This window comes from Durio zibethinus, chromosome 3 (genome assembly GCF_047325235.1).
Source record: "Durio zibethinus cultivar Kanyao isolate XHJ-2024 chromosome 3, ASM4732523v1, whole genome shotgun sequence".
In the NCBI taxonomy this organism is placed as follows: Eukaryota; Viridiplantae; Streptophyta; class Magnoliopsida; order Malvales; family Malvaceae; genus Durio; species Durio zibethinus.
Genome location: NC_143164.1, coordinates 8,487,998 through 8,554,980, shown reverse-complemented (window position 1 = coordinate 8,554,980; position 66,983 = coordinate 8,487,998). Strand labels below are relative to the sequence as shown.

The following is a 66,983-nucleotide window of genomic DNA, read 5'->3' as shown; positions in this document are numbered from 1 at the left end:
TTTCCTATACCAATCAGTTCTACAACTTATCTACCCATCTATCAACCAACATTCAGACCTATCACCAATGCATACAATCCTAATACCCCTTCTACTACAAGGCCCTCTATATGCCTATCAAACCTAATAAATGGCCTAAGAGAACCATGAAATAATCAAAAGAAATCTACCTTTGATCTTATTCCCATGATTTATATAAAACTATACCAAAAACTTTACAATAATCATTAGATTGCTCATTTTCATATAAAACCACTTAAACTCTCTTATCCCAAGTGGTATGATTCTGCTACTCATTGTGATTACCATTATGGAATCACAAGCCATTCTATTAAAAATTACACCCTCTGAAATACAAGGTGCAAAATCTAATCAAAGATGGGCTGATTAATTTTGATACTAGTGGAAAAATAACTCTTAATGTCAATGGTAATCCGTTGCCTAATCATATAGTGAATGCTTCGAATAATGACAAAAAATTTATGAAAAAGAGAGTAGATAAGATCAAGATTCCATTCAGCTAATTGTATAATGCTCTATATGAGGTTGAAATGGTACAACTAGTAAACCCATGCACCTACTGTAGGAGATACATCCCAAATCAAAGGTGTAAGTACCATAGTAGAGCTCTAGGCCATTCCATTAAGACTTACAAACAATTTCATAAAAAAGTACAAAAGCTGATAGATTCATACTAGATTAAGCTGTATGAAAAGGGAAAAGCTTCGAAAGATGCTGAAGTGTTTATGACTTATAAGTCAAAATGGGTGTTAAAGCCAATAACCATTTACTGTGATGAAAAGCCAAATTCAATCATAAACATGTTTATTCCTAAGCTAGTGACCTTCAAAGTCCTAAGCCCATTCCCTTATAAGTATAAGAAGGCTATGCCATGGAAATATGGTTATAAGGTAATAGTATAAGGGTAGGAGGTACCCACGTCTAAGTCAAATGCCACGAACAAAACTAGTATAGGTGGTATAACTAGAAGTGAAATGTGCTATACTCTGGAGATAAAAAGCAAAAAAAAAACAACAATAACTGTAGAAAAGTAGGCTGAACAGGAGTTAGCTCTAGAAAAAAACAATCCAAGACTAGTATATGAAAAAAAGCTTATAAATTCTTGAAGCTGGTAAAACATAGTAAGGATTCTATAGTAAAGTAGTTAAATAAGATGCCAGCTAAGATTTCTTTATTATCACTATTATTGAATTTAGAACCACATCATAATGCCTCATTAAAGGTGTTAACTAGATTTACATAGCCTACAACGTGTCAATAGAATATGTGAACCATTTGGTTGGGAACCTAGTGGTGTCACATTATATAACCATTAGCAATGACAAAATCCTACCAAAGGAAAAAAAAAGCACAAAGGCCCTGCACATTACTATCAAATGCAAAAGTTATACTATAGTCGAGGCGCTTATTGATAGCAATTCTACTATTAATGTCATGCCTATATCCACCTTAAGAAGGTTGTCCATTGATATGTCTCACATAAAAAGTAGCCATATGATTGTTCAAACCTTTGATAAGACTAGGTGTTAAGTGTTAAGGGACATTACAATGTCTTTATAGATTGGGCCTTGCACTTTTAATGTAAAGTTTCAAGTTATGGACATCTCTCCATCTTATAGCTATTTGCTGGGTAGGCCATGGTTTCACATAGCAGGTGCTGTTCCTTTTTTTTACCACCAATAAGTTAAGTTTAATGTGAAGGGTCAACTTATGATCATGATTAGAGAGAAAGACCTGTTAGTAACTCAGCCTATGAATGCTCTTTATGTCAAAGCTACAAAAAAATCATTAGAGTGTTCTTACCAATTTTTTAAACTTGTTAATACTTTCGGTGAGAGATCTAAATTATATCAACCAGATTTTAGTAGAATCATGATCAGTCATATTGTCAATAAATATTGGCATCCCGAAATTGGGCAGGGTAAAAATCTACAAGAAATAAATGAGCCTCTAATGATAATAGACAATAACAAAAGATTGAATGTGGGGTATGAATTTGAAGAATGGGAGATGAAGAGGATAAGAGATAACCAATGAGGAAGAATGATGGTGAAGAATATGTTGATGATCATTCCGCATCTGTCTAAGACTTTTAGGCCAGAAGGATACATGTATCTAGGGTCAGAGGGAGATATTGAAGATGAACTGAGTATGGAAGAAGCTTTTGTTGAGATGTCCATCTAAATGATAGGTGAAAAAGCCTAGAAGGAAGAGGTGTTGGCCCATCCATGTTTACCATGCTTTGAACTTAAAAATTAGAGCGTCATCAAAATGCCTGCTATCTTTTATACCCTTCTAATGTAATTATAATTCCCAATTGCTCATGCCCAAAAGTATTGGATAGGTTTTTATGTATAGGCCACTTATCATTATTATCTTAATAAAAGAATATAATTATGCATTTTCATTCATTTTTTTATTATTTTTATTTTTTTAGTCAAAACATTTTGCCAATACTTCCCATTTTATTTAATTTCAGGTCTCCAAATAAATGTGAAGATAATCCTAATAACAATGAAGGATTTAATTTTGAAAACTCAATTAATCTAAAAAACTTAACACCAAGATAACTCTGAAGAATACACTTTACCTCTAGATCTAATGAGATTGATTAAATAGGAGAATAAATCATTGAGCCTTACTAAGAAATCACTAAAATGATAAATTCAATAGATGATGAGAACAAAAAGGAAGTTAAGGTTGGCATATCACATCCATCGACTGATAGTCAAAAGTTAGAAAATCTTCTTTGAGAATTTATAGATATGTTTGCCTGGTCTTATCAAAATATGCTTAAGCTTTGCACTGAAAAAGTATAGACTACCCTTGAAACCTAATGTAGGCATATTCAACAAAAGTTAACAATAATGAAGCTTGAAATGCTGTTGAAGATTAAAGAAGAGGTAAAAAAGTAGTTTAATGTAGGCTTTCTGCTAGTGGCTAAATATGTTGAATAGGTAACTAATATAGCATATGCTCCTAAGAAAGACAAAAAGGTACAAATTGACACATTGGTTACTAATATCATGATTTGAACAAGGCTAGCCCAAAGGATAGTTTTTCTCTATCTCATATTGACAAATTGGTGGATAGTATGGCCTGGCATTCTGTATTCTTTTTTATGGATGGATTCTTGGGTTATAATCAAATAAAGATGGCTTAGGATGACATGGAGAAAACCACATTCATAACTATGTGAGGTACCTTTTGTTACAAGGTTATACCTTTTGGATTGAAAAATGCTAGGGTAACTTATCAAAAAGTTATGGTGACACTTTTTCACAATATAATTCATAAGGAGATTGAGGTATATGTGTATGATATGATCACAAAATCTCAAGAAAGAGAAGATCATGTAGCTAACCTTAAAAAATTGTTTGAAAGATTAAGGAAATTTCATTTCAAGCTAAATCCATCCAAATGTACATTCAGAGCTAAGTCAAAAAAATTGTTGGGCTTCATGGTTAGTGAAAAGGGAATTGAAGTTCACCCAGACAAGATACAAGCCATCCAAAATTTATCTCCTCTAAGCACACCAAAAAAGTCCAAGGTTTTTTAGGTCGATTGAATTATATCTCTTGATTCATTTCACAACTTACCTCCAAATGCGATCTCATATTTAAGCTTATTCAAAAAAATAATCCTGGTGAATGAAATGAAGAATATCAAGAAGTTTTTGATAAGGTTAAGCACTACTCATCAAATCTTCTAGTGTTGGTACCACTTGTTTTAAGAAAACTATTAATTTTATATTTAACTGTACATGAAAAATCGATGAGATGTGTGCTAGAGTAGCAAGATGAATTTGGTAGAAAAGAAAAAGTCATTTACTATTTGAGTAAAAAATTCACAAAATATGAGTCAAAGTATTCATTATTTGAGAAAATGAATTGTGCTTTAGCCTGGATAGCTAAAAGACTCAAGCAATACATATTCTACCATACCACTTGGCTTATAACCAAATTTAACCCAATCAAGTATATTTTTAAGAAACCATTGTTGTAAAAAAGGATTGCAAGATGGCAAGTAATGCTCTCAGAGTATGATATTATGTATATAAGCCAAAAAGCAATCAAAAGAAGTGTCATAGCAGAGTTTTTTATAGATCGTGCTACTAAAAGCTATGAGCTAATAAAACTAAATTTTTTTAGCAAAGAATTAATGACTATTTTTTAGTTAAAGGAAGAAGATGGCAATGAGAAGTCATGAAAAATGTATTATATGGGACTGTTAATGCTTTTGGACATGGAATTGAGGTAATTCTAATATCTCATAAGGGACATTATTATCCTGTTACAACAAAGTTAAACTTCAATTGTACCTATAATATGGCAGAATATGAGGCTTATGTTATGGGTTTACAAGCTATTTTGGAGAGAAAGATTAAAGTATTATAGGTGTTCGAAGATTCAACTTTAGTTATTTATCAATTGAAGAGAGAATGGAAGACAAGAGATTTAAAGCTTATCACATATCATAAGTATATCTAAGTGTTGTGCAAATAATTTAAGAAGTCTAATTTGAACATTTGCCTCATGAAAAAAATTAAATTATGGATGCCCTAGCTACTCTGACAACAATGGTCTAGGTTGATAACAATACTAAGATTCAACCTATTACGTTAGATGTCAAAGACATACAGGTATATTACGTCATTGTAAAGGAAGAAGAAGATGAAAAGCCTTGGTATTATGACAGCCTATAATACTAAAGGAATTAGCAATGCCCAAATCAAGCAACAAATAATAATAATAGAGCCTTGAGGAGATTGGCTGTGGGTTTCTTCCTAGATGGAGAGGTTTTTTATAAAAAAAAAAAGTAGAGTTCAGGTGTTATTACGACATGTAAATGTAGCTATGGCAAATAAGATTATAAAGGATATGCATAATGGGGTATGTAATGCACATGCCAATGGACATATGATGACAAGACAAATTATGAGAACAAGATACTACTAGATAAGAATGGAGAATGATTGCATTGATTATGCTCGAAAGTGTCACAAGTATCAAATTTATGCTAATAAGATCCATGCTTGCCTACTGCTTTACATGTTTTGGCACCACCTTGATCATTTTTTATATAAGGCATGGATTTTATTGGTCCCATTATTCTTAAGGCACCAAACGAGAATAGATTCATTTCTATGATGATCGATTACTTCATGAAATAGGTTAAGACAGCTTCTTCTGCAAATGTTACATGATCAGTAGTCTACAAGTTTATAAAGCGAAAAATAATCTGTAAATATAGACTCTTAAAGAGGACCATCTTAGATAATGTTAAGAACATAAATAGCAAGATGATAAAAGAGATATATGCTCATTTCAAAATTAAACACCATAAATCGACACTGCATCACCTAAGATGAATAGGACAATAAAAGCTGTGATAAGAACATCAAAAGGATTTTGGAGAAAATGACTGAGATGTATATAGATTGGCATGAGAAATTACCTTTTGCTTTACATGCCTATTAGACATCAGTACACACCTCTACTAGGGCAGCCTTATTTTCCTTGGTTTTTAAGATTGAGGCAATATTGCTAGTAAAAGTAAAAATTTTATCTTTAAGATTCTTAAGAGAAGTGAGATTATAGGAATTTGAATAGATTCAAAAGCACTATGAGCAATTGAACTTCATTGAAGCAAAAAGGTTGGCAATGCTATGTCATGGCCGATTATATTAGAGAAAGATGATGAAAGCTCATGATAAGAAAGTTCAACCTCATTAATTTTGAGAAGAAAAGTTAGTGCTGAAAAAAATTCTTCTAAATCAGCATGATAACAGAGGAAAGTGGACCCCAAATTGAAAGGGTTCATATGTGGTAAAAAAAAGTTCTCTCAAGTGGAGCATTAATCTTAACAAAGATGGATAGTGATGATCTTCCTAATTTCATAAATTCTAATACTGTAAAAAGGTACTTTGCCTAAAAAAAAGAAAGAATTCAAATCCAAAACTTGAAAAGGCAATTTAAACTAAGTGAGGGTTGTTTATCTAAGTTAAAAACCTATAAAAGTGACTTGGATAAAAAGAGTATCGCATCGTTTGGGAAGTTCACCAACATGAAAATTGGTATATTTTAAATAGCTCTAAAGTGCTAATGGTATGGTATAGATGAGTCTTTAAAAATAATTTGAGACATGTTTTCATGATTATTTGAGCATTTATCTTAGGGCATTGTTGTCCCAAATAGTCATCATTATTGACCTTTACCATATCTAGTTGACAAAATTATCCCAAATAGCCATCATTTGTAATTTGGCTTTCTTTCCAAATAAAGATATTCATTATCTATATCTGACTTTCAATCCTTGCCTTTTCTTTTATTTACATGCTTTGCAATGAATAGAAAAAATGTATGATTTGAATCTTATATGTCTTGAAGTTAGGATAATGCTTGATAATTGAATAATATCATAGAAGATTATACATTACTTTGAAAGGGTTGAAAGATACAAAGGTTAAAGATGAAACCTTCAAAGCTTGGTAATGACATTGATTCCAAAAAAAAAAAAAAAAAAAGAAAATTTTCCCTAAAGAGGAAGGCAAGTGCCTACTTTGAACAATGAATAATGGAGTTGGTTTTGTTCCCATTGTTGGAAACTTAAAGAGCTTGGAATTAAAAAAAAAAAAGTCTCAAGAATCTGTGTACCACAATTGAAAGTTCATTAATTTTCATTTGCATAGCATACATTACATATAGGGATATCCTTTACATTTATTTAAAGTATGAATGTCACAAGGTCCAACATAGAGAATGTGCATACAAAGATTTCAAATTTTCGATGACAAAGAAAATTTATGAGGTAAGATTTTCGGATCTTCGAAAAAAAATCTTTGAAAATCTTTGAACCTCTAATTAGAGAAACCCATTTTCAGTTTTAAATCATTGAGCTTTTGATTAAAGGATTCTAATTTAAAGTTGTTTAGCCTCTATATAAAAGAGCTCATTTTTTAATTTAAAGTTGTTTAGCCTCTATATAGAGGAACCTATTCCTTAATTTATTGTTTAGCCTCTGCATAAAGAAGTTAATTTCTTAATTTTATAATTTTTTAGCCATTATATAGAAGAGCCCATTTCTCAATTTTAAAGTTGTTTAGCCTTTCTATAGAGAAGCTCATTTCTTAATTTGTTTTTCTTCTGTATAGAGGAGTCTATTTTGTTTAGAGGAGTTATTTAGAGTTTTTAAGCTTTATGCCTCTGTTTAGAAGAGTTCTTTAAAATTTTTCAAAAAATTGCATGCCTCTATTTAGAGGATTCTTTTAAAATTGCTTGAAGTTATTGGAGTTTATTTTAAGCTTTTCTATATAGGAGCTCATTTCTTAATTTGTTTTGCCTTTATATAGAGAAGTCTATTTTGATTAGAGGAGTTATTGGGAGTTTTTAAACTTTATGCCTCTATTTATAGGAGTTCTTTAAAATTTTTCAAAAAATTGCATGCCTCTATTTAAAGGATTCTTTTAAAATTGCTTGAAGTTGAACTAGACTCAATGATTGTATCATTCCTACTTCATAAAAATGTGCAAAGAGAGATAACTGTAAACACCCCATTTCATTTAGGGTCCGTAACTGAACTTTAGTTTGGGTTTTTTGAGCTTTCAAAGTGTCTATCGTGCCTTTGAAATAGTTATTAGGTTTTTCAGATTTCAAATGAATTTATCTAATTAGCATTTAGGTTTTAAGCCCAATAAATAGTTTATATTGTGCTTGGGTTGTAACCCTAGTAGGCAGTTTGGGAGTTGGCTTTTATGTGCACCCAAGCTTTAGCTCGATAATTGTGCATCATTTTTCATTTTACTTAATAAAAATTGAATAAACGAAAAAAAAAAAGACATTTGGGATTCAATCCAAAAATCCTAGATACATGAAATCGGAAACAAAATCAAAAGGAAAACATTGACCACAATCAAATTAAAAGCCAAAATCATGCCACAACCAAATCTATTTATGGCAAATTCGATATTAAATGAGGAATCCTAAAATTTTTTACTAAAAAAATCCTATAAATTGTTCTAAAGCATACAGAAAAAAAGGACACAGAAACTATAGGAAAAAATTATACAGAAAAGATATCAAAGGTTTTTGGTTGGTTTTGAGTTCGAGATTCATACTGATTTTGGATTTTCAATGTGTGGTTCTTTATTTAGTTGGCTTCTTATTTTTTCTAGGATTACAAGGAATTTTTTGGGCTAAAGTTTGAGTTTTAGGTCTTTTTGGGTGTTTTGGGAAATCATTGAATTTTTAGGTGGTACGTTGAAAATTTTGACGATTGAAATCTAGAATTTTTGCCAGTATCCAGTTGCCCTTACCGTTTACTAACATATTGGAAAGCTTTATATTTTTTTTAAAAAAATCAAGTTTGAAAAAATAAAATAAAATTTTTTATTTTTTTTCCAATAAAATCATGCTAACATATTGGAGGATAATCTTTGACAGAAAATCTTACCAATATATTAAAGGATATTTCTAACTATAAACCTAGTTTATAAAAATATATTTCTACAAGCAAAATTAAATGAATCCAACATGAAGCATTTTCAAAGCGATAAATAGTCTCCATGAATACTCTTGAGGTGAGAAAATATTCTTAAATTATTACCAACATAGTGGAGTAATTTAAGGAAAATTTTCAATATTAAAATTATTTGGTAAATTATAAATATATTTTAAAGATTGGATAATTTGAAATTAAACTAGTACCTTCAATTGGATAAATATTGTGAGAGTGTTATAACATTTCTTATATATAACTATACTCCTGAACCTAAACTTTGGTTTTGTAAGCTAGAATATAGTATATAAAGATACCAAAGTCAATCATGAAACTCCTCTTTAAATTGGACAGATTTAGTCAGGTAGTCAATCATATCTAAATAAAAAAAATTGGTTGTGACTCCTTAAAGTCTATATATAGCAGTAAGTTTACAAATTTATATGTTATGACAACTGCCTAGAAAAAGATGTTAAAAAAATGTAACAATAAAAACAATAGCATAAAGCTAAAAAAGAATCTTTAGTAGCATATCTTGGAACATTGCATAACCGAAAAATTAATGTATTTCTTTAACATTTGAATGAAAGTCACCAAAACCCATGTCCGTTTGCATAATTTGATATATCAATTTTCCTAAATGGTAAAGAATCATGTCACAAACACATCATACATATAAGTTATTATTCAAAAAAAAGGAAATACTATAATTAAAATTTCCTAAAAAAACCTCACATGATCACTTGATACTCATCATTAATTTTCTCCTTTAATGCATTTGTAGTTCTTTTCTAAAAATTTTACAACATAAATATTGCACATTTGCAGTTCTTACAATTGAAACTCATCAAATAATCTTGCTAATAACTAAAACAACTTTTTTAAAAAATATACAATAAAGAAGCATTATGGAAGATCTAAAATTCCAAACTCGCCACATAAGGAGATATTTTTATTCAACAACCATGCAAGATTTTTCCATTTTGATTTTGAAACTTTATCACGCGATACTTTTGTGACTAAAATCTGATTGCTCTTATTTCCTATAAAAATGAAAATACTGAAAGTTAGAAGAAATCATATGTATTCAATAATTGAATACAGAAAGACTAAGAGTACTGAACTCATTATTGAATATGATTCTATGGTGGCTATGAACTGGTGTAAAAATGGGGTAGGTCGACCATAGAAGGTGTGAAACTTATGCTTCGAAAACGATTGGTTAATCAAGAATATTGGTACTGTAAACTGGTCTAATGTGTCAAGAGAATAAAATGGGATGACTGATGCACTTGCCAAGGCAGGTGTTGACAGGGAGGAATTTTTATGGCTTGGCGATAATGAAGTTGTGCGTTAGGATAACAGCCTCAAAGGGGGGGTGGCTTTCTATATGATGCTAGTGAGCTCTGCGCTTAACATTAATAGGCATATCTTTATTTTTAGGGGACTTCGAAGGTGATGTAACGAGATTATGTTTGTAAGCTGTGAGTTTATCTTTTCTTTATTAATGAAAATTTTGATTTAATAAAAATATATATTTGATAATTATTCAATTTTTAAAAATTTTAAATTTACAAAAAATGAAGTTTATCTGAATCTAATTTGAAATTAAGATAAAATAAGTTTGTATAATTTTAAATTAAAATATTATGTGATTTTAAATTGAGATAAGATATCTTTTTCTTTTATTTTAAATCACAGAAAAATAGAGGAAATTTTTTATAAATCACATGAAACTTTATCATGCGAGACTTTTGTGACCAAAATTTGATTGTTCTTATTTCTTATAAAAACAAAAATACTAAAAGATAGAAGAAATCATATATTTTTAATAATTGAATACAGAAAGGCTGAGAGTACTAAACTGATTATTGAATATGATTCTATGGTGGCTGTGAATTGGTGTAAAAATGGGGTAGGTTGACCATGGAAGGTGTGAAACTTATGCTTCGAAATTAATTGGTTAATCAAGAATATTGGTATTGTAAACTGATCTAATGTGTTAAGGGAATAAAATGGGATGGTTGATGACTTGCTAAGGCAGTTGTTGATAGGGAGGAATTTTTCATGGCTTGACCATAATGTAGTTGTGTGTTAGGATAACAGCATCAAAGGGGGGTGGGTTTTTATGTGATGTTAGTGAGCTCTACGATTAACGTTATTAGGCTTATCTTTAATTATCTGGGACTTAGAAGGTGATGTAATGAGATTATGTTTGTAACCTATGACTTTATCTCATCTTTTATTAATGAAAATTTTGATCTAACAAAAATATATATTCAATAATTATTCAATTTTTAAAGATTTTAAAATTAAAAAAATGAAGTTTGTCCCAATGATTTTAAATTAAGATAAAATAAGCTTGTATAATTTTAAATTAAAATATTGTGTGATTTTAAATTGAGATAAGATATATTTTTCTTTTATTGTAAATCATAGAAAAATAAAGGAAAAAGATTGATAAACCACATGAAACTTTGTCATGCAAGACTTTTGTGACTAAAATTTGATTGCTCTTATTTCCTATAAAAACAAAAATACTAAAAGTTAGAAGAAATCATATATATTTAATAATTGAATATGAAAAGGCTAAGAGTACTGCAGACACCGAATTTTGCTCGGGTCTACAATTTTCAATTCTTGTTTAATAATAATAATAATAATAATAATAATATTGGTTTAATTAAAATTAAAAAAATGATAAAATAATAAAAAAAAACAACAAAAAAAAGAAAAAGTTGGGACAGTGATAGGCATGGTGCCGAACATGACACCAGCCTATTCACACACCCTGTCACTACCATCCCCAATCCCATCGGAGCCCCTGCGCTTCACCTACCCCAACTACTCAGAACCCCCAACCTTACCCTACCATGGCACCCATACCTTGCTAGGCGCATGCTCTACTTGCTACCACCATTCCTAGCCCTATAAAGCACCCAACCTTTCCCCTTTTAGGCTCTCTTGGACTCTCAAACACAGAAGCACTAGACTTAAACACCCAGAAAACCCAAAGCTTTCCCACACTCCCATAAGACCTTCCACCCACCAGAAAATTGAAAAACGCACCAGAAAAACCCAGTTACAAAAAAAAAAAGAACACAAAACAACAACATAGTCCTCCCCATGGGGAGGAACCTCAACGCCAAAGCTCTCGTGTAACAAAAAAAAAAGTGTGTCAATTTGAGTTTTCAAAAAAAAAAGAGCGAACAGAATCTTCAAAGCCTGATTTATTCATATCGAGACTGTTTTCGACAAAAAGGACATCAAATTTGAAAAGAGGAAACCAAAGAGAGCTTTCAAAAGTTTTTTTTCATTTTTCGATCACCAGCAACTACTGCCCATGACGAACCTTAACGGCAGCCAGTGTGATAGCATAGCATCGAATTTCGGCAAAGGATCATAGGGTTTTTTTTTTTTAAGAAAGGCATCTTTTTTTCTAAAGGAAAGGAAAAAATGATCTCAATAAAAAAGGTTGGCTTTTATATAAAAAAATAAAGCCCAAAACAACGTCGTATTGGACTAGAAAAATTCGAGTGCGCTCGTGACCCAACCTGGGATCCATACAACTGACCCACTGACCACTTCCTCCAACAGCTCTGAATTGGTTCAATCAGATTGGACCGAACCACCAAACCGTTGAACAGACCGTTGATCGAACTAGCATTGACCAGACTATTAATCGGTCCGGTTCAGGTTTTTTTTTTCTTTTATTTTTTTTGTTTTTTTGTTTTTTTTTGTTTTTTTTTTTTTAATTTTTTATATATTATGTATTTTTTTATTTCATTATTGCTATTTATGTATACTTAAGACTTTTAAAATTTATTGTTTTACAATAAGCATTAATAATAATAATAATAATAATAATAATAATAATAATAATAATAATAATAGTAATAATAGCGATGACACCAATAACGAAAAATAAAAAATAAAAAACTTTTGATTCTTTTTAATTTTCTTTAAGAATCATAACCCAAGTTTTAAGTAATAATAATAAAATAAGTATAAAATGATCATAAAATAGATTAGTAATAGGAAAATTTTTCTTGCCTAGATGTTGCAGGAAATTTAATCATGTTTTAAATGATGATAATTCCGCCTAGATGTTGGAGAATTATTATTTTTATTAAAAAAAATAACAGCACTAAATAAATTAGTAATTTTATTATTAATAAGTTGTTATAAAAAGAAAATATATGAGATTTTTTATTAATTTTCAAAAATCATAAAAATCGAACTTGCTCTGAAAGTCTACCTAAATATTAGAGATTTTTAAAGATGTTCACGTTTTTTAAAATAATAATAAAATAAACCCTAAAACTAAACCTTAAACCCTTCAAACACTTCAAACCTTAAGATCAAAACCCTGAACCTTAAATTTTAAGATCAAAACCCTAAATCCTATAAACCCTAAAATCAAAACCTTAAATCCTCCAAACCAATCAAAATCCCAAACTCCAAACCCCAAAATCAAAGCCCTAAACCCCAAACTTTGAAACTCCAAATATTAACCTTAAAATCTAAAATCCGAAACCCTAAAATTCAAGGCCTTAAAATAAAAAAAAAAAACTCTAAAAGCCCCAAATTTGGTACACAATCCCGAATCATTACTCGAAAGCCACCAAATCTTAAAACCTTGACCTAAATCTTTTCAAAACTTTAAGGATACGTGTAAATATCTCACATGAAATAATTTATTCCCGAATGTTGCCTAGATAATGGGGTATTTAGGAAACTTTATTTCATTAAGCTTTTCATATGAATCCCTAATTCACATTAATAATGGGATTAATAAATAAAAAGTATAATAGTAAATTGGGGTCTTAAATATAAATAGTCACACCTAAACTCTACCTAGATGTTAGAGAGTCGGAGTGATCTCATTATACTTAAGAACCCAACTTTAAAATTGCATTTCATCTTACATAACATTCATTGGCATACATACGTTAACATGTTATCGTTGGCAATTATTTGCATTCTTCTAACTTTAATTTTTATTTACTACTTGATGATAAAATGTTTTATAATAAAAAAGGGACAATACATTTTTTTATGATATTATAAAATTAAAAAATAACATTCCAAAGAAAATAATTTTTGGTACTCTGCCTAGATGTTAAAGAGTCACCAACAATTATCTTCTATAAAGAGTATTATTATTTTAAGGATTATTGTATTAAATCTTAAACGAAAAGAGTTATTTTAAATTCTGCCTAGATGTTGAAGAATTTTAAAATAATTATTTAACTTAAAGATTTTCTCAATATTCCAAAATAAAGAGTTTTAGCAAAAATTTATTTTTTAAACGAAAGGGATTATTATTAAATTTTAAATTAAAACTATTTCATCCAACACCGAAAATAACGCATAATTAATTGGTACCAATTTATGGGCATTGTGGGGGTGTTAATCCTTCCTCACATGTAACTGACTCCCAAACTTAACTTGGTTTTCGTAGATCAAAATTTATCTTTTTAATAAACTTTAAACCCGTTTTTATAATTTTATTAAAAAGATAAACTTTTGGGTGGTCAATCACACTCTAAAAAAGATTGATGGCGACTCTCCATTTTTCTCGATTTTAAAATCCTTTACGTCTAACAGTCCCAAAATCATTACGACAAGTACTGAATTCAATAAACATTGAATATGATTCTATGGTGGCTATGAATTAGTGCAAAAAATGGGGCAGGTCGACCATGGAAGGTGTGAAACTTATGCTTCGAAATTGATTGGTTAATCATGAATATTGGTACTGTAAATTGGTCTAATGTGTCAAGGGAATAAAATGGGATGGTTTATGCACTTGCGAAGGCAGGTGTTGACAGGCAATAATTTTTCATGGCTTGGCGGTAATGTAATTGTGCATTAGGATAACAACATTAAAGAGGGGTGGTTTTCTACATGATGCTATTGAGCATTACACTTAACGTTATTAGGCATATCTTTATAATTTTTCATGGCTTGGCGGTAATGTAATTGTGCATTAGGATAATAACATTAAAGAGGGGTGGTTTTCTACATGATGCTATTGAGCATTACACTTAACGTTATTAGGTATATCTTTATTTATCTTAGACTTAGAAGGTGATGTAATGAGAATATGTTTGTAAGTTGTAGGTTTATCTCGTATTTTATTAATGAAAATTTTTATTTAACAAAAATATATATTCAATAATTATTCAATTTTTAAAGATTTTAAATTTATAAAAAATGAAGTTTATCTCGATCTTACTTTAAATTAAGATAAAATAAGTTGGTATAATTTTAAATGAAAATATTGTTTGACTTTAAATTGAGATTAAGATATCCTTTTCTTTTATTTTACATCATAAAAACATATAGGAAAAAATTGATAAATCGCATAAAACTTTATCATGCAAGACTTTTGTGACTAAAATTCGATTGCTCTTATTTCCTATAAAAATGAAAATACTAAAAGTTAAAAGAAAGTATATATATATTCAATAATTGAATACTGAACGGATGAAAGTACTGAACTCATTATTGAATATGATATTATGGTGGCTGTGGATTGGTGTAAAAATGGGGCAACTCGACCATGGAAGGTTTGAAACTTATGCTTCGAAATTGATTGGTTAATACTAGTACTGCAAATTGGTCTAATGTGTAAAGGGAATAAAATGGGATGGTTGATGCACTTGCCACGGCAGGTGTTGACAGGGAGGAATTTTTTATGGCTTGGCGGTAATGTAGTTATGCACTAGGATAACAGCATTAAAGGGGGGTGGTTTTCTATATGATGCTATTAAGCTATGCGCTTAACATTATTAGGCATATCTTTATTTATCTGGGACTTAGAAGGTGATGCAATAAGATTATGTTTGCAAGCTGCGAGTTTATCTTATCTCTTATTAATGAAAATTTTGATCTAACAAAAATATATATTCAATAATTATTCAATTTTTAAAAATTTTAAATTTACAAAAAATGAAGTTTATCCCAATCTAATTTTAAATTAAGATAAGATATCCTTTTATTTTAAATTATAGAAAAAAAGATGATAAATTTGATAAATCACATGAAACTTTATAATGCGAGACTTTTGTGACCAAAATTCAATTGCTCTTATTTCCTATAAAAACGAAAATTCTAAAAGTTAGAAGAAATCATATATATTCAATAATTGAATACGGAAAGGCTGAGAGTACTGAACTTATTATTGAATATGATTCTATGATGGCTGTGAATTGGTGTAAAAATGAGGGAGGTTGACCATGGAAGGTGTGAAACTTATGCTTCGAAATTGATTAGTTAATCAAGATTATTGGTACTGTAAACTGGTCTAATGTGTCAAGAAAATAAAATGAAATGGTTGATGCACTTGCCAAAGCAGGTGTTGACAAGGAGGAATTTTTCATGGCTTGGTGGTAATGTAGTTATGCATTAGGATAACAGCATTAAAGGGGGTGGCTTTCTATATGATCCTAGTGAGCTCTACGCTTAACGTTATTTGGCATATCTTTATTTATCTGGGACTTAGAAGGTGATGTAATGAGATTATGTCTGTAAGCGGTGCGTTTATCTCCTCTTATATTAATGAAAATTTTGATCTACCAAAAATATATATTTAATAATTATTCAATTTTTAAAAACTCTAAATTTACAAAAAAATGAAGTTTATCCCATTTTAAATTAAGATAAAATAAGTTTGTATAATTTTAAATTAAAATAATGTGTGATTTTAAATTAAGATAAGATATGCTGTTCTTTTATTTTAAATCATAGAAAAATAGAGGAAAATTTGATAAACCACATGAAACTTTATCATGCGAGACTTTTGCGACTAAAATTTGATTGCTCTTATTTTGCTATAAAAACAAAAATACTAAAAATAGAAGAAATCATATATATTCAATAATTGAATATAGAAAGGTTGAAAGTACTGAATTCATTATTGAATATGATTATATGGTGGCTATGAATCGGTGTAGAAATGGGGTAGTCAATCATGGAAGGCATGAAACTCATGCTTCGAAATTGATTATTTAATCAAGAATATTGGTACTGTAAACTGGTCTAATGTGTCAAGGGAATAAAACAGGGTGGCTGATGTGTCACTGACCTAAGGAAGAGTCCTGAATCCCACATCGAACATAATAAGAGGGTTACTAGGGTATAAAAGGGTTCACACTACCTCTGTCTTATGAGGCACCTTTTGTAAGACAAAATCATGAGGCTAGAGGGGGCCAGAGCGGACAATACCTCATAAGGGTGTGAACCATGGCATTCAGGCTGATCTGAGACGCCGGAAGGGTGAATGCCCGGGTCCTAGAGCCACACAGGTTCGAAGCTTGAGTCTCGACCCGTAACAGATGCACTTGCCAAGGCAGGTGTTGATAGGGAATAATTTTGCATGGTTTGGCGGTAATGCAATTATGTGTTATTAGGCATATCTTTATATATCTGGGACTTAGAAGGTGATGTAATGAGATTATGTTTTTAAGCTGTGAGTTTATCTCATCTTTTATTAATGAAAATTTTGGTCTAACAAAAATATATATTCAATAATTATTCAATTTTTAAAAATTTTAAATTTACAAAAGATGAAGTTTATCCCAATCTGATTTTTAATTAAGATAAAATAAGTTTGCATAATTTTAAATTAAAGTATTGTGTGATTTTAAATTGAGATAAGAAATCATTTTATTTTATTTTAAATCATAGAAAAATAGAGCAAAAAATTAATAAACCACATGAAATTTTATCATGCGAGACTTTTGTGACCAAAATTCAGTTGCTCTTATTTCCTATAAAAATGAAAATACTAAAAGTTAGAAGAAATCATATATATTCAATAATTGAATACGAAAAGGCTAAGAGTACTGAACTCATTATTGAATATGATTTTATGGTGGCTGTGAATTGGTGTAAAAATGGGGCAGGTTGACCATGAAAGGTGTGAAACTTATGCTTCAAAATCGATTGGTTAATCAAAAATATTAGTACTGTAAACTGGTCTAATGTGTCGATGGAATAAAATGGGATGGTTGATGCACATGCCAAGGTAGGTGTTGATAGGGAGGAATTTTTCGTGGCTTAGCGGTTATGGAGTTGTGCATTAGGATAACAGCATTAAAGGGGGGTGGTTTCTATATGATGCTAGTGAGCTCTGTGCTTAAGGTTATTAGGCATATCTTTATTTATCTGGGACTTAGAAGGTGATGTAATGAGGTTATGTTTGTAAGCTTTGAGTTTATCTCATTTTTTATTAATGAAAATTTTGATCTAACAAAAATTTTATTCAATAATTATTCAATTTTTAAAAATTTTAAATTTTAAAAAAATGAAGTTTATCCCAATCCGATTTTATTAAGATAAAATAAGTTTGTATAATTTTAAATTAAAATAGTGTGATTTTAGATTGAGATAAGATATCATTTTTATTTATTTTAAATCATAGAAAAATAAAGAAAAAATTGATAAGCCATATGAAACTTTATCATGCGAGACTTTTGTGACCAAAATTCGATTGGTCTTGTCATAACGTCTAGATCTGGAGATCCATCGCTAGACATTGACTTGAAGGAGTCGTCACCAATCTTTTTTATCTAGGTGCGATTGGCCACCTAAAGAATCTATCCTTTTAAGGAACACCTAAGCCTATCTTGGTAAGACCAAGCAAACACATCTATGAATTCTCGAAGTAGATCTGCCAAATGTTGCCCATCTCTTGATGAAAATGAAGTGCCAATTCTGACATCTTTTTTATTCTCTTCATCTCCCAGATTCACTAAGTCAAGTATCTCCTGATGAGGCTCAATTGGCTTATTTTCTTGTTCAATCAATCTCATTAGGTCCGGAGGCATAACATATTCCTCAAAATTCTCTTTATTGTCAAGTTCATCGGTGTTTATTGAATTCTCAAAACTAACCTCTTGATTGTTATCATAATTATCTCCATGTTCATTTAAGGACCTAAAATTGAATGAAATGGGATATGTTGGCAAGATGTGTTTAGGAAAATGGCAATAATGAAGACACAAGAAGAAATGAATGAAAATGCATCTTTCCTAATCTTTATTAGAATAATAAAAGATAAATGGCCCAAACAAGAAAAATCACCCTAATGCCTTGGGCAATAACTATTGGGATGTACAATTACATTGAATTAGTTTCAAAGGTTAAAGGCACTTCAATGGCACTCCAATTGTTCAGCTCATAATCTAGCGGACAAAGATGGACCCACCCTTCTTGATTAAGCCCCACTTTTATCTTTAATAGCATGAATGGTTAACTGGCCAAAAGCTTTTTTTATGCTTTTTCTTGTATCTAGGTTCATGTATCCTCTAAGTTTAAAAGTCTTGTACAAGTGTGGAATAACCATTAGTGTTGCTATTTTTCCTGCTGGCCTTCTCTTGATCTCCTACTCTACTACTTCATAGCCTAGGCCTAGCCTTTCACTATTGTCTACCACTGTCGGGGGTTCTCTTATTCTTGGCAAGTTCTTGCACAGCCCTAATCCTGGATACCAGCTCTTATTGATGACATGGCTCATCACTATTCTTGAAAAAGATTGATTTTTAAGTCTTTCACCTATATAATTAACTAGCTTAAAAGATCAATGGAGCATTCTACTACTTTTTTGACAGCCTCTACATACGGAGCATTCAATGGTTGGGTCACTAGCATGTCTTTCTCCCCAACTAACACTACCAATTGACCTCCTATATTAAACTTGATCTTTTGGTACAAGGTATAGGGCACAGCACCTGCCATGTAAATCTATGGCCTTTCCAGTAGACAGTTGTAGAAGGGAGAGATATCTATCACTTGAAACTTCACATTAAAAATGCACGGCCCAATTTGCAAGGGCATCTCGATATCTCTCAGAACTTCTCTTTTGGTACTATCAAAAGCTCTCACGATCATCTGACTGTCTTTCATATGAGAGTAGTCAATGGGTAACCTTGTCAAAGTTGACATAGGCATGATGTTGATAGCGGAGCCATTATTAATAAGAACTTTGGCTATGATATGGCTTTTGCACTTGACCGTGATATGCAAAGCCTTGGCATTTCCCTTCTCTTCGAGGGAATCTCATTATCGCTGAATGAAATGTAATTTAGCATGACTAGATTTCCAGCCAGCTGGTTCACATATTCAACTAATACATTATATGCCACATATGCTTGGTTCAATACTTTCAGCAGGGCATTTCGATGTGGTTTTGAATTCAATAACAATGATGATAATGAGATTCGTGCTGGCATCTTGTTCAACTGTTCAACAATTGAATTTACTATGTTTTATCAACTTTAGGAATTCACAAGCCTCTTTTTTTGACACCGACTTTGGGCGATCTTCCTCAAGTTCTACTTCAAGGTTATTTTATCTTTCTCTTACCTTGACTTTCTCTCTTTTAGCCTTCTCTAATATTTTTAGAGTATAGCATTTCTACTTCGGGTAATACCTCTTACACCAGTTATATTGGAGGCGTCAACTTTAGAGACATTCTCTTTTTAGCCCTGAACTACTGTATCGGAGCCATATTTCTAGGGTACAACCTTATCATCATTATATGGGAATGGAGTCGAAACTTTAAAAGTTATCAACTTGGGAATAAGTTTATCTAGGACTGACTTTGGCTTATTCCCACAATGAATCATCACTGACTTTGGAAACAGCTTTGCAGGCTTACCAATCATAGATACTTCAACACTTTTTAAGTCTTCTCTCTTTTCGTAGACCTCCATCTGATATGAATCCAAGAGCCTTTGTACCTCTTAGTGAAACTGCTCACAAGTTTCGATAGGGTGACCCATTGCCCCACTATGACATTTACAATTAATGCTTGCTATATATACTCCATGATAGCTGTGCGGACTCATTGATTGTATCATGTCAGCTTTCCATAAAATATCAAACAACTGACTGAGAGGTGTCTTTATATTTACCATTTTTTTCTTCAAATAGCACTTATGTTCTTTACTTAAAACATTCACATTATGATTAGGCAAAGGATTGCCACTAACATTTGGTGCAGTCACCCCCTGTATCAAAGCTAATCATTTCATCCTTGATCAACCGTTGCACTTTGTGTTTCAAAGGGGTACAATTTTTAGTGGAGTGACCAACAATCTCATAGTGATAATCACAATGGGCTATGGGATCATACCACTTAGGTTAAGGTGGCTTGAGGGGCTCTAATTTACTAAGAGCAATCAGACGACTATTGTAAAGCTCACGATATAATTCTGTATAGGTCATTAGGATTAGGTCAAATACAGGTTTTTCGTGAGTAGTTTGTTGCTCCCGTGAACCAACCATTGGGCTAGCTAGACGGGTCTGAGGCCTTAAGAAATGTTGAATGTTAGGACTATATATGGCATTCTGAGGTCAAAAGAAAGGTTGATATGTTTGGGGGTAGGATGGTTGTGGGATGGGTTGGTATGGATAAAGAGAGGTGCTATTCACATCAGGATAATATGGGGGGTATCCTTGTGATGGGTAGGGTTGATAACCCATGAATTGTTGCCCATCAAAGCTCACAGCTTGAGCTTCATTCTTTTTTTTCTTTGGGGCTTTTTTGTTGGATGCTTCACCTCCTTCCAACTTGCCATTCTTAATGGCACTTTCAATAATTTCTCTCGAAATTATCATATCAGTAAAATTTTTTGTTGTATTTTCTATCATCTTTTCATAATAGAGAGGTTTCAAAGTGCTAATAAACAGCACTATAGTCTATTTCTTAATCAGAGAAGGTTGTACTTGAAAAGCTACATCCCTTCATTTTTGGGCATATTCTTTAAAAGACTCATTTGCTTTTTTCTTCAAGTTCTATAAAGACAAACGATCAGGAGCCAAATTGATAATATGTCGATATTGACTAATGAAGTCATGAGCCATATTGCTCCAAGAATGAATATGGGTTCTGTCCAACTAGATATACCACTTGGTAGCAGAACCTGTAAGGCTATCTTGAAAAACAAGCATAAGTAGTTTTTTATTATGGGCATGGGCTGTCATCTTTCAGCAATACATAGTGATATGAGTTTTTGGGCATTTCATACCATCATATTTCTTAAATTCTGGTACTTTAAACTTTGGTGGAATGACTATATCTGAGACTAAGCATAGCCCAACAGCATCAATAGAACCATCAAATCCAATCCCTTCTACAACCCATAATCTTTGTTCAAGCATACTAATCTTTGGATCTTCCTGAGACTCTATTACCTTTGCTTTTTTTTTCTCTTTCTTTTTTAAGTTATCTAGCTATTACCTTTTTAGTAAAGACAGGATTTATATAGCTATGGTAATGTCCTGGATTCAAAGCTGATGGTATTCCGGGGTATATAGGATATGAGAACTATTATGGTGAAATATCCTATGTGAACTGGGCTTATTGTGGATCGAAACTTAGAGGATACAAAGGTTCAGCCACTTCTTGTGATGGGAGGCCTTGTTGACTTGTGTTTTTTTCTATTTCTTTTCCCTTGTTTAGCTTATTGAGAGCATCTAGAATCTTGCTTAACTTATTCTCAATCTTCTCATGTGCTTTCTCTAACTTTTCAAATTTGTGAGAATTTTTTTACTCCATTTATTTGGCTATGGCTCTTATGTTATATCGATGGATAGGGTTCTCGCTAGATGGAGCTATCCTTGAACCTTGAATATCATATCTTAGAATTAGCAAATTTATATGACTATCTCATGGTTACTTTGTTAAGTGTAATGAAAAGAATGCAATGAATGAAAATGCATGTATGCAAAGAACATTTGCCTTAAGACAGTATTTAACTAAAAGATTTCATTTATTCCAAAAAACTTTTATTTACATTGGGTTTATCATCCTAAAGTTATAACCATAAAATTGCTTGATTTGTTCATACTGGGCTTTGGCTTATTCGATGAAGTTTAATAGACGTTGTCTATGCTCTTCTACTGGAGTCACCACTTGTTTCAATGCCTCTGCCTCTTTTACCATCTCTCTTGCCTTGCATACTCCTTTACAAATTTGGGTTATTAGGTGCTCAATGTATTTCTGTCTTCTTAAGTTCTCTCTTTTACCACACCAGACTTGGTATGATAACTCTCTATACTCTCTAACCAATGCAACAATATAGTTTTCTTGTTCATTCAACTTTTGTCTCAGCCTACTTAGATAGCTATTCAACATGTTATTCTCTGTCTGTACTTGGTTACTTTCTTCTTCTAATTCAACATATTCTTGTTTCAATCTTGCATTCTCTTCAGTCAGCTCAACAATGGTTATCTCTTTGGCCCTTTATCTCACACATAACCTTTTATGTTCTTGGTGTAGCTCTGCTAAGTCTTCAATAGCTGTATCACATTCACTAGCAATCTTGCAAACTCTGGCTTCATGTCTTTCAGCTCTATCTTTCCACTGATCTTTTTCTTCTCGAAGCTTCTGAATTTCTTGCTTTAACTTATCTTTTTCAGACTCAAACTCTTTTGTCATAAGCTCTAATTCTGATGGTGTCTTTTCAAGCTTTTTTTTTTTATTGGCGGTTGAAAACTTTCATAAGTGAATACCATTTTTTGTTATCGTCTTGCTCTTCAAAGTAAATACCTTAGGGTGACTTTATCAGTAAATAGTCTAGGACTCACTCTTCGGGGATTTTTCCATGCTTTAATCATCCATCCATCCTCTGAAATGCTTTTGGCTCACTGTAAGAGAAATCTAACTGATGAAGCCCATGTATCATAAGAATGAATTGTTCTACCCTAAATTGTCTTCTCACTATGAGTGATACATAATTTTTCGCTCCTTATATACCCAAAAATGGGACCACTGTATTATCCCCACACTGATATAATATAGGTTCACGATTCATCCACAGGGCCAACCATCTTACTTCGGCACTGGTTAATTTTTATAGGAAAGTTATCCATTCCATTTTAGACTTTTGTTCTGATCACCCATCTTCACAAAATTCTTTGATCGGAGCTCGATTGTGACCATAAAGCTTTGAAAAAGTACCTTTTCTCCATTCGAAATGGCTTTTCATCCATAAGTATAATAACTGCATACAGCCTATAAAGCGCCCTCCATTCTGATGATAGTAACTCAAAGATCTGGTAGTCTCTACTAATATTACCATTGAAGGGTTATAGCCATTGATCACATTCTTGAAGAAGTCAACCACCGCTATCTCAATATAACCCAAAACCTTTGAAAATATGACCATTCCATATATAGCTAAGGCAAATACATCTAACCCCCGTTCTTCGTTGACATGTTACAATAGAAACTCATGAAAGAACTTTCAGGTAGGCAAACCTGTTCTTGTTTTTTCTATATATGAGAATCCACAACTTCTTTGTCTATCCCGATGAGTTGAGCCAAACCCTTACGAAATCCTGACTTGTGTTTTCTGACATATATCTTATCAGGAGCTTTGAGGTGTAAACCCAACAAAGTCGAATATTCTTCGATAGTTGGTGTCATATCAACTTCATTAAAGATGAAACATTTGTATGCAGGATCCCAAAATTATACTATAGTTCTAATTAGTTGATCATCGATAATTACTGCGAAAAGGTATGCTATATGCCCATGTCTCTGGCCAAACTGCTCTTGTCTTGACGGACTCATCTTCTTTCATATATCAACTAAATCTTTTAGATTATTTTGTTTGAGGAGGATAGATGTTTCTTGAGACAAGGTAGAATCATATCTGATTGGTAAACAATCCCCATCTTCAGTTGAATCTTTTCAGACTGGACCCTTACTTCGTTGGGTGACTCGCAAGGAGCTAATAGAGATGAAGAACAAACTAGTCATTCTGTAGAGTCCATGAAAAATTTTGTTGAAGACTGTCTTTCAAGCAAATGTTCTTTATGCAACTTTATGATATTAACATAAACCAATGCAAAAGAATAAGAGAAAAGGTTAGTATGCACAGAAAAAAAAGAATAAATAAATAACTAAGTAAATTAAAACATCACATAGAATAAGAGGAATGAACCTTATGCTTTTGGTCAACTCTAAAAGGAAAGAATGATGGCTCTATCTATAGGTTAGGCATTATTAAGCTTCATTATATGTGGTTTGAGGTTAAAGTCTAAAGGTTCCCAAATTGCTCATTACATCATTGTCCATCACAAACTAGTAAGGCACCCCAATCCTCACACATTACAGGTTACAAGCGAAAAAGGTTCAATTTGAGTGGGAGTATTTCGCTAGCCACTACGGAGGCATTAAACCTCACGAAAGCAATAGGTACTTTACTTCCTCCTAGAGGGACGGAGCTCGGGTATAGAGCTCATGTTATGCATATGCATATGAATGACATAATTAATAAAGTAAATAAACATGAATGACTAAAAGAATCTATACAAAAGGTTCAATTTTATTAGGCTTTCGGATAACACAAATTTATTTGTCGGCCTGACTCTCAGACGTCCCCAGTGGAGTCACCAAGCTATCATAACGTCTAGATCTGGGGATCCATCACTAGACATTAACTTGAAGGAGTCACCACCAATCTTTTTTATCTAGGTGCGATTGGCCACCTAAAGAATCTATCCTTTTAAGGAACACCTAAGCCTAAGGGTCCCTAAAAGAATAAGTTTAGGTCTATTAACCAGAATAGAGTTCGAGAGTACGGTTAGGAGTGAGAAAGGTTATAGCACCCTCACAACGTCCATCGAAAGATGATACCAGCTTAATTTTGTGTTATCCAATAAGCCTTTAAAGCTTACCAAGTAATTAACTATTGGAAACTATTTTCGATTGACTCTAATACTTTTAGCAAAAAATTGAAAAAATTTCATCACCTCAAGAGTATGCAAGGAGACTACTGTTTCACTAGCAGAAGCTCTATCGTCGGATTATTTAACATTAAAGAACATTCAAAAAAATAAAATAAAAAAATAATTCAGCTTTAGATATAAATCCTTTTCTTTTCAAAAATTCATTGCTTTTGTACAAGAAAAATTGATACTTTCAACTTTTTTCCAAATTGTTTTTCTGAAACTTTAATTTCGAGAAAAATTGATAATTTCAACTTTTCCTAAAAAAAAACCTCTTTTAGGAAATTATTTTCAAAAAAATTTGATACTTTCAACTTTTTCCCAAAAATATTTTTTAGAAAACTTATTTGCTTTCAACTTTTCCTTAAAAATATTTTTTAGAAAAAACTTATTTTCAAGGAAAATTGATACTTTCAACTTCTCCTCAAAAATATTTTTTAGAAAACTATTTTTTAGAAAACTTATTTTCAAGGAAAATTGATACTTTCAACTTTTCCTCAAAAATATTTTTTTTAGAATTTTTATTTTTAAAAAATAAAAATAAATGAAAAATAAAAATAAAGATAAAATAAAATAAAATAAAATAAGAATTACTAAATAATTCTAATCTAATCAATAAATAATAATAATAATAATAATAAATAAAAATAAAAATAAATGAAAAAAAAACTTTTGAACGGCTCAACTCGGCTTGAGGAAGAAAACGGCTCGGAGACACGGCTCGAGAGTATGCGGCTCGGCTTGGCTTCAAAAACGGCTCACACTCGGGTCACACACGAGTCAAACGCGGGTTTACGCTCGGGTCGGGTCGTCCGATTTCAAAACGCACGGATCCTCTGAGAATAGAACGCCAAAATGACGTCATTTTCAACAGGTATAAAAGGCTCTAATCTCTATTTGTCAATAGATTTCCCTTTTTTTTCTCTCTCTCTTTTCCCTTCCTTTCCTCCTCCCTCTCTCTACCCAAACCAAGAACTCCAGTTGAATCTCGTCAAATTCTGAAAAATATCATTGGAATCTGGATTTTTCGTCGAAAGTTCGTCGAAAAGTTAGTCGATTTCTAGAAATAGTTGCCAGAAATTGGGTAGCTGATTGAAAATTTCAACCGGTGCCGAAAAAGTCATCGAAAAATTCAATCAAAATCTCAAAATTTTTCAAAAATTTCTAGAAAAAATTCCCCTAAAATTTTCCAAAATTTTTTTAAAAAAATCCTGAAATTGCTTTTGACCATTCTGAACGCTTTTTTCTTTCTCTTTTCGCTCTCTCTTTGTCAGTGTGTTTTCTGTTCTATTCCAGCACCTATTTGTAAGGATTGATCAGAAGAGTTTCTGATCAATCCCAATTCCTTCTGGGATTTGGATTCAATTTTTGAATCCAATCCCAACTTTGTCAGCCCCAAATTCACGTTAGAATTTCAGTTGTTCCTGATTCTAATCCCAATCGAGTAAGCAAAAAAAGAAAGAAAGAAAGAAAAAATAAAATAAAGATAATATATTAATAGATAACTAAAAGAAAATAATTAGATAAATAAAAAATATTAATAGATAAATAATAATAATTGATAAATAATAATAATGTATATATATATTAACGGATAAATAATAATAAATATATATTAATAAATAATAATAGTAATAATAAATAAATAATATACAAAATACAAAATACAAAATACAAAATAAAAAATAAAATAAAATAAAATGGGCTTACCTATTTGGATCATGCCCTATTGATCTGGGCCTAGATCAAATTGGTTGTCTATAGGTCTTATTTCCTATAAAAACGAAAATACTAAAAGTTAGAAGAAATCATATATATTCAATAATTGAATATCGAAAGGCTGAGAGTACTGAACTCATTATTGAATATGGTTCTATGGTGGTTGTGAATTGGTGTAAAAGTGAGGTAAGTCGACCGTGGAAGTTGTGAAACTTATGCTTCGAAATTGATTGGTTAATCAAGAATATTGATACTGTAAACCGATATAATGTGTCAAGGGAATAAAATGGGATGGTTGATGCACTTACCGAGGTAGGTGTTTGTAGACAACTCATTTTTGTGAGAGAAAATTTTTTGACATTCAAATGCAAATCGGCTCTTAATAAAAAAAATTTTGGTCAAATGATTAAAAGCCCAAAAAATTTAATTTGATTTTTATTTTGATTTTAGTATTAATTTTAATTTTAATTTTAATTTTGATTTTGATTTTTAACTTTGATTTTGTTTTTTAATTTTGATTTAATTTTTGGTCAAAGTTAAAAAAACCAAAAAAGAAAAAAAAAAAGAAAACAAAGAAAAAAAATCAGAAAACCAAACAAAATCTTGTAGATTTGTTATGGAAAGTTTTGGATTCGATTCAGTTGTCTTGAATTCTGATTTTAATTTCAACCTTAGACCTTAAATTTATTGCTTGATTAAGTGGAAATCTTGGCCCCCAATTCATGCAAAAATCACGGAGAATTGAATCTTATGAGGTTTTCCTAGATTCGATAGGAATTGAAAATTCAATGAGAGGGATTGAATTCCTATTTAAAAAGCCTTTAATATACAAAAAGGAACTACAAAATCAAGAAACAATTAGCATACAAGCAATAATTAAACACATTTAAGCAATTCCAATAGCTAAGGCAAAGTTTGGATTTGATTTTAGGTTCTTTACATCTAAAATTTTCGTTTTGTGATTTGGAAAATTTAGCTTTGACTCTTGAAGTTTCTGAAAGTTCTGGGATTGTTGAATTTCTAAATTTCTGGTTTTCTTGGAGTTTCTGGAATCAATTTCAAATTTTTGGAAATCAGGAAGTTTTCTGGGAAGTTTGTTTTTTTTTAGGATTTTGTTGGAAGTTGATTTGTACCTTTGAGTTTTTATTTGGGTTTGGATTTTGCTTTTTATTAACTTAGGCTTGTGTTTTGAATTTCTAAGGAAAATTTTGATTTTTTTGGGTTTAGATTGAATATTTTGGTTTTTAGGAGTTTTTTGGGATTTTGTTGAATTTTTTGACAAAATTTTAAAGATCCTGATGAAGTTCACAGTGGCCAAAGGGTTTTTACGATGGCTGGATTCTAGATTTTCTAAGTTTTTGGATTTTGGTTGAATTTTACAGTAGCCAGTTGAATTTTCTGAGCCCAGCTCCTAGAATTTTTTTGGCCAGTTGAATTTCTTGGTTGAAGGTTTAAAGAAAGGCTAAAGAATTTTTTTTTGTTAAAGAGAGAAGCAATAGGGAAAGTCTGAGAAAAAGGCTGAAAGGTGCCTTTACACCAACACAATACAATGCTATTTTTGGAACTTAGGATCTATGTCCCATTTCGAGTGGATCCACGCAGGAACCTGATTAGAGACCCAGCTCGATCACTGGCATTTCTTTCTTTTTTTTATTTTATTTTTTATTTTGATTTTGATTTTATTTTTGTTCTATTTTTCTTTGTTTTTATTATTGTTATTATTTTAATTTTAAGAATGAGAAAAGAAAAAGAAAATTTGGTAAGATTATTGATTGCATGATAATTTTTTTTAATTTAGTTTTTACATTATATTTTTTTATTACTTGCATGATTGATTTTTATTTGCATGATTATTTATTATTCGCATAATTAATATTATAGTTGCATGATATCTAATTGCATGCTTTTATATTTATTGTGTGATTTATTAGTATATTTTGCATAATTGCATGATTATTTTTAATTGCATGATTATTAATATATTTGTGTGATTATATTTGATTGCATGATTGTATATTTGCATGAAGGGTTATTAATATATTTGCATGGTATTTTATATTCTTACATGATCATTGATATTATCGCATGATAATTAATATATTTGCATGATATTATTATTATTGCATAATAATTAGTATATTTACATGAATATTTTAGCATGATCTAGGCATGATATTATTGCATGATATTTGGTATGATATTTATGATTTTTAAATGATTGCATGATATTTTTTATAAAATTTTTGTATTACCATGGTGTGTAAATAAATAAAATAATTGAAATTGATTTATTTGCATGATAAAAATTATCTTTGATTAAAATTTAGGTAAGATAATACATAATTAACTTAGTATCAATTTTGATCATAATGGGGTACTAATACCTTCCATAGACATAACTGACTCACAAACTTAGTTTTGTTAATATAAATCATAACCTATTCTTTTTAAAGATCTTTAGTTTATACTTAGAATAACCTTAAAAATGATAAATTCATATAGATGGTTAATCATATCTAGATAAAAAAATATTAGAGATGACTCCATAGTTTGTATCTAATGTTTAGGTTCTTAAAGCTAGATGTTATGACAGTGTTGACAAGGAGGAATTTTTCATGGCTTGACGGTAATGTAGTTGTGCGTTAGGATAACAGAATTAAAGGGGGTGGTTTTCTATATGATGCTAGTGAGCTCTGCGCTTAACATTGTGAGGCATATCTTTATTTATCTGGTACTTAGAAGGTGATGTAAAGAGATTATGTTTGCCTGATTATCTTCTATTAATGAAAATTTTGATCTAACAAAAATATATATTCAATAATTATTCAATTTTTAAAAATTTTAAATTTACAAAACTGAAGTTTATCCCAATCTGATTTTAAATTAAAATAAAATAAGTTTGTATAATTTTAAATTAAAATATTGTGTGATTTTAAATTGAGATAAGATATCATTTTCTTTTATTTTAAATCATAGAAAAATAGAGGAAAATTTTGATAAACCACAATGAATCATCCAAAAAATTTTATTTATTTAAATTTATGAGGATTTTAATTTAGCCAGCATATGATTTTATAGTTGTTACGATTTAAGGATTTAATCTTTAAAAGTTATTTGAATTTTGGTTTTCATATGTATTAATAAGAATGAGTTATGGGATATGTTTTTTTTTCTCTTAAATTAGAATAAATCTTTATACATTAAAACAATTGGATAAATGTAAATATTTAAAATTTTTAAAATTTTTGAAATATTAAATAATTGATTAAATAAAGTTATTAACTATCCTACATGTCAATAGTACAAGTTATCTACATAAAATTACACATAAACAAACTTTATCAAGTAACCATCGATGTTATAGTATATGTATATATATTTATTTATTTATTTATATTTATATAGATATATATGATTTCTAAGTTCCATCTCAACAATTAGAACTTGAGACAACAGCTTGACAATCTGAAGTTCCAATTTTGGAATGGATAAATTAGAATTTATCAAATGAGAAATTATTATCTCATTGTGTAATTCAAAATCCTTATGATAAAATGAACTAATTATTAGGTGTGTTTAAAGTTACAAGATGTCTATAAACCATTCTAAATCAATAAATTTAAATCGATTTTAGAGTGATCCTAAAATTTAATAGGTGGTCAATGTTTGCAATTTATTATGATAGATATTATTAGGATGGTTATCAATTCTACATATTTATCTACCAATCTCGAACCAAAAGACCAAGACCAAACCTAATGACCAACAATATCATCACCAACCTCATCATGATGTCAAAAAAAAAAATACTAATATGATTATTCCATTTCACCTTCAAAAAAGGTCGAATTGGCTATCATTTCTTTTCTTGTTGATAACATAAAACCATAGTTATCAAATTGCCTCACCAGTTATCATTTGTTCAACCATCGATATCCCATGGTAAGGATTGAGATAATTTTATTTTATTTTCCTCTTATTATAATATATCTTTTAAGATCTTTTTTGAGTTCTTGGATTCTATTTTTGATTTTATATGTAATTTAAATAATATAATGTGCTTATATAGGGAGAGGATCTTTCCCCGTTTATTGTTTTAGTGAATGACAAACATGTCAAGTAAAGAGGACATTATAATTCCATTGATCAAGTCGACTAATTAAGGATGAAGCTATAAAAATGGATTTTCATAGACAATGTAACAAATCTAAAAGCATGGGATCAATGTGACAAAACAAAGTGTAGTTATGGTGGAAAGGAATATATCTTTAGTACAGACAATGTCACTTCTAACATGTTCAAACATATGAAAAAATTTAAGAAGTTTCCTAGGAATATTGATAAAAAATAAATAAATAAATACACTTTTTGCACCCATTTCTTTTCAAAATGTGGATGGATTAGTGGTACTGTTACTATTTGAAAGTTTGATCAACATTGTTGTAGATATATTCTTACTAAGATGATTATTATGGATGAGCAATAATTAATAGAATTATTTATAGATTTTTACTCACTTAACATATTTAATTATTTATATTTAACTAATCATGATTTTCATTTCATTTTGTTTATCATTGATGCTGGATTTGTGACATTTGATTCAAGGAGGATTGAACCAAATTCATAGGTACGAAAATAATTCATAGGTATAAAATTTTATTTTCTATATATATAATTATCTAGAAAAATTAGCATATAAAATTCCTATCTTCAATCTTCACCTTCACTTTTTTTTTTTATTCTTTTTAGCAATTAATGAAGTTCACTATAGCATATAGAACTGATAAATAGATTATATTTTGAATGTTTAACATGTTTTTTCTTATATATATATATATATATATATTCCTATAATCTTTGTCTATATGATTATTTTGATTTGTTAAATGGAGTACTTAAACTCTATCAACAAATAATCTTAATGATAAAAAATTTACTAAACTCATTTTTTTATTAAAACAAATAATTTAAAACTATATCAAATTAGTTTTTGGTTGAACCAAATCATGTTGTTGGAAAAATACCTTAATATTAATTATTTTTTAAATATATAAAGTTCATTTGAAGTAAACATTTTCTAAAACAACTCTCTCTTTTTTCATTCGAAAAATATTATGGTTAATGTTAAATTTATTCAATACCTTTCCTCTTTTTTTTTTTTGTTCAGATTAATAACATAATTTTATTCACAATTTTCAATTGCAATTGTTTGTCATTTAACTGCACTCTGCCTTAATTAGCAAGTTATATTGAAGCTGAAATAATATACATATATGTATGATTATTTTTTCTTATATCACCCTGAATTTTTAAAATTTACAATCGAAATTCATCATTTTTTCTTTTTTTTTTGTTATTATATATTCATTTATTAATTCTTTTAAATATATATTTTAAAAGCATGTGTCATTTCTTTAATTTTATTCTGCAGTTTGTATTAGATAATTTATTTATATAAACAATGATTATTATCAATGATTTGATAATTTTAAACTTGATAAGGTAATATGATATGAAATGATATAATTTAAGATTTTATTAAAAATTGTATATGAATTTAATAAAAATAAAAAATTATATATTATATTTAATATACCAACATAAATTATAATAAAAATTTTATATTTTATATATTTTTAACATAAAATAAATAAATAAATTATTCTATCTTGGTTATCCTGAATTTTAAGTAAATATGAAAAACACCAAATTCACCTGGCCCAAAGGCCCAATAGCACACCCCACTTCACTGGTGTTTGCTTTGCCTTCCAGCACATAAACTTACCCCATATCATCAAGAACAAACAGCACGCTTGGACACCACCTGTTTCCACAGCACATGCCGACTCGCTTTAAGGTTCTCACTACTTATTATCCAACCCCAAGTTTTTTCTTGAACTACTTCAGGAACAGCTGGGCCACCAGGATGGATTATGGTCTATGTAAAACAATCTTTTCCATTCGCTAATGCCAAAGCATTGCTCAATGTTGTTACCAATCTAATTAATTAAAGCACATCTCTAGAAAAATAATACTCCATCCCCGATGCACTTATTTTTCCTACCATTAGACCAGCAGAGTCGGGGACTATGATCTGATTCGCTGATACAATTCGAAACAAAGGTCGCTCGTTGATGGTGGTATCAGGATTAGCTCCAAGAATCACAGCTGCAGCCGCATCAGAAAAATATTGCAGAGTCGACGAGTATGTCTAAACGTATCTTTACGGTGGTTAGAAATACTGAACCATGAGCTCAGAGTGTTGTATTAAAATTTTGTAGAATTTGGTGATTGGGAACTACTGGAATCGATGAAGAAAAGAAATGAAGAAAATGACTTGACCGAGATTTAAATAACTCAAAACCAAAATATTTAAAATCGAAAGGATTTGAATCTAAAATGGTGTAAAATTATTATAAATAATTTCATTGAATTGACGTGATTGGAAATAATTCAAACTTAAAATAATTATAATTTTTTCTTAATTCGAACCAATTTGATTTGAAATCAAAATAATTTAATTTTTCCTTGACCTAACTTAATTCCTACCCAATTTCATTTGTCTATTTGTATCCAATAATTAGAAGTGAAATTATAAAAACAGAGACTTTTAAAAAAAATGGTAAATCTAAAAGTTGAATTATTTAATAAATTTTTTAGAAGATACAAAACATAAAACTGGTTAAAATCATTATATTTTTATTAAGTATAAAATTTTTTATGAAATTACAAGTATAAATTTCAATCATAATCAATATTATACTCACATTTAAAAACTTACTGAATAATTAAACAAACAAACTTAAAGCAGAGTACATGATCGATATGGTTAATTCGATTGTCAAAACTAACTTAATTAATTTAATTTACAATCAAACAGAACTTACCAACCAATGTAAAGAAAATTAAGAATAACTGAATAGATTTGAGCTGATCGATTACGATCAGTTTTTTTGATTTAATCAGTCACTATCAATATAATAACAAAGCATACCTTTGCTTTATTTATTTAAACTAAGGGTGAGAAAAAAATGAGAAACTAAAAAATTAACTCAAAATCATATTGTTCGGCTCGGTTCAAATTATTATTTTTTATTCGGTTCGGATTAAGTTCGGGTATTAAAGGTATATATTAAGTTCGGATTAATTTCGGATCAAGATGTGAAAAATTGAAGAAAAAAAATTGAATCAAACCAAATTATATATTTTTATTATTTTTTTAAAATTTTAAATTTTTATAAAATAAAATTAATTATTGTATATATAAATCTATTTAAATATATTAAAAATTTTATTAAAATAATATATAAAAAAACAAAAAAATTAATTTTAAAAATCGATAAAGCGAACCAAATGGTAGAATTTAATTTAAATCGGATTGATTTCAAGGGAATGTCAGTTCAGATTCAAATTGGATTTTAAAAATTCATAATACTATACATTATCTAAAAAAAATCAAATATAATCTGATTTGAACCATTATCACCCTTAACTCAAACATAGAAATTGATGAAAAACTTGAAACCTCTTATTTTGCTTGGCTTTAATGGATGTTTCATCACCAAATAAAAATATTGGAATTTTTTATATCCAATAAAAAATCAAATCAATAACAATTCATAAAACTAGACAACTTCCATGTGGACTAACCTTCTTATCAAAGATAACCTGAAGATTGTACCAAAAATTAAAGATTATTAAAAAAATATCATATTTTGAAAAAGGAAACAACTTTTAGCAAAGCATTCACTATCATCATTGCTTTATTTAAACCTGAAAAAGAAAATCCATCAATCAAATGGGAAGGGATAAATCACAACCAAAATTCTCAACGTGTTCATGGGAATAAAAGCAACTTGCATTACTTCAAAGCAATCTATTGTTAAGAGGTAAAAATTGATAATTTATTCACAAGTAATAGAACTAACATGTAACAACAAATCTAAATAATTTAACTTTACTAGACCTTTGATTGATGGGCAAAACTTGAAATGGTTGATGAGGAAAGCGGTTGAGTTTCGATTGTCAAAAATCAAAATGATCGACGAAAGGCTAAGACTTAAGAGGTCACTAGTGAAAGAGGGATCGATGTGATTATGTGAGGTGAGAACTCGAAGGATCTCAAATTTGTGACTATAAAGACTTACTGAGGAAAGCTAGAGTGAGAATGGGTGTGAAGACTCAATTTTTTTAGGTGTAAAGATCACGATAGCTCTGATACCACTTGTTAGGTAAAAAAGCCCATAATCAATTAATCATCCAAGCCTATAGAAGTATAATCAAATAATTAATTATTCACACAAGAAATAATAATTTAATATAGTTTAACCCAACCAGCTCAGGTCCAAGAATGAGAAAAATTATCCATTAGTTGTAAAAAATTACAAACAAACAAATTGTATCAATCAACATTCTTAATCAATACTCATAAATTTTTTTTATTCTTTTTTAGTTTTATAGAGTATTTTTAATCTAAACAAATGCATACTCTTATGCGCCTATACATTACACTTATGTGAACCAACTTATTCTCTTCTAATTCATTCAAACATACTAAGAATGTCAATGGATAGGGAATGGGTAAGGTCAAGCACTTTCCATTCCTATCCCCAAATTTTTATATTATATAGATCTGTGTATCCATACCCAATGGATATTTTAATATATCCGCATCTTTATCTCTGTAGGTTTTTAATGAGTATGGGTAATCCCCATACCTGTAGCTTTTAAAAAAATTAAAACTAAACTTTTTTTAACTTTTTTTTATCTTGTATATTTAGATAATTTTTTTATAAACATATATTAACATATTTTTTCAATAAAAATATATTAATTCTAATTAATCTAAAATAATAAATTATATTATTTAATAAAAAATCTATTTACTAAATATATATAATATCTATAGGATATAGGTATGGGATAGGTACTATATTACCCATCCTTATCCCTATTGCACAATATAATACGCATCCATGTCCCCATTTGGATAAAAAAATGGGTTTCCCATTAGGTATAGGTAAGATTGACATTCTTAAATATACACACTCATGAAGAAATCAATATTTTGTAGTCCTATGAGGTATCTACTCAATAAAATCCTATAACATTTTTACACATTTTTTTATACCTAATCCTATAAAAACTCCACTTATTTATATATATACAAATTTGCCTATCAAAAATCTCTTTACTTTTAAACTATTCTTCTACAAGTCTTCTTATTCATCAAGTAATATCTAACTATTCTTAAACATATATGTTATAGGATTTGAGTCATTATTCCCAACAATTGTCACTTTGACTCAAATTTCATCAAATCATCTTCATGCTAGATATGCTTACCTCAACCTACAATGAAAGTCTCATAATAATCTTCTCTTGGGTCTCCTTACTTTACGCAAACTAATCCTCAACACACAAACTCAAACCCTTCCCTTGAATTAAGCTTCTTTGGGGTTGCCTTTCTCATGTATCGAACCTACGCTCTAATATCATTTATTAGAATCACAATAACTTTGATGCCACTTATTAAGCAAAAAAACCCTTAATCAATTAACAAGTTAAGCCAACGAAAACATAATTAAACAATTAATAATCTCATAAAAAGACAATAATTTAATGTGATTTAGCTCAATCGACTTATGTCTACAAATGATAAACGAGATCCACTAGTTGAAAAAAATTATGAATAAATAAATCATATCAATCAATACTTTTAATCAATAATACCCATATACCTTTTTATTCTCTTCTAAATCTATGAAATATTCTCAACCTAAATAAATACATACTTATGTATACCCATACAACATACCTATATAAACCATCTTATTTTTTTTAGTCCACTCAAACATACACATCCATAAAGATGTCAATCTCTTGTAGTCTTATGAAGTGTCTACCCAATAAAATCTTATAATTCTCTTACATTTGTTTCTCATACCTAGCACTATAAAGACTCTACTTATTTATAAACAGATAAACTTACCCATTAAGAATCCCTTTACTCTTAAAATTTTTCTTCTATAAGTCTTATTATTTATTAAGTAATATATAATCAATCCTAAACAAATCTAATATTAGATTTAAGTCATTATTTCCAACATTAAGGATGTTGGATTGTTGGCATCAGTTATGAATAAGGTGAGACTATGAGAGAATGGTTGTTGAATAAGTGTATTGTGAGGTGAAAAGAGGTGAAGAGAATAGGTTCAAGAGTGAGGTTGAGTTTTAATTTTAGGGACGTGGTTTTCGACTTTTAATAAAGAAAATGATAAAAAAAAATGTAATAAATATTTTTAAATTTTATAAATAATAAAATTGGTTTTCTCGATAAGTTCGGGTGTCAAAAACTATACACAAAAACCTACCGAATAAGCTATTTAAACCGCACCTCAATTGAAATATTCATATTACCAGAATGAGCTGAACTGATTTAGCTCAAATTTTGGATTTCAATCGGATTAGTCTGTTATACTTGAATTATGTTCTCCTAAACAAATTAATCAATAAATTAGAATATAATTATATAAATTTAACATAAAAATAAACTAAATCTACATATAATAAGATTTTATATGGTTCTAAAATTACTTCCTTCTTTCCACGACTAAAAATTTTATTATGACTAATTCTCTCCCGTATATTATCATAATATGTTTTATAATATGTAAGAAAAGAAAGCTAATTAAAATATTACTATAATTGAGCTTAACTTTGAAAATGCAGGTTAATTAAAGAGCATTGAGCATGACAAAGTGAAGGGATTTTTGCTACAAAATACTACTAATAATATTTACAACATATTAAACGAGGAAAATGTTCATATAGATATAGAAAAACTGGCATGGCATGAACAGACCATGCAGCTCTTACATTTTATAACAAACTTTTATTAGTTTGGATTCAGCTATCAACATATTTGTCAATGGTAGCAGCCAAGGTAGACTTAGACACTGCCCCGATGACGCTCTCTTTCTTCTCTCCATCCTTGAAAAACAGCATGGTTGGGATGCTCCTAATTCCGAACTGTGTGGCAATGTTTGGGCTCTCATCGGTGTTGAGCTTGTAACAAGCAATCTTTCCAGCAAATTCTTTGGCTAATTCAGCGATGACAGGCTCAATCATACGACAGGGTCCGCACCATGGTGCCCAAAACTCCACCAGAACAGGAGTTTTACTGCCAACGACAAGCTCTCCCCAGTTCGCTTCTGTCACCACGTCAACTGCAGAGTGCAGAAAATGCATCTGATTCTAGCAATAATATAATTTACAACTTTAAATTTTCATTCATGCTAGCTACAATTATGCTTCTTTTGAAAGGCATGGTTCATAGAGGAACTAATCTTTAATCATCTGAATTGGCCATGAGATACATGTCAATCCCATTGCTAAAATTTGAATCAAATATCTAACAAAATAGCAGCATACCTGCATCAACAGCTTCACGAGCTTTGCAGATGAGCCTGGATTTTTGGCATCTGCCAGTGAATGAATGAGCAAAAGATGAAGATGAAGTGAATGATAAATTTGGTTTACAATTATTCAACCCTCTAAATGTCAGCAAATGAATCTTCTCAGCAGAAGAAAAATGATGGTAGCTTTGCAGAACACTAGCTTTAGTGGTGGAAACGGAGCTCAATTGGAAACAGTGTTCCAGAGCCATCCCTAGCTCTTCCCTGAGAGTCTTGGAAGAATGATAAATGCTAAAAGATATGGCCTTGCAGGAGTGAATTTTTTTCTTGGGGGCCTATTTTGAAATTTCTGGCATAATTTAGAAGTGGATATTCTTTCGAAGAAAATAAAAATTGTGAGGTGCTGGAAAGAGTACAAATTCATGTGGATAACATTTGATATTTAGTGAATTTTACATTGAGAGAAAGGAAAATCATAAGGCAGTGGAGAGAGACTACGCAGGAGTTTCCTCTGTGGTAGAGACCTCACTTTAGTTGACCATTTACCTCTCATCCATTAGGCAAATTGTAGGCCCTACTTACATTGGATGGCCTTAGGCCCTTTGCTAGGTACGGGCATTTTTGAACTTTTAACTGTGGCCTTTTCAATGGGCTCTGACCTCTGAGAATGTCCAAATTAAGCTGCATGCTTTCATGTCAAACATATGAAATTAAGTGAATTTATAACTTCTTTTTAGGAAATTGAATGTAATTATTTTTATTAAGTGAACGTGCTTTTAATTGTTACTAACAAAGAACAATGATCAATTTTCATAAAGACGAAAGAGAAAAAAAAAAAAGAAAGAAACTTTCATGATACTCATATTTTGTTTCGAGGAAAAAACATAAAACAAAAAATTGTTTATAAAAAATTACATTTAATAAATTTAAATTTTAAATTCTAATACTTATAAATATTTTTTTTATGGTCGTTTTTTCAATATCTAAACTGCAGCCTCTTTTTATATAGATAAAAAGACAAACAGACATTCGTATTTCAATGTCACATTTCATAATTTGCCATTTTTAAAGGATTTTGGATTCTTTTATGCTTGCCTTCTATGATGTTCTTGTTGAGGAATATGGAGATCAACCAGAGGATTTGTATCAATGTTCCTACAAGATATACAGAGCTCATGCTCGTAACAAATTCATGACTGGGGTAATCAAATCTTGCTTAAGAGGTGGAACATTACACTACTTGAAGCTTCTTGGAGGTGACCAACCTGGCCCTAGTAATCTGTCACTATACCAAACAGACAAGCAGGTACCATGAAATAAAATAAGAAGCTACAATATTAAAGCCTTGAAATTTAAATAGATTTACAAACCCAACATCGCAAAAAATAAATGCAGCTTAGCATTTATACTCTTTCAATTCTGGATGAATCAGCTTTTATATATATATATATATATATATATATATATATATATGATCTGGCTTTCTATACGAATCAGTCTGCGCCAGGGGAGATAATTTTAATCACCATAAACAATTTTTGGTTTAAATTAATATATATTCTATGTTTTTACTGCAAATCAGACTGAGTTTTAGACACAAGTCAAAACGAATAATCCTGCAAATCTGACTTCGAGTCGCTCATTTCCATATCAGCTAAGCACTCTTCAGCAGTAAGAGGAGAAAGTTGCCTGGTTTTGCGTTTTAAATTATGCTTGTGCCACTCACTCTTAAAGTGATCCCTATACTGTTTGGAATCCCCCACAAATGCGTCGCATGTGCTACACTTGTGTTGCTTTACCTCCTCCTCAGCATTCCCATTTCCTGAAGAGATGGTCTGTTTTTGCATTTTCTCACTTAGTTGAAGCTCCACATCAGTAGATTCCTGGGGTAGACGTGATGGCACTGAATCGGCAGATTTCTTGGGTGGATGTGATATATCCTCGTCATCATATTGATCAACCTGGGTATCTCCCTCAGCATGCACAGACATTGCAAGTATTTCCAACCTACCCTGTAAATTCCTCACGAGGGCATCACATTCTCGAAACATTCCTGGTTCCATTTCACAAATCTGAACAATAATCAAATAGGAAGCTTGAGCACTTGAAGAAGAAAATGATAACATAAAACGTAAAGCACACTTCAAAAGATATCAACCAACAACTGTACAGCTCAGTCACTTAGCAAAGCTAATTTAACCCCAAAAGTTAAATGCAGTGACAAAAACAGGAGTGGTTGACAAGTACAGGCTGCTAATCATAAAATCTCTGAGATATGTAGCTCATAATGATTCCACAAACCTTTTCAATATGACCGATGCAATAAGCACACATCTACATTTATGTATCGCTACCAAAGTAGGAGTTGTTGATGAATTTTATGTTTATGCCCAGTGGAAAAAAGGAAAGTTACTTGTGCAAGACAGCATGAAACAATTAAAACAATGCATTCATGAGAACAAAAATTCTCTACTGGATACAAGTTTCTACCTACCTGATAAGGTTTATGCTTATGTATGGAAATATACATCTTCCTCTTGTTTTGCTTCACACAAGGAGCTACACTACTACAATCATTTAAAAAAAAAAGAACAGAACTAGCAACATCATTCAAGTATCTAAAAAAAATGGCCCTGACTTCCTCGTTATCCCACAGTTTCAACTTCCAAGAGAATCATGCTGGCAGTCTTGAAAATAATTTTATTGGATTAAATTCATAACATTCAAATAACTAGCAAACAGAAATACTAGAGGTACCACCCATTTGTAGCAAGCCATCAAACTACTTCAATATTTGAGCAAGTAATGCAACAATTGCAGTCAACTTAAAACCACAGGTATGAGTAAAAAATAAAATAACTAAAAGAAGAGTCAAAACACTTCTCATGGCAATAGAGGATGCAGAAAGTACACAAATAATAAACTGACTAAATGAAGAGTCACACAGTTCTCCTCATGGCAATAGAAAATGCTGGACTTACAACTGATGGCTGACTTCCGGATTCATCCTTTGAAACGGTGGTAGCACTCCATTCATTCAGCTTCTCACAAAGAGAATGTAAATTTTGTCCAGGAACAGTGAGTCGTAATCTCATGGGAGACCGTTTTATAGGAAAGTTCTTTTGAAGCTCACGAATAACCTCTAGTGCCTGTAAAATATAAACCATTAGGCTAGGAAGACAACCCAAAACCAGGATAAGATACCCAAATTTCAACAACAACAATACTATTTCAATGACCAACTGTATGTCAGCCACCATTTCACTCATCTAAATATGGACGGAATTTTCGAGCACTTGCCATCAAATAAAAGAAAAGTTAACTTAATAGTTAATATCATAGATGCTAAATAAATTAAAATGCGTTTCTCAATATGACATGAAAATTGAATTAAAATAAAAAGATTCATCAGCTTTTTTTCGCAGAATGCATAGCTAGATACTTTAAAATACTTCAAAAAAAAAAGAGACCTGCTTCTTGGAGCTACTATGGGGATCAACCGCGAAATGAATTTCGTGCATTAGTCTCTCAATCATATTAATAGTATAAGGGCGTTGAGTTTCAGGATTGATAGTCTTTTGCATAACAATCGTGGCGACATCCCGAAACTGACTTGAAAATTGAGATTCCCTTTCCTTCCCTGCAATTTGTAGCTCCCCTTTCTCCAAAATCTACCACCCAACCAACCAAACAAAACAAAACACCCTCCCATCAACAAACAGAAAATAAACCAAAATTACTTTCTTTTTTAAAAAAAAAATTGAAACTAGAATTACCTCTAAACAAATTTTAGTCTGATCATCAGTCCCGAAAGCGGCCACCAAATCTTTGGTCTTAGCCAGTACTCCTTTCGAAACATTTGAGTAAACTGTGTGGGACTGTAACACTTCGTCCAAATCCTTCTCACTGTTGCAAATAAAAGAAAATTTGATAAACTTAACCAAATTCAGAAAAAAAATAACAGATTAAACAGTTTTATACAGAAGTTGTTGACTTACACCCGGGAACGCCAAGAGAGGACTTTGTTTTTGTAGCAAGCGATTTCGAATCGTAACCCGTGTTTCTTCAAACGCACGACGGCGACGTTCGTGAGCCGCTTTTGCCCGATCGGCTGCACCAGCGTTTTCGACATTTTTCTCTCGCCGCTTCTTTCTCGTGCACCTTCGCTTCTCTATTCAATCATCCAGATTTTATAGGGTATGTTTTAAGAGCTCAAAACGCACCGTTTTTGTACCATAAACGGCTCGTCATCCAAAAACCCGGTTTAGTCCAACGCTAATATAAGGGTTCACACTTTTCCAGCGCTGTGCTTTTCCAGTTCCCATCTGCCGAATTGCCCACACTTCATACAAAGTTCTTTTCTTTTTCTTTTTTTTGGTTCTCAGTAAAAACTCAGAGGAGAAAGGAATAGGAATTTTTTTAAAGAAAATGTCGTCTCTAAAGCAAAAGAGTGAAGGGGCAACTGCGGAGGAGGAAAATAAGGAGATCTCTAATTTCTTTGATATCTATGGACCTCAAGTACTATGTTTTTCTCTCGCTTTCAAATTTTCTGTATTGAACTTATTATTTGCTAATATAATGGAGAAGAAATGATAATTAAGGCCTACCCTTTGCAGGCAAAAGCAGAAATTGTTTTCAAGACACCAGAAACTAACTCTACCTTGAATTTGCAAGTAAGCTTCTTAAAACTGACTTCAATCTTTTCTTTTTTTTCTAATCAATCAACTGCTGACAAAGTAACAGACATAGAGTTAATATGTTGGGTATTTTTGTTTTGATACCAGGATGTTCAAGGACTTGTTACCTGGGTTCTTGCCGATGGATTCATGCCTTCCTGGGTTTTTATTAAGGTAAAGAATATAATTTTATTTATTGCTCCTACAACTTACTGGTTTCCTGTGGAACAAAATGTTTCTTTGTTGGGGTTTTATAAAAGAAAATGTTTCTTTTTTATATGGTTTGCAGAATAAGCCACTGATTCCGAAAGTTGTTATGCTTTATGTCCCTGGCCTCGATGCAGCTTTGTACTTAGCACATTCCATGAAACTTTCTGGTTTTAAACAAAGTTGCGGTAATCCCCGGGCACTTTTAGCTCTTAGGTTCGTAATGATTTTGTTTCTGCATTTGTTTTCTATCAGAATATGTTTAGTTTTATCTGCAATGTATTGTTTTTACAAGTTCTGTTATTATTATAGCTGTGTATCAGATGGGATGCAGACGATAGATGCACTCCTAACGTGCAAGGTGAAAAGAAAGAGAAATGTAATTGATTCGGTGAGGGATGCAGGCCAGTCCGCTGAACAAGGTTCATGACCTGTCTTTGCACAGTCCACTCTTTTGTTTGCATTAGTTTCTTACATGTTTATTGGAATTAGGTACTCTACAGGGTTAATAGGTTTTCAATATAGGATTGTCAGTCCAACTTGTGTGAGTAGAAAAGCAAAGCCTGGTGAACATAAACATGGTCATGTACTAATCTGAGTGTCTTAACTAATTTTTGTGGGGCAGGAAGAAGTTATTCAAATTGTTTCACTTCTGTTGTTAGTGGTGTTCCCGGTTCTTGACTGTTCATTCTGGGTTGGGCTGCAATCCTCTTTTTGGGTTGCATTCATTAGTTTCGTTGTTACATCATGTTAGATCAATTTATTTACATGTTAAATTGTGAATCATTTAAAAGAAAATTGGTATTGGGAGATAACTTCTCATGAGAAGAAAAATATTCAAGTAAGTAGAAATCTAAACTCATAAACTATTCTGTTCAATTATATAATAGCTAACACATTCAGGTGTCAGGTGTCAGGTGTCTTACACATCTTCCTTTCAAACTTGTACATTTCTATCATAAATAATTTCTCACCATCATGATTAGAAATTTTCTTTTGCCAGGTCTATATTTATTAAAGAGTTATGTTTAAAGGATGAAACAATTCCTTTGATGTTTCATAGTTTATGATGCCTCTTAACAATCTTTTTTATTGCTTTCAGTATCACAGCATTACAATGTTGTTTTTACTAATATCTTAACTTATTTGAGGATCTCTTCCAATGTATAACATGTTGATAATAGAATAACATCTTTATGCAGAAACATCTATCTCTTTAATGGACTCTGCAGAACTCTTGAAAGATATTCCTTTCCCCATTACATATTATACACTTACAGCAAAGGAACTAGAAGACAATGGATATTGTCTTAATCAACCAGGTCAGAATAACGTTCTTCTCTGACTGTCACATATAGGTTCCTTTGCATATTAATCTTGCTTCTTCATTGCTTAAATGTCCTTCGTTCATTTTTGGATTTGTTCTATGCAGGTTTTGAATCTACTCTTCCTGCTCCTGATGGGTCTTCTCTTTATGAATTATTGTCACTTGACTGTGAAATGGTAAATCCTACATGTCAGTTACAACTTAAATATAATTACATTTTTTCCGTTTGTAATGAAATGTGATATAATTGTGTAAACTATTAGTTGGAGAGTATAGAGTGATAAGATATTTTTCCTTTCTTCTGAAGAAGTTAAATTCATTTATTCATGCTTAATTTTAGTTTTTCTGCAAACTTTTTACTCTTTTAGTTGGTGAGAGGATTACATGCAAGCTTGAGTGCTCTGCCTTCTAGAATGGCCTTGAATTGCCTTGATAGGCTTATTTGTCTTCAGACTCGCCTGTAGTTTGGAATTAGTCTGTATAATCTTGCGTCAGGTTCTCTATCAATAGTCTTGTATCACTTGCCTAATATTGAATCAACTAAAATTCATCTCCAGTCTAAATTATTCGAATTGTTTTCTTGGGTTGAAAGGAAAATTTTTATTTACTCTGAACAGATTGAGCTTCTTTTTGGGTCCTGCTATTAAGTTGTCATGTATTCTTATAGTTAAATTGTATGCTCACCATATGATGAGCTTGTGTATTTCTTCTCATTTTTGTCTTCTTGCTTTCATGTGTTAGTGTATAACAAGTGAGGGTTTTGAGCTGACAAGAGTGACCCTGGTCGATATTAAAGGACAGGTATGTTAAACAGAATCTCTTCCATCTCTTTTTTCTTTAAATTTCCCATTTCAATTTATAGCTAACTATTTCTTTGTAGTATGGTCTTATCAGATGCATATTTAATTTCATTTATACAACTTTGCTGGTGGCCTATAATTGGCATTTAATGCATCAAATACAGCTTACACCTCGTATCTTTTTTCAACGGATTTTATTCCTGAACTTTTTATTCATTTCCATAAAAAAGAGAGAAAAAAAAAAAAAAGGAGTAAACCATCTTCTTATCACTACATCATGTTGATGGTTCAATTTTATATGTTTCTGTTCTGTCTTGTTCCAAGAATTTAAAACTTCATTAGGTTTATCCTTATCCTAGGTAAAGAAATTCCTTAATAGGGTATTGGTCTCTTAAAATTGATTATATGTAGCTATCCCTCATTTGCTCTACTAATACCATGATGCATTTTTTTGACAGGTTGTATTAGATAAATTGGTTAAACCATCAAACCCTATCACTGATTACAACACAAGGTAAATGTTATTTGAACAATTGTGGTTAGGCCTTAGTAAAATTTTGTTCTTGAACTGCAGGCATAGATGAGAAGCTGTAGTTGGATGCTGGCAAAGGCATTTTAGTTTATGTATTTTATTTTCCTGATACATGAAAATTATGTTTCTTTTGTCTACTATCTCTCTAGTATCATGTGACTGGCATAGAAATTAGTTGTTCTAATTTTTCTTTTGTGAAAATTTATCCCGTTCCAATTCACATGTGCCAAATTGTTTGTTTGAACTTGTATTGACAGTTTTGATATCTTTGGTGATCCAACTCTGAGATCTCTCTCTATATATATGACATACGCGCACTTTATTATTTCCAATCAATAAGCATTTCATAATCTTCTTTAATGCTTAAGCAGGTTTAGTGGAATCACATATGAGATGCTGAGTGGAGTGACTACAAGTCTTAAAGATGTTCAGGTTGATTGCCCTTTGTTTACCATCACTAATTAATGACACCATATTTTACTGCACTCTTCTTATATGAATTTTCCATTAAAAAATATTTGTATATGAGTTATTTACAGTTGCTTCCCATCTTCAGGAAGATTTTCTAAAGCTGGTTCACAAAGATACCATCCTAATTGGGCACTCCTTGGAGAATGACTTATTAGCTTTGAAGATTTCTCATGATTTGATAATTGATACCTCTGTATTATACAAACACCCTCGTGGTGGATCTTACAAAGCTGCTCTTCGAGTTCTTGCCAAGAGATTTCTCTCTAGGGAGATTCAGCAGTCAGGGACTGGACACGATAGTATTGAAGATGCAAGGGCTGCTATGGATTTGGCTCTGTTAAAGATTAGAAATGGCAAGTGATTCTTTTTTATGCTTAAACATTTCATCATCAGTAGATAAAATTTGATATTTAACTAGAGTCTAAGATTGGCAAAAAAAAAAAAATAGTCTAAGGAATGTAGAACCCAGAAAATTTGTTCATTGATTAGGTTCTTTTACTTTGTGAACTCAAATATACCTTATAGCTAGGAGATATATCATATGATTAGTTTTGTTTCTTGATGTGGAAATTTATATTTAAATTCTTACAATGTCTTTGCTTCCTGTGTTAGGACCTGATTTTGGTTTGCCACCATCATTTATGCGCCGAAAGCTCCTTACTCTTTTGGGTGAGTGTGGCAAGACCTCCTCTTTCATTGATGATATTTCCATAGTGAAGCGATATGCTTCGGAGTCATCCCATGCAATTCCAATTTGCACTGATGATGAAGCTCTTTTAAAGGCTAGAAAAGAGGTAAGACTGCATTTTGATTTTCTGTGACACCTTCTCCTATACAGGCTTGCTTATCAACTTCTTGCATTTATTTGTTGTGGTAGGTCAAGAATGATCGTATACACTTTGTCTGGACACAATTTTCAGAATTGAATTCCTATTTCATAAAACAAGCCGAGGATGATGTAAAGTTAAATGCAAAACTTGCTGAAATGATTTCATTGCTTACATGTAATAAGAAATCTGCTAGTCGAAAAGGAACCAAATACAGTGTTTCAACTGAGCTAAAGGAAATTTTAACTCGCATTGATGCTAGGGTTCGTAGTCTCCACGCTGCGTTACCCACTAACTCGATGTTTATAATATGCACCGGACATGGGGACATATCCATTGTTCATAGGTAGGTTTTCAATACCTGTCACTCATATATTATGCAATGTTTCTTTATCTTTCTCTTAAATTAATTCAAATTAACATATGTCACTCAGAGGAAAGTACAAGAATGGGGCATGGGTTTGTGTCTGACACACTGCATTCTATTTTTTGTGAGTTTTTTATGTGTAGAGGGATACTTTTTCCTTGTATGTGGTGGTTATGCCGTCATACACATCTACTTTGAAGTTTTCAGTGTCTGAGAAATGAGAAAAATACATCAGGAAAAATCAAGAGTCTGAATGATGCAGAAATTAACTAAGGGAGCTCAATGCCCTTATACTCTTTCCTTGTAAAGGTTGTAACATGGAAAGCTTTGACGCCCACATTTTAACAGTCGGATGTTAGAGCTTATGGCTTTTGTCTTATATGCTGGAATCAGTTTCATTTGCTGGCAACTTTTCAAGTTAACCATATTTGCATTGTTTATTACTTCAGCATGTTGGTGCAATTATGTGTAATTAGTAAGCTCTTGCTCTCGGGATAATTGTGAGCTGCTTCCACATGATATTGTTTTTCATTTTCCTCTATTTGCTAAGTAATGTTGATGAAGTTCCTTAAGAAAAAAGAATGCTGATGAAGTTAAAACGTGGGGCAGCTTGTGCTTACTGCCTCATGAATGCTTAGTTTTCTTAACTTCCTATTGAATAAGGTTGCATGTATTCAATCACTGCTGCGAATTTATGTTGTGCCTATTTAATGAAAATATGATTGACCCATGATTTCAATAATTAGCTTTTCGTTCAAACTTTAGTTACCTTTGAATTTTTTAGTTGTAATATCATTTTTCCTTGTCCTTTTCATGTGCATGGATGGAGATTGAGGAAAATGTTGACAGAGCAATGTGAAACAATGGTGCCCCGTGAGAAACTTGTAAAGGTATTGGAAGAGCTGCAGGCCCAGGCTGAAGTAGCTTTGTGTTTTGTTGGCATTAAGCATTAGGTATACCATCCACTACTAATGTATCTTGCATTTTTCAAGAGTGATGAGGAATGCTCATGTAAATTTTGAGGCTGTTACAGTTTTTACAATGACAATCATTGTTTTGATGCTGTTGTCCCCTCCATCCACCCAGAAAAGGAAAAATGTAAAAGGTGGTTATTTTATTCGCTACTGGGAAAAGTTTTTAATCTTTTATGAAATTCTATATTTGCGAGCGTTTATGAAGAGATTTTCTCTTTTCTTTTCGTTTTTGGTTGCCTTTGTTGTTGTTGCTTGTTTCACTCAGCGTGCATCGGAGGCCTGCAGAAGGTTAATGGGAGAGTTTGGACTATCAAACCATCTACACATTAAAAATCATTTAAAACAAGATTTTTGGATTTAATCAGAAAGTTAAGGGTTGTCCCGACAAAATTTCTAGTGTTCAATTCAATTAAAATTTTCCATTTTGGAGTTATCACGATAAAACCTTGATGTAAACGAACATTCTTAATTGAAGATATCTACTCAGGTTATATTTTAATCCAATTTGATTTGGCTAGAATTGAATAATTGACTTTATTCAGATTTCCTGTACCATTTCCCTCAAGGTCAAAATGAAGAAGATTATATGGTTTTAAATATGTAAAGCAAATGGAAACATATGGTATTCAATAAAATGTTAGATAATTAGCAATCCCTACTCATCCCTGAGATTTTACATCAGCACAAAAAAGAAAAAGTCTTCTTCCGGAACAACTTAGATGATACATCGGTGTGCATCTGGATTCTGGATCCCACACAAAATTATAGTTACAATGACCATACTGAACTAAATTATAGCCAGATACCGGAAAATTAACATTAACCTGATAATTCTACCTCCATGCTGAAGCAACAATCAAGTTTTTGTCTTCCCAACCAAAATGAAGCGCGCCTAACTCCTCCTTCAGCTTGTACCTGTCACAGTACTCCCTGATAAGCTTCCGAATCATATCAATCACATTTGGACTCATTGGACTAGAAGTGAAGCCAGCCATCATCATCCTTGCCCTCCACTTTCCTGCAACCTCGCATCGTTCTATTCTTTCTTCTCCCTCACAAGCAACAATGTTGACAATATCCCGTGCCAGGCACTGCCTTTCAACATTCATCCTGTCCTGACTCTCCCTTGGAAGTGTCGCATCCAGAGACTCAAAGACAGCAGAGTAGTAACTATAGGCTTCAACAAACCTTGGGAGAAAAGGTGATGTGTTTGTGTTCACATCTTGCTCGACAACAGTAACAAGTTTTGGATTCAAGCTCTTAACCATTCGAAGGAGCTGGTCTCGCTGATTTATTGTTGAAACACTCTCATCAGGCATATGGTGGAGTTGCAATGCAAAGTTTACTATAAGCGCTTCACCTGGCTGGCAATCCAACATAGATGGAGTAACAAGTGAAGTCCTTGAGGCAACGGCTTGAAACTCAAAGGGCACACCAAGTGCTTCTGCTAGCTTCTCAAGTCTTAGTCCAACAATTTCAAGACCTCCGTTAAGACGTTGAACTGACTCAGGGTCATCAACCCCAGTTAACCTCAAGTGAGGCAGCTTACCAGGCCGCTTAGCGATTGTTTGAATCAGTGTAATATATTGACTACCTTGATTTATGTCAAAATCTATTATATGTATTCTCTTTTCATCTTTAAATGCCTCTATAATTGCACCATTTGCTGCCATAAATCCAAATTTAAAACAAGGGCACACTTCAAAGAGGATCTGCATAGCTGCAAGCCTATCAGAAGAAGGGGGCTCTTTGCATCTTAAAGCTTTATAAAGATATTTTCCAGATGAAGCCATGCGAGCTGCAAGACCTTCAACCATGTAGGCTGCAATTCTCTGAGGAGGATCTCCTTGAATTGAGACCATTTGGCGGAGCTGATTTATTATGGCTGAAGCTTCTTCAATGTTGCCTTCTGAGAGTATAGCAGCACACTCAATAAGCATTTGCTTAGGAGTACGAGATGGAACATGTGAAACCTCTTTGTTGCTGCAGATGCTACTGAGATTAGAATCTGAAGATGATGACTCCTTGGGTGAGTCATGGAGCAATTCTGTCCTGATAGGATCAGACAATTCAACATCTATTTCCATGCTTAGACCATTGCCAAACATGTCATCATCTTCATCAACATCATTATCAGCAAGCAGAGCTCTCTCCAGTTCTTGAAGTTTCAGTTTCATCATATCTGTATCAGAGTCTAATGTATCTGGGCTTTCAATTTCCAAGTAATCTGAATAAAAAAATTGGATTGAAAGATATTAGGGCACTGTATTAATAAAACATATGTGTTTAATGGTTTTGACCAATTATCAAGAAAACTGAACTACCTCTTAGCTGGTAAGAAGAGACATCCTGTGGGTGAAATGAACCTCCTGAAATCCCAGAACTAGATGGATGTATAAGCTCTTCCGAAGGAGAGTCAATGAAGTACTTCTCATAGCTCTCACTGCTGTAAGAATCAGTAATGTATACGGGCTTATGCTTATCAGAGCCAAAGATTTGACTGGACAAGCCAGAACTGTTACTACTACCCTGTAGTGAATAGAGCTTTGTATTTCTGTATGCAGCAGTAGCTCGTTTTGCAGACCTTACTAAAGACATGGTTTCAACTCTCTGGATGGTTGTATTATAAAATGAATCCTGCAGAACAAATTGGAAGTAGAAATTAAACAGTTGTTTGTCTCAGATTCTTAGTAGGAGGAACCTAGTAGGCACACTGATGTAAGACATGAAAAAGAAAAGACTGCCCCTTAAAGTAAAACTGTTATCAACTTTGGATAGCTTACTGAGTAACATGAGATAATCTGCACTATATGACGAGTCATCGGTGGCAAGGTAAGGCAGGTTAGCACGAAACGGGTTACCCTATGTAAGAAATGGACCACATCACCTTTTATTTGTTGGAAGACATAAATGCTTCCTTGCAGCTATATTTAGATTTCAAATAACTAGGAAATTGTAATTCCTTCATTGTTTAGCTCTGATCATAAGATAATTTAAGTTCGATCCAGGAGATCACTTGTGGGGATGGTGAAAGGTGAAGTAATATGGTCCAAACCAATTATGTGGGAAACATTCTACTTTTCCCAGTTATCAAGTGTAGACATTGGTAGACGAAAAAGAAGTCAAGTAGGGTGAAAGGGACCGGAAATGTAACTTATTTTGGGGATATTTTTTCTTTTTATATCCCACAATATAATTTCTGCATCCCAAGACAAGAAACATCTTAAAAAGGATGCACCATGGACTGAGATAACTAATTAATAGAACATTTTGCCCACAAATTGCTATCATCACTAACATATAAATAACAGAGAAGGTAGATAATCTATGATGCTGAAAGCACAGAATAGGATTGGCAGTGCTTCAGGTTTCTGACAAGGACCAAATTCCAGGTTTCAAGCAAATCTAATTTTGAAGGAAAAAGAACTGGTCTTTTTTATTATTATTATGGTAGGCATATGATAAGAACAACAGGCAACATACAGGGGACAGATAAACATTCAAATTCTGAGGTTTCTGACATACAAACCGATCAAGAGGATCACAACATACGTAAACAATTTTAAACACGTTACTGATAGTATATCAATTGAAGGCTTCACAGTCAACTAAAAGTGAAAAAGAAGAAAAAGAAAATGAATGATGATCAAAACTACAAGGCTTTCTCCTGTACCTGATACATGAGAAAAACCTCAAGAGGAAACAGCAAAGATCATTATTTCTACAGTCAAATCCTGCAATTCAGCGGATAATCCCAGATAAAGATGAGCCTCAGAATTGTGTTTAAAGGGAGAAGAAAAAAAAAGCTTTGACCTTGTTTTCAAGTAATTAAATACCAACCCAAAAGCAAATATACCTCCTTTATTGTTAAACTTTAATTATATATTAAAAAAAAAAGAAAACTTTGGATTACGAGGTTAGGTATGACTGAAAGCAACAAACCACACACAACAAACCCCAACAAAGAAGTGGAAACAAAACCAAACTCGCAACAAAGAAAAATAAAGAAATAAATAAAATAACGGGTTTTTAGCTAACATATACAAGAATCTGGGCAGATCAATATTCCATGAACCCAGTTGCAACAACAAGAAGATCAGACATGAAAACAAAATCCAATCTTGAGGAATCTAAAGCAAAAGCATGAAAAAAAGAAAAGTAGTGGGGAACTCACCTCAAACGATTTTCTTACTTTATTTAGCAGAAAATTCTTAGTTTCATCACAAGACTTCTCTACCTCTTAAAACAGTTTTCTTTCATTTTCTTTTGGGTTTTTAGTCTGCATGTTTATACCAACTTGTCTGACTGAGAGACGCTGTTTGACAGACTAATGTCATGTTCTCTCTTTCTCCCATGGTGTGGTCCAATAGCACCATCATTGGTTCTTCTTTTTTAATCATTCAATCCTCACCGCATGCAAAAATTTCAGTTATCTACACTATCTTATTAAATTATAAAAAAATTACTACTCTACTTTTTATGTTCATTTTACTCTAATTTTAAAAGGGGTTCTTATTTCAACCAAAAAAATTTTAGTTCTGGAATTTGTGTAGAACTTTTGGTTTCAAGTTCGAAAGTATTTTTTAATTCAACCAATTCCCAATTGTAAATTTGTTCGAATACTTCAGCATTTTTTATAGTAAAATTTACGTCATTTTGACATTTTCAATGATGTTAGCTTTGCTTTTTTAAACAGATGAGATAAAAGGCGGGTCGACAAGTGAAAATTCAGCGACTATGAAAACAATTGTACGGTGCTCCTTATGGGAAAATAGTGCAAAACTTTTCTAGAAATGGTAGTGCCCTTGGATTATCAACATAAGAGCTGTTACAGAATCATGATGCTTGATTGCCTATGACTAAGTCAAAGTTGAGCAAGTTTTTCAAAACGCGTGCATGGATGAAATTATGAAAAGACAGAAGAGAAACAACTCCAGAAATTTACCTACAAACTGATCTTTGTGGCTAAAACACGTTGAAACTCACAAGTACGGAAGATGGGAAGTATGGAAGATGGGAAATAGTCGTCGCTGAAATTGTGAATTCTTCTTCTCTATTTACTGGTGAAAAAAAAATAGTTTGATTTACCAAGAAATTTGGTGGCCTTTTTTAAATTTTGTAGAATTCATTATTCTTCAGACTTTATATTGCTCTGAATAGTCATTATTTTCTTTTTTTGCTCCTTTTTTTCTCCGTTTAATTTTCCGGTTTTTAAATACATAGATATTGTGAATTTACTAATAAATTCACTTGCGAGAACATTTCAAATTTTATTTTTATTAAAGATTCGATTTTGTACTACCGGAATTTGAATAGTTTTTTGTAGATAGAAAAATGCATAAAATTATTATATTTATGACTGTTAAATTTTTAAATTTCGTAAATGAAATTACATTATTATTGTATATTTATTTAATATTAAATATAAATTACATTATAAATAGATATCTATTTAAATTCGATCAAGTTAAAAAATTGTTATCAGTGATGTATTAGATAAATAATTCAAATACTATAAGATATGGTTGTGTAAGGTATATCACATATGTAATTTGTAATTTGATTTTTTTTGTTATATTAAAAAATCAAAATCTTAATGCAAATAAAAAAAATTTTAATTCAAAATTTAATTTTTGATATCCTCTCAAACACCTTTAATTATTAAATTAAAGGCGGACCGTTTATTTCCTTTCCTTACTCAAATTTATAGGGAAAGGAAATTGTCAAATTAAACCTTTGAAGAATGCAATGTGAAATGAATAAAACCAAAAGAGTTGTCAACAATAATAAGATAAGAAGTAGTGGGAATTAGGCATTGAAAATGTTGCAAAAGACCCATAGATTCATTAATTAGCAGACCCAACTCATTTTTAATTTATTAATATTGAATGAGTCCTGATCACCTCTTTCATTATTATCCTGTCCAGATCAAGTCAGGCCATTGGACAGTGGTCTAACAAAAACAAAAGCAAAAATTTCTATCATGGTGGAAAATTGAATACTCCACTGGCTACCTTACAAGTCAGAAGGGGAAAACAAGAAACTTGGCATTTTGTAGTTTGAGAATAGAAGAGAATTTGAAATTTACAAACTCCTTTGTCATATTTGTCAAATGAAATGATGACTATAGATTTAATAAATTAATGGCTTCAAGATGGAACATTTGTTAGGCGGAGACTGATATATTATTAACTTATTTGACTAAAAAATTTTGAGTAATTGAGTGATTAATGGGTTAGTTTCATCAAACTTCTTAACAATCAAAGGGACTTTATATCTAATCCCATTCAATTGGTGCTGCAATTTAGTATTTGATTTAATGGTAAGTATATGTAATATTTACTCAAATAACCATGTGTGAATTTTCCTTTCCTCAATCAAATTAAACCAAAAAAAAGCTTTTTTTCATTTTTCTTAGGAATGCAACAAAGAAAGTAAGAAACTAAACCCACGAGATAATTTGTTTATTTAACTTTTCTCTAACCAGCTATTCATGTCAAGTATATGATAGAAAATTTTATTGCCTTTAGATTTCGATTGAATTAAAGAATGATTTAATGCTAGTCCTTCTTCATTTCCAAAATGTAAAAATTATAAAAATTTCAATGTCTCGCTTTAAAAAAAAAAAATCTTGCAAAGAGGCACTAACTTTTCTTAATATTTCAACAACCTAACTTAGGGTATTAATATAAGAATGGTCAAACCCAAAACCTGCCTCAACCTCGACCCACCTTTTATTACTTTATTTTTGTCAAAGTTTTCCTGTTGTTTTTCCCCCCCATACCCTATAAACTGAGAGGGGGTATGTTTGAAACAAATTATGAGGTCAACAGTGCCCATGGTTTTTGCCCCACTTGCCCCCCCCCCCCCCCCCCCCCCCCCACTGGCCTCGTCCAACATTAAGAAAGCCAAATACTAAACGACAGCACACAATATTCAGGTGGCTGGAGTTGGACAGTATATATTTGGTCAAACTAATTAATATATTAAGCTTAACAAAACCGCAGCCACCCATCACACAGTCCCAAATTCCAAGTCGCGACGTGATTGCCTTTTCATTTAAGAAATGAATTTTATTGACACACACGAAATTTTTATTTAGATAATTTTTTTGGTTTATTTTCTTTTATTGATACAGAGAAACACATTTTTAGTCCCCGCGTTGCTAGCTGATCATCCGATCATACTCTTAAAATTTTAAAATTTTACTTAATAGAGAGAATGAAAATAAAAAAATAATTTAATAATCACGTTTTATAAATACGACTTAATGATAAGCTAATGTATTCTCCACGCTTAAAGGATCAAATTCAAATTGATATATATTAAGAGAAGTAATTCAAGAGGTTCTTTTTTCATTATTAAATCTCTAAAATGCTGATCATAGTTCTTTTAATGACTTATACTAAATTTGATTTGAAATTCAGGGAATATGTGCATTGCTAAAATATAAAAACCAACTTCAATATTTTAATCCCTAGGAAAAAGTTGATTTAATTATTTTTTATCTAGTTTTGTTATATTTTTTTGATATACATGATATGAGTAGGTCCAAAAGATAGAAACATTATATTGAATCCTAAATGAAGAAAGCCCAGTTCACCAACATGTGTGAGCCCAAAGCTTTCTTTTTAATGACCAAAGGAAGTAGAATACATTGGCCCATAATATATGTATGAAACTCAACCCATTTCTGACACAGTAGTCTACGCCACCATTTTCAGCTTTTTTTTTTTTTTTATTTAAATCTGGTAACTAATAAGTTCATGCAAGCAAATCATAACAAAATAGCCAAGAATAACAATCAAAAAGAAAAAAAAAAATCATCACTGCAATTTCCCTTCTTTTATCCCCAAATTTTGGCTCATTTTATTAAAAAAAAAAAAAAGCTTATAAAAGTATTAACTTTTTCATTACCTTTAACGCAATTTCTTTAACAGTTTTTTAATCCAAAACACTTTATATTTAATTTTTTTCTTGTGTTTTATTCACTAATTTTTAGAGGAAGAAATATATTTTTTTATTGTAAACTATTGTTTTAGAAAGTTAATTTATACTATACTCATACAATAAGAACTATATTTTATTTTCAAAATATTAATCTCATGGTCCTAGTTTTTTGGTTTCATAATTTAAAATAATTCTTCAATGTCTTTATATAAAAATTCCCTTTTTCGCAAAAAATAATTAGTGATTAAATTGACATAAAGATATTAACTAGATTTTTTATACTTTTGCTTTTCATAATTAATTTTATAATTAGGTAGTATTAAAATTTATAATTTTTTTATAATTATTTGATTTTATATTATATCATCAATATCTTATTTATTTTTCTTTTTCAACATTTTACTTGAATTTTAAATATAAACATATAAATCTTAATAATAAAGATGGATTAAATTGTTCCTTGTCATAACAATTTGAATACAAATGCTAGTTTTATTCTTTTTTTAATTATTTATGTCTGAAAAAGATATTATTTGCATCACATATTTACTCTATTTAAATTTTATTTTTTTTGATAAATGATGTGTTTTATTTGTCTAAAGAGGGTAAAATATTTTGTTACTATTTCAAACGGTACAAACTATATATATATATATTGATAAATATAAATACAAAATTAAGTATAGAGAATGTTAGTGAAAATCTCATATGCTCACACATCATCCTGTTAATCTAAGTAATAAGATGTATTATAAATTTTTATAATTTATTATTGCACTAAAATTATATATTTTAAGAGCTTATTTTTGAAAAGTTGAATCTAAAAAAATTCACTCATGTAAATCATATTACATTTGAATCCATTATAAAAGTATTGTTAGGATTAAAACTTTTTAAAATTAGTTTAAATTAATTATATTTAAGTGGTTTTGCTCAATTATAATTTCATCTAAATATTATTTGTCAAGTTTTTAATAAAATTACATCTGCTATATATAAAAAGAAAAACTAAGACATAAAAAAATAAAAGTTTCTTAAATTTTAAAATAATGACATCTTAAAATTTATTCAAAAGAAAAATTCACTACACCTTATATAAAAATTGATCTTGTGAATCATATCAATGAATTTGCAACTCTAATACTAAAAAAAAAGATATGTTACTAAATAATTAGTTAAGAAGTTAAATAAAATACTTTTTTATTTTTAATAAAAAAGTATAAGACTCAATTTTATCAAAACCAATAAAAGTTTTAAAGTAAAAAAACAAATAGTACAAAAGTAATTATCATTATTTGTACATAAAGGAGTTAAATAAAAATTATTACTTTTGATTATCCAAATGAAAAAAAAATAAAAATAAATATAAAACAATATAATTCTTCTTATAATTTCATGAATTATTAGAAGATAAAATTAAAAAATATAAAAAATTTTATTAAAATTTGTTGTTACACATTGGAACTTCTTTAATATTTTAACTTTGTATGAAAATTCAAATGAGTTTGTTTCACAAAATAAAATTGTTAAAATTTTGATAGACAAACAAATTACTTGGACTTTTGAAACTACCTTTTAAATTAATGAATTTGTCAATAAATATGTTTGTTAATGATTATAAAATTAATTATATAATAAATTTTAATAAGTAATTGTAATAATTGATTTTTTTGGGCTTTCTTTACCTTTTCATTTTCTTCAATTTTAAAAATAATATTTATCTATTAATAGTATTTTTTGGCTTCTTTATCTTTTTGTTTTCTTTAATTTTGAAAATAATGTTTATCTAATAATTATGATAACTAATTATGTATTTTTTGCTTTATTTATCTTTTCAATTTTTTTAGTTTTAAAATTAATATTTATCTATTAATTGTGATCATTGGTCATGTCTTTTGAGTTTTTCTTATCTTTTGGTTTTCTACAGTATTAAAGATAATATTCACTTATTTAAATTTAGATTAATTATAATCACTAGTCATATTTTTTGGGCATTATTTGTATTTTGATTTTTTCCACTTTAATAAAAATAATGTGTATTTATTAATTGGGATAATTTATTGTATTTTTTGTATCTTTTCATTTTTATAATTTCAAAAAATATATATTAAATTGGTTGTTTATTGCTTTTTTTTTTTTGCCTTTTGACTTTACCTTTTCATTTTTTAAAATAATATTTATATAATAATTACGATAATTTATTGTTTATTTTTTGTATCTTTTCATTTTCTTTAACTTTAAAAACAATATTTATCTATTAATTGAGATAATTGATTTTTTTTTAGGTTTTTTTCTTTTAGTTTTTTACAATTTTAAATATAGTATTCACTTATTTAAAATTGGATTAATCGTAACCGTTGAACGCGTTTTGTAGGCTTTATTTGTCTTTTGATTTTTTTCAATTTTAATAAAAAAATATTTGTTTATTAATTATGATAATTGATTATATTTTTTTGTTTTCCTTACCTTTTGATTTTTTACCATTTTAAAGAGATATATTATATTAATTGTGTATTGTTTTTGTTATCTTTTGATTTTCAATAGGCTTAACAATATATAAGCATGTATGTAATATATATATATATATATATATATATATATGTTTTTAAACTCTTTATTTATTTAATGAGATTTTTATATAATTTACATTAATATATATTTAATAAATTTCATAACATGAATAAAAAGATGCATAAATTTGCTAATGGTTAGATAAATATATTTTCAATAGTAGTCCAACAAATATAAATTGAATTATAATAATTTATTTAATATATGATATATAAAATTTTGTAGAGATATATTTAATTTTTAATTTTAAATAATATATTAAAAATGATCTTGCAACATGGGTTAAAAAAACCTACTTGAATAATGAAAAACATTTATAAAGTTAGAATATTATTAAAAGTATTCTTCTAAATACTATATATTTTTATTTGCTATAAATTAAATTTTGTTTAAAAAATTCTAATGGATATTGAAAATTACCAATATTGCAATTTAACTCAAAGATTGAAACAATTTTTGAAAGAATGAGGTACAAACAAATTTTTAAAAAATAAGAGATTTTAATAAATTAGCTAAACTTAAATAATCTCAAAAGGTAAGAAATTCATTATTTAATATTGATTATTAGATTTATTTATCTTTCAAAAGATGAAACAATCACTTTAATGAAAGTATCAATCTTATGAGAAAAGAAGAGATTAGCCTTTAAGATGCAAAATCATTCAAGTATTATTCACTCGGTGTTTTATTTTTCCTAAATAAAATTATCATACTTAAATGATGAAATTTGTGAATTGAGCATTAAATCTCTAATGCTCATTTGACCTTAAATTTATTTAATAGGAAAATTTTAAAACTTTTTTTTATCATACTTCTAACTTGTATAATGACAATTTATATGAAAATGTGTAGTTCAAATTTGAGTTTTAAGTCATGGATGTGAAGGAAAAAATGTTGAAAAAACAATTATCTTTTTGCCAATTAATAAAACATAAATTGCCTACAAATGTAAGACCTTGAATTAGATCTTAGGCTTACTAATAAATGTCGTGGTTAAAAAGAACTATTCTCACTGACAAATTTAAGACATCCTGTTGGTAAAAATTAAATTGAGACAGAAATGTAAAAGAAGTTTAATAAATTTACTCCTAGTTTCAATTGTGGGTTTTATGAATTAACATTAAACCTCAAAAATTATTCCAGGTTCACATATATTTATAATATTAATATTTATATGTGTCCCTTTTTTATATTTTTATCGTAGGAATTCAAATGAAAATTTTATTATTATAAATTATCACTTTAATTCATTTATTTAACCATGAGTGTGAATGAAAAAAATAAAATAAATATTTAAAATATTGTTTTGAGAAGAATTGATTTACAAATAAAATATAAAAATAAATAAAAAATTTAATTAAGCATGAGATTTTTGAAATTGACACTAAACCCATAGAATCCAATCTAATTTTTATATATCTAATATAATATCATCCACTCTCTGCTTTACTTATAAAAGTTTTTATTATATAAATAATCACTTTAATATGTAAACATTTATTAACCAAACAAAGATGTTGTTTTATGAATAGTAAATTGCAAAGAATATGTAAAAAAAAAAAGTAAATTTATTATGGTTTTTATAGGATTCATCAATGTTATATCAAACTCCTAACTTTCATTCAAATTCATATGTTGTATCAAATAGTTTTTATATGTATTTTATCTTTTTAGAAGAAAAAGTATACAAAAATTTTATTATTAAATCTTCCATGGAAACCAACGTTTTAAGCAATTATTGTTTGAGAAAAAAATATATATCCATTTTTATTAATCAAGTTAAGTTAATATTCTGATAAAAGATATTAAATTTAAAATAGTTAATTAAGTAAAATCAATCATAAGATTTATGAACCCTATATGTATTTAATATTAACATTCTCACCTTCCCTTTGTGTATGTTTATACCTTTTAAAAGGAAAAATCTACAAAAAAAAAAGTTTTATTATTACAACTAAATTATTATCACTTAATGCTTGTGATTAACGAAATATTATAGTAAAATGAAGTAAAAAAATAACCATAAATATTTTAACTAAATATTTTGATGTAATTTTTTTTTTCTATTTACCAAATCTCATCCCTTTGGTTCTCAAGACCTCTAAAATAAAAGTATTAAGATCTAACCATTAATTAGCAAAAAAGAAAAAGTTTTAATTTCTAAAATATTCTTAGAGACTTTACTTGATTATTTTATTTTATTTGAAAATTATTATTATTATTATTATTATTATTATTATTATTATTATTATTATTATTATTATTATTAAATCATCAAGCCATGATGATGGTTAGAAATATTAACTTTTTTATTAGTAATAATCTAATGTGAAAAATTCTCAAAAAATAGTTAAAAATTTTCAAAGTGATATGAATTTTTAAATATTCATAATTTTAAATTACAAATAAAGCTAATTTTTTTAGATCTCTTGACATTATTACACCATAAATAATCAAATAATTATAAAAATGTTTTATTTTTTCACTACAAATAAAATAAATAAAATCTTTTTGATCTTTTACCCCATTTCATTCATAAAAATAATTGGATTGTTGATACAATTTTTAAGAAGATAAAAAAAATCAATAAAATAGAAATTATAACTTTAAATTTAAGATTAAAAAGTTAAAATATTAAATATATTGAAAATAATTATCCATAAACTACATAAATTTATATCATGATTGTAATTGCTGGTGTAATTGATACACATTTCAATTTTTAAATGCTAAAAATTTTAAAATATATATATTCATTTTGAAAATGCATTTTATTTTGCAAAACTAATCAATTTATAAGTACGTTGAACATGATATATTATAAAATTATAAGAATTATATGATTATTTTAGTTATGTTATAATTAATTTAATTAGTTTAATCTTTGTAAAACCTTTATATCTATAATTTTAGTTAATGTAAGAAGTATCAAAAGAAAGGAGAAAATGATTTATTCGAAAGACGAATAATACTTTTTTATTGAAAAAAAAAAAAAACTACATTGATATTTAGTTTTTGAAGAATCTTACATTGCTACCTTAACATAAAAAATCAAACTATAATCACATAGAGAAACCATTAAAAGTAAAAAAAAATAAAATCTAAAAAGCCATAAATTTGTTAAAAATATAAATAGATATGACAACATAAAATATCTATATTCTATAGCTTAATTATCATGTGAAAGGTATAAAAAGAAAGAACTGAAGAAAAAAGATCAATAAATAGATTAAGAGAAAAAACATGAGACAACAAAAAGGAATTAAAATCTTATCAAAATATTGAAACTTAAGTATTATCTTTCATTGTTAACGAGCTCATATATTATCAAAAATTTAAAATTCTTGTAAAAAAAATGGAAGACAATGAAGAAAATGGAAAAGAAACAAATTTTACATGTTAACTTGATTCTGTAAAAATAAAATGCAAATAAATTATTAATATATACTTTCAAAATAAAATGAAAAGTATAATACAGTTCACAAACCAAACCCTTTGACCCTCATCGCAATAATTAATTTGTCTCTTGAAAGGAGAAATTCAAAAGTCATAAGAAAAAATGAGTTCTAAACATGTCTCAAATGTCTTAATTATGATAATTTATTGTTTATTTATTGTATCTTTTCATTTTCGTTAACTTTAAAAATAATATTTATCTATTAATTGAGATAATTGATTTTGTTTTTTTAGGGTGTTTTTCTTTTAGTTTTTTACAATTTTAAATATAATATTCACTTATTTAAAATTGGATTAATTGTAACCGCTGAACGTGTTTTGCAGTCTTTATTTGTCTTTTGATTTTTTTTCAATTTTAATAAAAAAATATTTGTTTATTTTAATTGATTATATTTTTTGGTTTTACTTACCTTTTGATTTTCTACCATTTTAAAGAGATATATTATATTAATTGTGTATTGTTTCATTATCTTTCGATTTCAATAGGCTTAACAATATATAAGCATGATGTAATATATATGTTTTTAAACTCTTTATTTATTTAATGAGATTTTTATATAATTTACATTAATATATATTTAATAAATTTCATAAAACGAATAAAAAGATGCATAAATTTGTTAATGGTTAGATAAATATATTTACAATAGCAGTACAACAAATATAAATTTAATTATAATAATTTATTTAATATATGATATTTAAAAATTTGTAGAGATATATTTAATTTTTAATTTTAAATAATATATTAAAAATGATCTTGCAACATAGGTTAAAAAAACCTGCTTGAATAATGAAAAACATTTATAAAGTTAGAATATTATTAAAAGTATTCTTCTAAATAGTATATATTTTTATTTGCTATAAATTAAATTTTGTTTAAAAAATTCTAGTGGATATTGAAAATTACCAATATTGCAATTTAACTCAAAGATTGAAACATTTTTTGAAAGAATGAGGTACAAACAAATTTTAAAAAAATAAGAGATTTAAACAAATTAGCTAAACTTAAATAATGTGAAAAGGTAAGAAATTTATTATTTAACATTGATTATTAGATTTATTTATCTTTCAAAAAATGAGACAATCACTTTAATGAAAGTATTAATCTTATAAGAAAAAAAGAGATCAGCTTTTAAGACGCAAAATCATTAGAGTATTTTTCACTTGGTGTTTCATTTTTCCTAAATAAAACTATAATATTTAAATGATGAAATTTGTGAATTGGGAATTAAATCTCTAATGCTCATTTGACTTTAAATTTATTTAATAGGAAAATTTTTAAACCTTTCTTTTTATCATATTTCTTGTCATAACGTATAGATCCATGGACCTACTGCTAGACATGGATGAAAGGGAGTCACCACCAATTTTTTTTGTTTAGGTGTGATTGACCACCTGAAACATATTCTGATATACAAAAATATATGTTAGGTTTGGGAGTCGATTATGCATGGAGACTATTATAGCACTCCCGCAACGCCATCCAAAGAATGGTACCAATTTGACTTCCAATTATCCAAGCCTTGAACATGTTTATGATTTACTAAATTATTTTAATATTGAAAATCAATCTTAAAATTGTCCCAATAGTTTGGTAGCAATTTTAAGATAATTTTTTCACCTTAGGAGTATTTATAGGGACTAGTGTCCCACTCTAAAAAGGCTCTGTCATCGAATTTATTAATGTACTTTTATTCAGAAAAATTAGTAAAGTCTCTCAATAATTTGGTAGGACTTACCTTGAGGCAGATCTCTTAATAATTTGGTGAGATTTTATTGTAAAAAGATTTGTAAACATTTTGAGAATCTCCTTAAGTCTCCCAATAGCTGGGTAAGACTTAATTTAAAAAGCAATCCTCCAATCATTTAGAGGATGAAAACATTTTTTGTTTTTTTTTTTTTGAAAATTGATTTTATGAAATTTTCCAATAATTTGGTGGATTCCATAAAATTTAAATCCATGAAAATTCTCCAATAGTTTGGTAAGATTCATGAATTTATTTGAAAAGATTTTTTTATTTATTATTTTTGTAAATAAGTAAAATGAAACTCATAAAAAAAATCACAATAATAAGTAATGTATTTTTTTCAATTTAAAATAAGAAATAATAAGAGTAAATAAAAATAAACAAAATAACATAAATAAAATAAGAAAAATAGAATCAAAACAGAAAATGGAATGGAAAAGGAAAAAACACTACTTGTGATCCGGTAGGGTTGTGCATGGTAAAACACACATATCTAGATGTCTCAAATTTCAAGCTTTTATTTAGAAGTGTTTGAGTATACCTCTATTTCTAAAATGACTATTCTTTTGTCTTCTCTCTAACTGATTTTTAGAAATTGACGAATAAATACTAAAATTTGACAGAGAATTTTTAGAAACCTAACAAATTGTATAGAAAGTTAAACCTAAGAATCCCTAGAATGCAAAACCCTACAAAAATTCAAACCCAAAAACACTAAATCCCAATTCTAGAAAATCTAAACAAACTAAACCCAGAACTTAATACTTCTTAGTTGCTAAACAAATTTCTCTCATTTTCTTTCAAGAGTTTCTGCATAATCTTCCCCCCCCATTTGCTTTGATCACAGATTTATATAGGAATTCATGCATAATCAATACCCCTTAAATCTATGATTTTGTTTGATTTTCATTTTAATGAGAATTGATTCTAAAATCAAATCCCAAAATCTCTCCCTATCAATTTAATGTGAATTGATTATGGAATTAAATCCCAACAATCTCTCCACATCATTTTTAATGCCAATTGATTCTAGAATTAAATCTAAAAAATCTCTCAATTATGGTTACAGCCTAACTCTGAAAAAATATTTCTTTATGCAATTTCTGTGGAACATGAATTACACAAAGACAAAAGATATCCATTTTGTTTAGGTCTGAAAGTTGATATTTAAAAAGTGATCAAAGTAGGCCAAAATGATCAAGACTAAACTGCAAAACAAGAAATAAAATGATTTGGACTGAGCCGAGATCGAAACAGGTGACCGAGATTGAACCACAAGTCGAAAAAATAAAGTTTAAAATTTCACTTTAAATCCAAAGATTCACAATTTAGACATTCAAAAATTTGTGAGTTTTCATAACAAAAGCTAAAAGATCCCAATATTCCAAGTTTAACAAAATCCCAAAAATTCAAGATTTGCTAAGGTTTTCAGATTCGCAAGAATGATTTGCAAGATTCCAAGTTTCGCAAAGGTTCTAGATTCGTAAAGATTCCAAGTTCGCAAGGACTTTTAAATTCACAGGAAAGAAAGATTTCAAGATTTCAGGTTTTGTAAAGGTTCTAGATTCGCAGAGATTCCAAGTTCGCAAGGACTTTTGATTTACAAGAAAGAAAGATTTCAAGATTTCAAGTTTTGTAAAGGTTCTAGATTCGTAAAGATTCCAAGTTTGCAAGGACTTTCAAATTCGTAAGATTCTAGATTTGCAAAGATTTTAGGTTCACAAGGACTTTCAGATTCACAAAAAAGAAATATTCGTAAGATTTTAAGTTTCGCAAAGGTTCTAGATTTGCAAAGATGTAAGATTCGCTAGGATTTTCAAGTTCACAAGAAAGAAAGATTCACAAGACTTCAAGTTTCGCAAAAGTTCTAGATTCGCAAAGATACAAGAGTCGTAAGGATTTTTAGGTTCGCAAGAAAAATTCACACGACTCTAAGTTTTGCAAAGGTTCTAGATTCGCAAAGATGCAAGATTCGTAAAGATTTTTAGGTTCACAAGAAAGAAAGATTTACAAGATTTCAAGTTTTGCAAAGGTTTTAGATTCGCAAAGATGCAAGATTCGTAAGGATTTTTAGATTTACAAGACTCCAAGTTTCATAAAGATAGAAAAATGATCTGGATTGAGTCAAGATCAGATGATCAGGATAAAATCATGAGTTGAATAGATAAGCAATCAGGATCGAGTCGAGGTTGAAGATAGCTGACCAGGACGAAACCATGAGTCAAAAAATGAAGTGACCAGGACTAAGTCGATATAAAAAATAAATGATCAGGATAAAATCACGAGTTATAAGAAATGATCTGGACTGAGCTAAGATCAAATGAGTGATAACAGAGTAATACAAGTGTATGCCCTATGCAAATGTAATATATGTAGAGTTGATGTCATGAAATTTCAATTGTGGTGACAAGGTTCTTAAAACTCTACTAGTCTTTTTTGGCTTCTCAGTATTAATAGTCTCAAAGCAGATTTTATTGGTTGATCCATGTCATTCTTTTTATCTAGTCACAACTCACAAGTCGTGTCAACCAATCTATCACTGAATTCATCATTGGGTCACCTTGTTTGCCCCGTGTAAATTATTTTCTCACGCTTCTTTCATTTATCTCATCTTAGATTTCTTTCAAAAATGAAAAACTCTTTATGAAAAATGTTATTCATTTATTTGT

At 29.9% G+C, this 66,983-nt stretch overlaps 4 protein-coding genes across 7 annotated transcripts; 1 reads left to right on the top strand and 3 right to left on the bottom strand.

The window, feature by feature from the left end:
• Positions 1–37,701: 37,701 nt before the first annotated feature.
• LOC111301855 (thioredoxin-like) lies at positions 37,702–38,799 on the bottom strand. The gene is made up of 2 exons (XM_022897864.2): positions 38,422–38,799; positions 37,702–38,216 (listed from the first exon to the last, which is right to left on the bottom strand). Exons 1-2 carry the CDS (start codon positions 38,654–38,656, stop codon positions 37,897–37,899), a joined length of 555 nt encoding a protein of 184 aa, XP_022753599.1. The 5' UTR covers positions 38,657–38,799; the 3' UTR covers positions 37,702–37,896.
• A 982-nt stretch (positions 38,800–39,781) lies between these two features.
• Positions 39,782–42,585, bottom strand: LOC111298839 (uncharacterized). Its single transcript, XM_022893543.2, has 5 exons — positions 42,404–42,585; positions 42,182–42,311; positions 41,876–42,076; positions 41,387–41,554; positions 39,782–40,477 (listed from the first exon to the last, which is right to left on the bottom strand). The coding sequence occupies exons 1-5, from the start codon at positions 42,535–42,537 to the stop codon at positions 40,007–40,009; spliced, it is 1,104 nt and encodes a 367-aa protein (XP_022749278.2). The 5' UTR covers positions 42,538–42,585; the 3' UTR covers positions 39,782–40,006.
• A 128-nt stretch (positions 42,586–42,713) lies between these two features.
• LOC111298802 (Polynucleotidyl transferase, ribonuclease H-like superfamily protein) lies at positions 42,714–48,790 on the top strand. Of its 2 annotated transcripts, none has more exons than XM_022893528.2 (14): positions 42,714–42,923; positions 43,022–43,078; positions 43,190–43,255; positions 43,371–43,476; positions 43,612–43,710; positions 44,491–44,610; positions 44,721–44,791; positions 45,357–45,416; positions 45,874–45,929; positions 46,319–46,379; positions 46,504–46,771; positions 47,031–47,212; positions 47,296–47,591; positions 48,442–48,790. In XM_022893528.2, exons 1-14 carry the CDS (start codon positions 42,834–42,836, stop codon positions 48,563–48,565), a joined length of 1,656 nt encoding a protein of 551 aa, XP_022749263.2. In that variant the 5' UTR covers positions 42,714–42,833; the 3' UTR covers positions 48,566–48,790. The 2 variants fall into 2 exon arrangements, with proteins under 2 accessions (XP_022749263.2, XP_022749262.2); XM_022893527.2 differs by having other exon boundaries at positions 43,371–43,504; positions 43,601–43,710.
• Positions 48,791–49,187: 397 nt separating this feature from the next.
• On the bottom strand, positions 49,188–52,844 carry LOC111298792 (scarecrow-like protein 1). 3 transcript variants are annotated; one of them, XM_022893525.2, is made up of 4 exons: positions 52,761–52,844; positions 52,260–52,320; positions 50,911–51,223; positions 49,188–50,813 (listed from the first exon to the last, which is right to left on the bottom strand). In XM_022893525.2, the coding sequence occupies exons 2-4, from the start codon at positions 52,266–52,268 to the stop codon at positions 49,420–49,422; spliced, it is 1,716 nt and encodes a 571-aa protein (XP_022749260.2). In that variant the 5' UTR covers positions 52,269–52,320; positions 52,761–52,844; the 3' UTR covers positions 49,188–49,419. The 3 variants fall into 3 exon arrangements, with proteins under 3 accessions (XP_022749260.2, XP_089614506.1, XP_089614505.1); XM_089758380.1 differs by lacking the exon at positions 52,260–52,320; XM_089758379.1 differs by lacking the exons at positions 52,260–52,320; positions 52,761–52,844 and adding an exon at positions 51,370–51,514.
• Positions 52,845–66,983: the final 14,139 nt, after the last annotated feature.

Excerpts from the sequence above, each read along its gene's own strand:
- LOC111301855 (XM_022897864.2), bottom strand. The coding sequence starts at position 38,656 with ATGGCTCTGGAACACTGTTTCCAATTGAGCTCCGTTTCCACCACTAAA. Across the intron at positions 38,217-38,421 it reads TCGTGAAGCTGTTGATGCAG|TTGACGTGGTGACAGAAGCG; the intron begins GTATGCTGCTAT and ends TGCACTCTGCAG.
- LOC111298839 (XM_022893543.2), bottom strand. The coding sequence starts at position 42,537 with ATGTCGAAAACGCTGGTGCAGCCGATCGGGCAAAAGCGGCTCACGAAC. Across the intron at positions 42,312-42,403 it reads CTCTCTTGGCGTTCCCGGGT|TGAGAAGGATTTGGACGAAG; the intron begins GTAAGTCAACAA and ends TATTTGCAACAG. Across the intron at positions 40,478-41,386 it reads CCGGAAGTCAGCCATCAGTT|ATTTGTGAAATGGAACCAGG; the intron begins GTAAGTCCAGCA and ends ATTATTGTTCAG.
- LOC111298802 (XM_022893527.2), top strand. The coding sequence starts at position 42,834 with ATGTCGTCTCTAAAGCAAAAGAGTGAAGGGGCAACTGCGGAGGAGGAA. Across the intron at positions 43,256-43,370 it reads CTTCCTGGGTTTTTATTAAG|AATAAGCCACTGATTCCGAA; the intron begins GTAAAGAATATA and ends TATGGTTTGCAG. Across the intron at positions 47,592-48,441 it reads GACATATCCATTGTTCATAG|ATTGAGGAAAATGTTGACAG; the intron begins GTAGGTTTTCAA and ends GCATGGATGGAG.
- LOC111298792 (XM_089758379.1), bottom strand. The coding sequence starts at position 51,408 with ATGACTCGTCATATAGTGCAGATTATCTCATGTTACTCA. Across the intron at positions 51,224-51,369 it reads AGATTATCTCATGTTACTCA|GATTCATTTTATAATACAAC; the intron begins GTAAGCTATCCA and ends TTTGTTCTGCAG. Across the intron at positions 50,814-50,910 it reads CTCTTCTTACCAGCTAAGAG|ATTACTTGGAAATTGAAAGC; the intron begins GTAGTTCAGTTT and ends TTTTTTATTCAG.